General features: G+C 37.0%; 2 protein-coding genes across 2 annotated transcripts; one reads left to right on the top strand and one right to left on the bottom strand.

The window, feature by feature from the left end:
- The first annotated feature begins 21,602 nt into the window (after positions 1–21,602).
- Positions 21,603–28,890, top strand: LOC133789026 (probable protein S-acyltransferase 23). Its single transcript, XM_062226740.1, has 13 exons — positions 21,603–21,906; positions 23,390–23,530; positions 23,718–23,830; positions 24,702–24,781; positions 24,866–25,029; positions 25,957–26,095; positions 26,191–26,290; positions 27,294–27,351; positions 27,554–27,631; positions 27,754–27,852; positions 28,029–28,107; positions 28,222–28,370; positions 28,479–28,890. The coding sequence occupies exons 1-13, from the start codon at positions 21,658–21,660 to the stop codon at positions 28,665–28,667; spliced, it is 1,638 nt and encodes a 545-aa protein (XP_062082724.1). The 5' UTR covers positions 21,603–21,657; the 3' UTR covers positions 28,668–28,890.
- A 4,282-nt stretch (positions 28,891–33,172) lies between these two features.
- Positions 33,173–56,623, bottom strand: LOC133789025 (uncharacterized). The gene is made up of 2 exons (XM_062226739.1): positions 56,242–56,623; positions 33,173–33,609 (listed from the first exon to the last, which is right to left on the bottom strand). The coding sequence occupies exons 1-2, from the start codon at positions 56,532–56,534 to the stop codon at positions 33,456–33,458; spliced, it is 447 nt and encodes a 148-aa protein (XP_062082723.1). The 5' UTR covers positions 56,535–56,623; the 3' UTR covers positions 33,173–33,455.
- Positions 56,624–72,089: the final 15,466 nt, after the last annotated feature.

Below are 72,089 nucleotides of genomic sequence, written 5' to 3'. Positions count from 1 at the left end.
ACTTTACATCATCTAATGGAATGCTACTTAACTATTTTTTCTCTATATTATAAAGAATAACACATTTTAGCTCATCCAATATAAGTGCTCATAGGATTCCAAGTGTTAGATGAGTACTTTTTGCTCCATTTTTATTCCCTATTCTAGAAGACAGACCAGTAGGGGTCTTTTCTAGTATTTGTTTCTTTTAAGCTGTGATATTATACAGTGCCCTATACCATGTTATACAGTTCAAATTTTACTTTTATTTTTCTTGATGGGAATGAATGAACAATCAAATGCAACCCAATCAAACCAACCCAATTTTTGGACATAATTTTTAAACAATATATAGCTGGAGAATTCAAGGAACAACAAGCTATAACCGACTGAACTAACAAGTTGTATTAATTTCTACACTCAGGGCCGGCCTAAGCTTTTTTGGGGCCTTAGGCAAAATTTTAAAATGAGGCATTTGATGAAAAAGAAAAAAAAAACTATATTTTTAATATTAATATACCATCCAAATTTTAAAAAAATTTACACTCACCTAATAAAATCAAATATTCTAAATAAAAGTACTACAAATTTATTATTTAAAGTTGTAGATGAATTCTCCAATACACAAATTTTCTTCTTAAATTTTTTCACAACAAACAATCTCCAAGTCATAGAACCTAATAAGAATATCAATTAAAACAAAATGATTAAAAACTAATGCATACGAGAGAATTTCACTTTTCGAGAATAAGAGAAACAAAATAGGGTATTATGAAAATTGTAATAGGAATATATATACACAAATATTTTATTTTAAGGATATATTAATAAAATTAAATCTATCAATTACCAAACCAACATTATAATTTGAAATGTTAACCTATAATTAATGACAATTTCTATTAAAAAAAATGTTAGAATATAAATATACTGTTATTACATTGGAAATGAAAAATAAAATAAATTAAAGTCAAAAGAAGTTAATCAGTATCTATTTTTTCTCACTAAACCTTATAACTCAGTACTCACCACCTTAAAGTTTAAAAAATATTTAAAAAAAAAACTTCAAGAATTATCTGTGTATAATAAATATCTTAAAATTTGAAATATATTTAATATATGTATATGATGATATAAAAAAAAATGGGCCTAATAGGTTTTAGGTAGCTGCCTCACTCGCCTTAAGGCGAGACCGACTCTATCTACATATATCGGGTTACATTTTTCCCTTTTGTGTTTCTTAGGGGTGTTTGTTGCTTGTTCCAGGGCAAATTCGTGTATGCTTCTTTTGAATAAGCTTGCTTATATGAATAAAGATATATGCACTAAAATATTACATTAATTAACGTGAAATTATTAGTTGGTACTATCAAATTAGTTGATGTAATATTTTGACTTGGCATCAAAGTCTTCTTCGTCACTTGATGTGACAATTCATCTGTTAAGCAACAAAATGTTACCATTTTCTTTTCCTTAGTGGAAAAGGTCATTAAATCAAACTATAACTTTGGTGAAATTGAAAATGAAGGTATGTCATGATAGTTTTGCAAATAATAGACCATGGTATTACCATCCTGTTAAAAAAAACATGGGGTCCCGACACGTGTCCCACAACCAACACAGCCTATCGATCATTTCATACTCATAGATTCCTTTTAGTTACAAATACATTGGGCAATACTGTGGGTCAGCTCAATCCACATCCCCAAATACAATTGCTTAAACTTAAGTTGACCAAACCATTAACCAATCACTCTCATTCTTCTCTAAGCTTATCTAGAATTGACCCCATCTGATCATTACTCTTCTTTACACTCACAAAAGTCTCAAAACACAGAACCAACCAAACTCAGCCCACAGATTTGATTGTGCTCTGGTTTAGTCTCAACTCAACAAGTCCAAACCTATCAATCTCTCTCTCTCTCTCTCTCTCTCTCTATATATATATATATATATATATATATAAACATATGAGATATTTTTTGTAGCTGTAATATTCATAATAATAATAACACTAAGCTAAGTATATGGCGCCCACTGCAGCAATGCTTTTCTTGTCCAACAATTACAACAGGTCAAGTAGCTGTCCAGCTTCAACTCAGGCAGCAACATTTTCTGGGCTAAAAATCTCAATACTGAAATGGGTCTCAGAGCACAATCCCATATCCAAACCAAAATCAGGTGAGAAAGGTTGGGAAAGTGTCAGTGATAATCACCACGATCATGGTCATGATCATGATGAGGCTGCAATCAAGAAGAGGTTTAAAGAAGCACTTGATATCACCAGCTGCTTGTAGCTGCTTACAACTCTCCACCAAATCTTCTCAAGGCCTACTACTTTGTGTATATGTACTTCAAAAGTTCATTCTATATGTTTTTCTAATCCTAATTTTACTGAAATTTGTACAGTTTTTTTTTTAAAAAAAGCTGGTTTCATGTAGATTCTGGTAATGTTCAATATATATATATATATATGTATATATGAATCTGATGCTTGGTTTAGCTTCTTATCTTGTATAGTTTTTTTTATGGATTTTTAGCTACAAACTAGAAAGATAATGGAAGATACAAATTAAACATATTACTACTTGCTATATGTAGCAAATTAATTGAGAGAGATTTGGGTTTAATTTAATGTAATCCTCTTATGGGGGGAAACCCTAGTAAAAAACATTGTACAAATATTAATATAAATAAATAAATAAAAGGCTTCAAGCCTAACCAGTTTCAAGTTTTGAGTATTAAATGAGAGCAAATAAGAATTTAGAGGGCGGGATGGTTTTAATATTCAACCATAAAAGTGATAAAATGAGAGGGAAAAAAATGAAAGAGAGAAAACCAGTTACATAAGAAACATATTTGAGAGTTTGTTTTTAAAAATAATGCAGTATGATTTACCCATAGAAGCCTATATTCTCATAAGAAAAAAAAAATTTAAAGGCTGTATTACTATTATATATGTTGAAGGGAATTTCTCTTATTGATAAAACAAATAGATTAAAAAATTAAAAGAAAAAAGTGATGTCACACACAAATCTTTGAATCCTTATCCATATCTCAATCTATATATGACAGAAAAATATTAGTGAAATTTTTTGTTGTTAATAGATTTAAAATTTGTATTTTACTATGATATTTTTCTTTTGTGATTTTATATTTATTAGTAATTGTTTTTGCCAAACATTATATACTAAGCCACTAGCGAACCTAAGAATTCGTTTTAGGTGGGGTGCAATTTTTTTTTTTTTAGAAAAATAATATAATATGCTAAAAAATTAATAAAAATTATGAAGACTACTTTTTATGAATATTAACTATGAATAAATAAATCACAATCATTATTTTAAAAAGTACATAATGTCATAAAATCTCAGCATAATAAATCAATTTTTCAGCTACTACATTTGTATCATTTGTATTTATATGCATTTCATACATACACTTACAAATATCAAATAAATATAGCATAATTTTTTCTATATAATTTGTGTTCATATGCATACATATAAATTGTAATTACACATATATATCAATAAAATTATCCAATAAATATAGAAAAAACTTTCTTATATAATTTGTATTCATGAATTACAAATTTATATTGATAAAAATATCAAATAAATATAGAACAAAATTTTGAAGTGATTGATTATCAATAGTTCTATTATTAATTTTTTAGATTATTATATCAATTTAAAATTAACTAAAAATTAAAAACTATACTTATGAAATTATAAGAGTCTCAGAGAAGCATTTTTGTTTAGATAAAACCGAATGCGGTGATTATATAGATGAGAATTAGAGCAAATTTAACTCTAAAAATAATGTGGAACTTTGTATTTTTTTTTTAGTACTGGGAATGTTTTTACATAGAATTAAATATTAATTATAATCCGTCATAACAAACAAAGTCATTGGATGGATGATTAAGTAGGCTTTCTTTCCCACAATAGACATGGGTTCAAATATTAGTTGGGTCTAATAGTCTACAAATTGCTCTTTTTTTTATAAAAAAATCAAACTCTTCATTTTTTTTTATCTGGGTCTATAGACCTAGCTTGTCCATAGTTGAGTCTGTAACGCCCCAAATTCCCTAATGTGGCTTAGTGCCTGGATTAGGGGGCTGGGAAACAATATTTAAATTAATTGAGTGCTTATGTGTTATGAGCGTGTTATTATGTGAATTATGTGAATTTTATTGTGATATGATTATGCTTGCATGTGTTAGGTGTATTAAATATGCATGTGGACTCGTTTCTTATTAGAAGGGCATTTTCGTAATTTTGATCCGTTAAGGGTATGATTGTAAATATGTGTGATATACTATTGCGACCGCATTATTATGTGTATATATTTAAGTTACCTGGCACGAGGTGATCCTAGGGTGCTAGTTAGCGGAAAAGTCACAATGGGACAAAATACCCGGCTTGGGGTGAATATAGGGGTATTTTGGTAATTTGGTAAATTATCGGGAATTATTGAGTAACGAGAATTAATTGATGATTATTGGTTTTATAGATTATTTGGGGTTGTTTGAGATAATTTGAGGTTAGCGAGAACTGTACCAAATGACTAAATTGCCCTTAAGGAGAACTTTTGAAGTAAAAAGGGGCAAGGGGTATAGTGGTTGTAACGCCCTAAACTCCAGGGACCGTTACGGTGTGCCTTGTAAACAGTGCTAAACTCGCTAATCGAGTCATTTGGCCAAAATTGTGTAACTAAGTATGATTAGCGGTTTAGGGATTAAAATTTTTGGTTAAGATATAACGTTTCATTAGAACGTTTATTATATACATTGGGATCTCAAAAATATAATTTAAAGGTCTATTACAAGAAAATATTTACAACCAGCCGGTCTAAGCGGCAAAACAGGGTTTAACCCTAGCTCCTCTCCTTCAAACCTCGGCCATGGCGGTCAAGCAGCTGCATATGTACACATCGCCACCTAAGCTCTCCAACTCAAGGATGGTCTAGCTTTCTTTTGCCTTTACTTGCACCACATAGCACCCGTGAGCCGAAGCCCAGCAAGAAAACTCAATATGCTCATGAACAGTAATAACATGTCATCAAATCATAAGGCACACGCCTAGCAGATATATCCCTAGTCAAGCAGGCAAACAAATCCATGTCATGATGGGTATCCAGGATAAGAAATCCTGCCCTCCTGAGTGGATGACTATCAAGTCAATCTCAATCAGATAAGTGATTTAACACTGGTGGTTCCGGTAACCATACCGGGCTGATAGCCCTGAATAAAAGAGTGATAGTGGTACAAGTCACTAAAGTGGGTTCCGTTCCCTTTATAAATAAGTGATCCTTTCACTAGCTTAACACAGGATAGGTGCATGATGATTAGTCACCAACATAACCTTCCTCATGACCCTAGAGTCATAACTATGGAACACTGTTCCTTAGCCATGTGACAAGTAGTCACCTAGGCCTTAGGCCCTGGCTTTGAGTAACTAGTCCTAGACTAGCCAAGCACTTATAATTTTCATCGACCTTCGGGTCGGTCCAGCATTAATACCACATATGAGTCATTCAACGCTGATATCGATTAGATCTAATCTTCATTCGGCCCTGCGTCCCCGACGCTTATGCCGTTTCTGACTCTCAGGTCAGTGATACGCGGCCAGTGCCGATCCTGAACAGTTGGTGCCACACACACAAGCAAGCAATGCTACCAAACATATATCATATGTCAAATATCTTAATATAGGGAATTCAGCATGCTTACTTAACAACTGATAGCATAATTAGGACCATGCATAATCACAAAGGCTCAAGCTCTGAACAAGCTCATATTCCATATTCATAACATGCCCTAACCACATGTTTCTTGTGCAACACATGCATCACATTTAATCACTTGACATGCCTCAACAATAACCATGCATGTCACATTTAAGCATCCAACATGCATCAAGAATAACCATGCATGTCACATATACACAGGGTGCAGTTTTCTTACCTCTGATTCGAGCGAGAATTAATATAAGAACGACCCTTGAGAACGATCAACCTTTAAGCCTTTAGCGGTTACCTAGTCATAACCAAATATGGGACACCATCAATAAAATGAACACCAAAGGTTCCCAAACCAAGATCTAGCCTCCGGGACATCAATCCCCACTAATCCGGGTAGTAGGAACAATCCTGAGGCCTAAAACCAAGTTCCCGGGGCCAAAACACTCAAACGGGCTCAAACCTGTCCAAGGGCTGCGGCCCTAACCCCTTGGGCTGCGGCCCCCAGCCACTCCAAGAGCAAGGGCCGCGGCACCCTACACCTAGGGTCGCGGCGCCCAGCAAGGCCAAAACCTCCCCAGCTGCTTCTTCGAGCTAGGGCCGCGACGCCCAAGAACAGGGCCGTGGCCCCCAACCCAGAACCATCCATAAACATGTTTTCCATCATCCCAAACACCCCAAAAACATACCTAAACACTTCCAAATCGTCAAATCAAAGTTCCCAAGCTTCCCAATGATCCAAAACCATCAAATCCCGAGGCTCAAACGAACCAAAAACTCAACGATTCACAAAGTCCAATTCTAAGCTTAAAAACTTTAAAAACTTAAAACTAGGATCGCTATGCCTCGATCCTAAAACTCAAGATTTCTTCGAAAATGCTTCAAACGGTAAAATGAACTATCGGGAAGAAAAGAGAGGTTTTCTAACGTACAGTTCTATCTGACAAGCTACTTCAAGCTTAAGTAACCTCAAATAAAACCTAGTGCTCGGGGTCCCAAAAACACCCCCGGGGACATTATAGTCAAAACTCCCAGAATTTCCTCCTGATCTCAATAACTCCCAATTTATCATCAAATAACATCCTCATAACTCAATATCCCAATAAAAGACCCCCGTTATGACAAAACTGCTAATCAATAATATAAGACTGTCTCATGCCGAATAACTCGAATATATCTCTATAATAATGGGATCTCATTTACAAATCACAATATGCACCCAAATATACAAATATGCCCTCAACATGCCAAATTACCAAAACACCCTAATAATCAAATGTGGACCCACATGCATGCATATAACATCATATTATAATATAATTCACATAAACATGCATATTATCAGTTAATGGCATAATTAAACAATTATGGCCCTCCCGGCCTACTAATCCAGCCATTAAACCGCATTAGGGATTTCGGGGCATTACAGTGGTCATTTAACCACTTGGGTTAGCTAATTAGGCAGCAGCCTTGAGAAGGCTCACTCACGTTTTCAGCTCATTGCCTTCCCTCTTGGTGTGCACATTGAAGCTTAGAGAGGTTTGTCTAGAATCCAAGCCAAGATCATTGTGGTGAAGATTAGAGAGTGATTTTGGGGACTAGGAGCTGCTAAGCTAAGAATCTCAGCTGGATTTTCGAGTGGGGCAGAGAAATTCAAGGTTTCCGCCAGGCTTGAGTCAGGATCAACGCTCGAGTTCGTTCACTTATTTACACGAGGATCGAGGTAAGAAAACTGCACCTGGTACGTGAAATGTATGATTGGGGCTTGGCCTAGCCATTAATGTAATATGATTGGGGCTTGACCCGTTTGTTAAATGTAATGTGATTAGGGTTCGAGCCCAGCTAATGAGCATGATTATAATTGTGCCTATGCATATCTGCTTAGTATACTGTAGTGCATTGTATTTGCATGAATGATGAATGTATTATGTGGATGTTTGTTCAGGCTAGGAATTTATGTTTATTAACCTGTCTGTTGTATCTGATTAAAGCTTGACCTGCTAGTCAAGGCTATATTTAGGGGTGAGCACGGTGTGGTTTGGGCGGTTTGAACACTTTTTAATACACCACGCCACAAGTGCGGTTTAGTAACTAGAACACACCATGCGGTGTGATTTGGTTGCACCAAACCGACCAAACCAAACCATTTTTTGCGGTGTGGTTTGGGCAGTTTTCCACGGTTTGTGTTAAAAAATATGCCATAACAAAATTTAAATTTTAAAAAAAATACTAAATCCTTAGTTCATAAAAAATCCTTAATAAGTTCTAAACAACATCACAAGTTATCAATTAAGTTCAGTGAAACACAAAAAAAATATACAAGTCTCCCATATTGGGTAACTATAAAAAATGGTATATATGTAAAGTTTATTTTTTTTAATATATTTGTAAGTATGCGTTGCGGTGCGGTGCAAACCAAAATTTCACACCGCCAAACCGCGCACCGCACCACACCGCGCGGTTTAGCTAAAATACAAACCATACTGAACCATTACACTTTTGACACCGCGGTTTGCGGTGTAGTATGGTGCGGTGCAGTCGGTCACCGCGGTTTGTTAGTTTAGATGCTCACCCCTAGGTATATTTGGCAAAAAAGGGGCTCGGCTTATAATTCGATGGTTTCCAAGGCTCGGCTTATAAGTCGAGGGTCAGTAAGCCTCGGCTTATAAGCCTTGATCGGCGTTTTGCGCGTTGAGCACAGGCCGTTATGGCTAGGCCACCCCGGGATTGCCTTATGCCCTTGACTGGCTCGAATGCCATATGAATAAATGGGAGTGCAACTTGCACTTGTGTGACCTTATGGTCACTGATTAGTGATGAAAAATGCATATTTATTGAATTTAATGGTCAAAATAAATTAAGTTTAATTAATATAATTTATTTTATAAATGAAAATATTTGATTATGATTTAATTTATTGTTATTTTGTAGGAATTAAAGTTGCATTTTGGCATAAAGAAAAAGAAAGAAGAAAGAAAGAATCAAAACTGAAAAAGAAAAAAAAGAGTTGTAAAAGTGGCATTTTTGAAGGGAATTAGGCCCAAAATGAGCCCAAGCAAGCCTAGGCCCAATCCTACCACCACCAACGTGTTTGACACAACCCTCATGCCAGCCAACCCAGGGCCGCCACGTCGCCCCAACCAGCCCGCCTGGCCTCCTGCCAACAGCCCTGCCCGTGTGACCCGGTCCCTCGACTCGCGCCCCACCTCTAACTCGTGAGCCTCTGCCCCTTGCCCAGCCGTCCACGTGGTGCTTCTCCATTGGCCACAGCTAGGTCAATGGTCCAGCTGACATAGTGCTTCCAGCCCAATCTTTTATGCACTTTGGGCCTTAAACCTCCTATTTTGAGCTTTAAAGCTTTTTTTTTTTTTTTTAGAAAAAAAGGCAAATTAACCATTCACCAAAATAGCTATGTTAATATTAATAAAAAGATTTGACTTTTCAAAATTATATTTTATTATTAATATTTCAGATTTATTGTGTAAACCCTATTCGTTGCTTAATTTCTTTTTAGTCATTTTCTCCTTCTATAAATATAGACTATTTCTTTCACATGGATATGTAATTTTGAGAGTAAATAAACTATAACAAAATTTCTACTCACTTTCTTCTCATATTTTCTTCTTAGAATTTTGTGAGAATCATGATCATAACGACCTAATATTCCTAGGAAGATTTGTAGGATCTTGGAATTTAAATCTAGATGCATGCTTCCGATTATTTTTCCAAACACATAATAGAAACATAGAATAACATGACATACATATGAACATCAGATTCGTAAATTAACATAAACACAATGATGTAGAAACTTACGAATACGTAGCGGAACTGGAACAACTCATTCCTTCAATCTCTCTAACCATTGATTTCTTTCTGTAGCAGAGTATTAGCAAGAGATTGAACTATATCAACAACACAGTCTTCTTCACCAAGCCTTTGATCAACCTAGAACTAGTGTGGGCTGGTTCTCAACACATGAGATAGAGATCTAGAAGAGAATAAGAGATAGTGGCCAAGAAAATATTAGAGTGTCTAGGTTTTCACTTACCCAATAAATCAATTGAGACTGACTTATGAAAAGCCTAGATATCATATTCCTTATATAGACAACTTAATGAGCTTTATTTAAATTTACCTTTAAATTTAAATTAATTAAAATAATAAACAAAAAGATAAAAGCCTTGGGCTCCCACAAATGGACTTGGGCCCAATACCTTTATTTTGAATTTAAATCCTAATTGGGCCTAAATTCAAAGCATTTTATTTATTTTTTTAATTAATTAATTAAATTCTTATTCAAATGAACTAATTATAATTTGAAACTTGATTTAATTTTATTTATTTATATTGACACCAATTTATCAATATTAATAAATTTACCCAAAGATTTTCTTTTATTCTCTAAATCTCATATCTCTATAAATTTTCTAAAATTGACCTAATCAACTTTAAAAAATCCTAATTGATAATTGTTTACCGAGTTTTTTGGCAACTAGAATTACGAAAGATAAGAGAGCTTAAAAAGAAAGGATTTAGAATATGCAAGCAAGGATTTTACGTGGTTGGGGCATTAATGAGCCTTAGTCCACGAGTCAGTTGTATTAGAGCTTAGAGAGCTTTTGACAATGGAGTTTTCTGCAAGTTTGAGCAGAGTAATTGCTTACAAGAGAAAATCTGGGATCCCCCTCTTCAATGCACCACTATTCATATTTATAGGCAAGCGAGTGCACTGGGCTTGGGCCGGGCTAATCTGGGCCCAATAAGGGTGTAAATATTATTTGCTCTCTGATGGAGGCTCAATACAAAGGATTGAAATATAAACATATATTAACCAAGGCCCATTGAGCCAGCCCAAACATGATCACATTATAAGACTCGCGACAAACAGTTGCTTCAGTCTGGGTGTTATGGGCTACGAGGAAGATTCGGGGGACAAGATCTGTTAGAGTAGTGGCAGCACTGTTTCCGAGGAACAGTGTATGCTCCATGCGTAACTTCTTGTTCATAGTTGAGGAGACCAACTTCTGTGTTTCTCGGGGACCTGTCAGCTTCAGGGAAGACCTAACTTTCCCTATCCAGACATCTTGTCTGGGTTCATTTACTAATGTCCCGGTTCATTCTCGGCAAGGTCTATTCCCAGACAAGTGAGCTTGCCACCTCTATTGGCATCCTGGAGGACATGGGTAGGTCGGGACAGGGATGTCTGGTCCGGATTCATTTACTAATGTCCCGGTTCATTGACAATTAGGCTATTAGGACTTTCTTCTTCCTTGTTCATTGGGCTCAGGATGGGCCTGGATCTCTTTGAGGGAGCTCATGTACCCATCGTGTCATGCCACGTGTCCCGGGGGAAAACATGGATAACAATAATTAAATCAATTAATTGAGACATTCTAGATGATTTACTCAAAGGTGATGCGGGGACCATGGATCTATGAAATCAAGCTCCAATAAGTTGTCGTGAATTTATTTACGAATAATTTCACTACCTTATTAATTCCTCGTGACTCCACTATAGACTTGGAATTGAACTATTGAATTCATAGAACGTATTTTCCAAACCATAAATACGTTATCCATTGTTATAACCATTACAGTTAGTCAATCCTCTATCGATGACGTACTAACAAGCTGTGTGAAAATTACCGTTTTACCCCTCATCAGTATTTTATCCTTAACTCCCACTAAGTTCCTTATAAATGATATTTTCGTGAACTTAATCACAGAAATGAGATCTCAATCATTTAACATTTTGAACAAAGCAATTAAGGAAATCATATTTTCACTTCTCATACAGAAGTTATAGATTTCATATCTATGAATAATACTCCTACTCAATTACACTACTAAATCTCAAAGATGTAAGTATGAGCTAGACCGTAGGGTAAGCTGGTAACGAACAAGTCAAAAGATTTAAATAATATAATTAGTAGAATATTATCACTCAGAATTAAGATCGACTTAACCTATGGTCAACGTTGTGGCATTGATTAGATTCGATAACAACGATACTTATTAGGGCTGTGCATAAATTTTTACAACCCGAATAATCTGCCCAAACCAACCCGAAAAAACCGCCAAAAAACGCAACCCGAATAAATCAACCAAAATTTAACCCGCCCAATTGTTACATTGGGCGGGTTGAAAATAATTATCAACCCGCCCAATATAACCCGACCTGCCCAATTAAGAACTTATTATTAATTTATTATTTTTAATACATTTAAATAAATATATTAAATTTATATATATACTTAATTAAATTTATATTTGTAATTGAACTTTGGACTATATTAATTTTCTTTTTTATTTTAATGATATATGTTTGTTACTTTGTTTAATACTTTTAATGTTGATGCAATTATTAATATATTGCCAATTAATATATAAGATTTTTTTTCAAATAAATATATAAATTAATTAAGTTTTGTTTTATTTTTTTACTATAAATTTAAAATATTGTTTTAAGCTTAAAAAGATAAACTTCACACTATTAGTACTAGTATTTAAAAGAAAAGAAAAAATGAAAAAATGAAAAAAAATAAAAAAATACCACTTCGGTTTGGGCGGGTTGACCCGACCAACCCGCCCAACCCACTCAAAAAAAATATCACTTCGGTTTGGGCGGGTTGACCCGACCAACCCGCCCAAACTATTGGACGGGTTAAATTTATTTTTTTCTTAATTGGACAAGTTATGAGTTCACTTTTGCTAACCCAATTATGACATTGGACGGGTAAAAATGCCTTGTAACCTGACCAACCCGCCCAATGATCAGCCCTAATACTTATTTATCAATCAATAATGAATATCAGTCCTAATCTGATGTAACCAAATACATCCGATCATATCTACTTGGTCAATGCCTTCGACAAGATATCACACTCCTAATGTGTAAATAGATCATATCGTAGATTTCCTAATCAGTGAAAATCCAATGCACTGATCTAATCTTATTGAACATATAATTACAATTATAATCAACTGTGACCTAGTCACTATAATTGTAACTATCCATATGTTCGAGATTTTATGAATGTTTGTATTAATTGAATAAACATGTAATAAAACAAGCGAACAATACAATTGAATAAAAAAATGATTTTTACTTCTTTTATTGATAATAATAACGTGTTACATAAGAAATATGGTTTTATTAAGGGCGTAAAACCCAACAAACTCCCACTTGCCCTTTTAAAACAAATGATACATGTTTTTCAAACCCATTCCCTATACATGCTTCACGAAAACACTCTCAGCCAAAGTCCTGGTAAAAGGATCTGCCAGATTGTCTTTCGACGCTATCTTCATCACCTTGACGTCACCCCTAGACACATATTCCCTAATGATATGGTATTTCCTCTCTATATGCTTTGCTCTTTTATGACTTCGAGGTTCTTTAGAATTCGCTATAGCCCCGTTATTATCACAGTACAATATGAGCGGTTTATCCATTCCTAGAATAACACTGAGATCCGCGTAGAACTTATTCAGCCATACTATTTCCTTAGCCGCTTCAGACGCAGGTATGTACTCAGCCTCCATGGTGGAATCTGAAATGGCAGACTGCTTAACGCTTCTCCAAATCACAGCTCCACCCCCAAGAGTAAACACCATTCCAGAAGTAGACTTCCTGTCATCGACATCCATCTGAAAATCAGAATAAGTGTGCCTATCAGGTCCAGTGAACCTCCCGAATAGACCAGCATATAATCCTTTGTTCTTCGTAGATACTTCAGTATGTGCTTGATTGTTGCCCAATGTTGTCTACTAATATTTGACTGGTACCTGCTTACAACTCCCACTACATAGCAGATGTCCGGTCTAGTGCATAACATAGCATACATAAGACTTCCAACTGTGGATGCATAGGGAATCTGTTTCATCTCTTCTTCCTCTTGAGGAGTCTGTGGAGGCTGCTTCTTAGAAAGATGAACTCCATGTCGGGATGGCAACAATCCCTTCTTCGAGTTTGTCATATAGAAATGTTCAAGTACCTTATATATGTACGCTGCTTGAGATAGCGCCAACATCTTGTTCTTCCTGTCCCGAATGATCTGGATACCGAGAATGTAACTAGCTTCACCCAAATCTTTCATCTGAAATTTGGTCTCGAGCCAGTTCTTTATGTCTGATAATTTCTTGACATTGTTTCCAATGAGCAAAATATAATCTACATAAAGTACCAAGAACACTTTCACCTTATTTTCCCTCAGTTGGTAAACACAAGGTTCATCGACGTTCTGCTCAAAACCATAGGTCTTAATTATTTCATTAAACCTTAAGTTCCAGGAGCGTGAAGCTTGTTTAAGACCATAAATGGACCTATTGAACTTGCAAACTTTCTGTTCCTGTCAAGCTAGTACAAATCCTTCTGGTTGATCCATATAAATGGTCTCATCAAGAAAGTCATTTAGAAATGCTGTCTTGACGTCCATTTGTCAAATCTCATAATCAAGAGCTGCAGCTATGGATAAGAGTATACGAATGGATTTTAACATGGCCACTGGAGAGAAAGTTTCCTCATAGTCAACTCCCTCTCTTTGGGTATAACCCTTTGCCACAAGTCGAGCCTTATATGTCTCAACCTTTCCATCAACTCTTCTTTTCTTCTTGTAGATCCACTTGCATCCAATGGGCCTAAAGTCCATCGACACTTCTACAAGATCCCAGACGGAATTGGAGTACATGGACTCCACTTCCTGGTTCATGGCTTCGAGCCACAGATCCTTTTCAAAACTAACCATTGCCTATTTAAAGGACAATGGATCATCCTCACGAGTGTCAGTTACTACCATATTGGTTTCACCATCCATCCCGTAGCGTTCCGTGCTCCGAGAAACCCTCCCACTACGACAAGGCATTGTAACTCTCTGACTTGGACTAGCTGTTTGTTCTTCTTCCACGTTCTTGTTGATTTGCATTGGTATGGGTTGAACATTTCCTCCTGATTGCATTTCTTCTAACAATATTTTACTCCGAGGTTTGAATTTTTTCATGTAGTCGTTTTCTAGAAAAGTAGCGTTTGTGGAAACAAACACTTTCTTGTCAACTGGACTATAAAACAGACCACCCCAAGTACCTTTAGGATATCCTACAAACAAGCAAACCTCAGTTCGTGATTCTAGCTTTCCTTCCTTTTTCCTCAGGACATGAGCAGGACACCCGCAAATTCTATAATGGCGTAGACTAGGTTCACGCCCATTCCATAGTTCTAGAGGCGTTTTGGAGATAGCCTTAGACGGTACAACATTTAAAATATCGTTAGAGATCTGAATAGCATACCCCGAGAAAGACGATGATAGAGTTGAATAACTAATCATTGACCTCACCATTTCTAACAACGTTTGGTTCCGACGCTCAACAACACCATTTTGTTGTGAAGTTCCTGGGGCAGTGAGTTGAGAGAGAATCCCACATTCAGTAAGATGATCTTGGAACTGATTATCCAAATATTCTCTACCCCTATCAGATCTCAAGATCTTTAAAGTTTTACCTAACTGGTTTTGGGCCATTGCTAAGAATTCTTTAAACTTGTCAAAAGTTTCAGATTTTCTTTGCATTAGGTAAAGACATGAATATCGAGAATAATCATCAATGAAAGTGACAAAATATTCATTACCACCTCTTGCCTGAACATTAATCGGTCCACAAACATCAGTATGAACGAGCCCTAGGGGTACTTTGGCCCTTTCTCCTTTTGCAGAGAATGGATGCTTGGTCATTTTACCTTCTAGACAAGATTCGTAGATAGGTAAGTCACCCATTGTGAGTTCCTTCAAAGGCCCAGCCTTTGTAAGTCTTTTAATCCTATCATAGTTAATATGACTAAGGCGAAGATGCCAAAGGTATGTCATGTGATCATTATCGATCTTCTGTCGTTTGGCGGTCCTAGGATTAGCTACCTTAAACAATTCATTGTTAAGCGCGAGTGATTCATTAGGTCGCAAACTATACAAGCCATTTTCCATACATCCAACACACAATTCACATCCATTAAATGAAATAGATATATTAAAACTTGTGAAAGTGATAGCAAATCATTGTTGATGTAATAAAGAAACTGAAACTAAATTCCTACTAAAGTTTTGAATAAAATAAACATCATCCAGCAACATAAATTTATTTCCAAAAGTTAAACGGGCTTGTCCTTTCGCTTTGACCTCCACGAATTCACCATTTCCAACTCTAAGTTTTAACTCGCCCTCCTTCATCATTTTCCAGTTGCTAAGTAGCTGCAAAGAAATACACACATGATTAGTGGATCCTGAATCAACTATCCAAACAGAAGAATCATCCTCTAAAATACATGCATCCAAGACTAATAAATTATTATTACCTTGGGTTCCAGTTGCCTTGAGGGTGGGGCAATTACGCTTCCAATGCCCATCCTCCTTGCAGTGGAAACACTATCCTTTAGCCTTCTTGCTAGTTGGCTTTGCTCCAGCAGGCTTTTCAATTGTCGGTGCCTTTCCAACTGCTTGCTTCTTAGCCTTCTTTTTGTCCTTCAAGGGGCCGGGAACGGCGTTAGGCACGTGGAGTGCAAGGTCGAGAACGACAAGGGGCCAGGAGTAGCGTTGAGCACGTGGAGTGCGAGTTGCCAGGGCAAGACCCTAAAGGATACTTGGGATATCCTCACGGTGTGGACCGCAAACCCAAGGCTTGGTAGAGCGCCTGGGACGGCATGGCCGTATGTGTTTAGCCTAGTGATGGCCTGTTTATATGTTGAGTGTTTATTATGCATATGTTTTCTGCTTGTAAGGGTTTTCTTGCTGAGCTTCGACTCACGAGTGCTCTGTGGTGCAGGTAAGGGCAAGGGGAAAGTCAACCAACCATGAGTACGAAGAGCGTTGATGAGCGGTGCGTACATGTTTGGCCTGCCTAGCTGCCACGGCCAGTGGATTTTGGGAGATGGTTGTACAAAAACCTAGATTTTGTCATCTAGTCGACTTTGTGTGTACATAAATGTTGTAAATATTTCTAAACGGTATTTTGGGATCCCAAATGTCAATCACTTTATGATTCTCAGTAAATGGAATTATTTTTAAAGTTTATAACTCTGTTTATGATTTAATTACACTTTTGACCTAAATCCTCGATTAGCAAGTTGAATGCACGTTTTTAAACTCACTTAGTAACGGTTCTAAGGTAGTAGGGCGTTACACAAGGCTTGTAAATCTCAATCTCATTCCACTTGTAGTAGCTTCAAGAAATCTCTTAGGGGAAGCTAGGAATAGAGATTTTTGGACAACAAATTCCATTTGTGTCAAGCCTTTGTTACCTCCATTGATTCACATGAAATCATAGTCCTATGATTTTATGTAACTAAGGTCCTCCATCTCCAAATGTCTATTCTATTACTTGATCTTATTTGTGTTATTTCCTTTGTGTTATCCCTCTATTACTAGATTATCTTGGGTTTGTTTATTTGAATTGTAACATTCAAAGTTTGTGTATAGTCATATCCCCAACACAATTTTCTCTAAGGATGATAAGTTGATTTTGAGTCTCCCTGCGACTGATAGTGGTATTGAAGATAAATTACTGTAACGACCCAAATTCACTAATAAGGCTTAAGGGCCTTGATTAGTGTGCCTGGAGGGCATAATGGGAATTTTGTGTGGTTTTAATGATTAAGATGCATGACTATGATTTAAAGCATGTTATATGACTATATGTATTATGTTATGTGATAATTATGCTATGTGATTTGTACCACGTGGGTGTGGTGATATCAATGTGATGCACGTGCCGAGACGGTCCTAGAAAGCTAGATAATGGTAACTGGTGATTTGGTAACTTGTGTAACTGTTAGTAACCATAGAGAGTAACAGGTTTTGTTGGAAAAGTGGTAGAACTGTAAAATAAGTAAAAGACAAGTATGCCCTTGAGGTTTAGTTAGGAAGGGATATTAGTGGAGGGCTAAGGTAGTCTTTTGACAGTGGTATAGATGGTTTTGGCTGAGGGAAAAGGATGTATACGATTCTTTTATGCTAAGTATAACTGAAGTTAAGACTTGGAAGGCTAGAAAGATCAAGAAGGAAAGGGAGAACCAAGAACCTAGAAGGCAAAGTGGAAGGGGAGTTGAGCTGTGTTCTTTGAGGCTAGTAAAGGGCTTAAGGGTGTGGAATCAAGCACATATCAAGGTTTATACTGAGGTAAGGATTTGGTCCCTGTTTTGTTAAGTTCTGAATTGATTTTGGAAGGAATTGAAAGATAGCCATGGCTTGTTTTGCATGAAAAACTCAGCTAGTTTGTCAAGGGGAAACTCAGTTTAAAGCTTGGATTGGAGGAAGCTCAAGTTGAATTTCTGATTGAGGTAAGGGTATTAAACATGTTTTTAATCTCGTAGTTGTTATGATTTAGGGATTTAGAGGTCTGGTTTGTACTTTTCTCAAGTTTTGGTTTAAGTGTTTGAGTTTGAAATTTAAGTGTGAATTCTGTGAATGGTTGTATAACTGAGCTAGATTATGATGTCTATAGGTTGTTGAATGGTTTATTTGGGGTTTTGAGTTGGTTTTGGGGCTTAGGTATGAATTTGGGATGGTTTGGAATGATTTGGGTTCGGGAAAAACGTAAGAGAAAACCCAGAATTCTGGGTTCGCGAAGGAGCGTCGCGGCCCTGTTCTTGGGCGCCGCAGTGCAAGGCTGTTTCTGGGCAGAGTGTGTTCTCTGACTTGTTGGGCGCCGCGGCGCTAGGCCAATTTCAGGACATGGGATTTTGCAATTTTGAGCCTTTGCTCCGGGGGTTCGGGGGATGCCTTCGGTGCATTGTTTTAGGGATTTGGGAGTTCCGAGAGTGTGGGATTGGTTCCGGGAAATAGTTTTGGATTGATTAGTGACAAAGGAAGTTTCATTTGTGTTGTGATTAGGTCTTTGGAGAGGCTCGGGGTAGAGGACCGTGCTCGCGGCTTCGAGGCATCGGGAACTAGTGAATTGAAAGGTAAGAAAACTGCACCCGGTTGTATGATTGTGATGGGACTAAGTGCTCCCGAAAGATATATCGTGTCAACGTTGGTATTATGCCATGGGACATGTAAAAGCGGTCTAAGAGTGTCGTACATGATTTTAGCGCACAGGGCGAATTGGCCACTGGGAGCCAAGAACAACGGGATAACGGAGGGAGCGGCCTGAGGGCGCTAGCCCTGGTTATCGTTTGTGAATTGTGAATATTATGAACTGAAATGCCTAGTATGTGGAATACTTGATTATACTGACTGATGATATATCTGAGTATATGTGATGCAATGTGAGATGTTGACTTGTCTGTTAATTGTTCATGCTCTGTTGTTGTTGTGTTTTCTTGCTGGGCCTTAGCTCACGGGTGCTGCGTGGTGCAGGTAAAGGCAAGGGCAAGTTGGACCAAGCCTGAGGTGGAGAGCTCCGAGGTGAAATGGACATAGCCAGCTGTTCGATCACCATGGTCGAGGAGTGAGTCAGGACAGGGATCTACCTAACTGCTCGTTTTGCCTTAGTATGGCTGGTTAATGTATTTGAACCTTGTAACTTTTGTAAACGGCCTTTAAACTGATATTTTTGGGATCTCGTGTAAATAAACAATGTTTTTTTAATGAAAATGTGGCTTTTGAAACCAAAACGCTTTTAACCCTAGTTCCTTAATAGTTTCAATAACACGATTTTATTCAAATGACTTGGTTAGCAAGTCTGACACTTTATAAACACACAGTGTAACGGTCTTGGCTATCCAGGGCGTTACAATTACTTTGGCACTACTCCAAGAATGGTGAATACAACGTCAAAAGTGGCTACAAGGTTGCTCATGATCTTCTTGAGAATGCTGAAGCTTCAAATATGTTGAGAACCGAGTCATGTCATGGCAGAAACACCTTTGGAAGTTGAGAGTTCCACCAAAAGTTAAAAAGTTTTTATGGAAAGTTAGTCATTCTTAAGTGACTAATAGGCCTTGGTGTGTGAGATGCGGAAGGGGAAGAGGAAGAGGAAGGGGAAGGGGAAGGACGTTCGCCATGCACTTTGGAATTATGGTACAAATACCCAAATATGAAATAGGAGTGAGTTTTGGAGATCAAAGCTGGAGTTGAAAGGGTTTCTACATCTCTGACTTGTGATGACTTTGAATTATTTTTTGTAATAAGCTGGTAGATTTGGTACATCAGAAATGGCGATATGTTAGAGTGGTGCTGGAAGTATTGGAAAGACTTCAAGGTGATCAAGGCGATATGTTAGAGGAGTCGAATAATATCAAAGCTAAATGGATTCCTCTGAGTGATGGGGAGATCAAGATCAATGTTGATGCAGGGGTAATTCCTTCTAGCGGCTCGTGATGGTAATCGAGATCAAAAGTTTGTTCCCTTTTTCTGCTCTCCATGCTGAACTTTGGGCAATTCGCGAAGCTGCTATAATGGCCAAAGATCAATCTCAGGTTTCACAAATTTTCCGTTGAGTCTGATTCTACTAATGCTATTAGGCTGCTGAATATATATCTCTTCTATATCAAAAGTGTGTGGATAACGAAAATTATTGGTTTTAACGGTAACTTTAATTAATATTGAATACAAAACTAGATATTTAATAATTATATTGATATAAATTTAGAAATTATATTATATTATTATGATAATATTATATAATCTTAATTTTCACTAAATATATTAATATTAATTTAAATATTATAAAATATTATTATAAGAATATTTAATATTTATATTAATATTAATATTAATATAAGTTTAAAAATTATAAAATATCATTACAATAATATATATAATACATAATCTTAATTTTTATTAAAAAAATTATTATTTATGTTTAAAAGTGTTATTATATTATATATATTTAAAAAAATACTAAACAATATTTTGATTTAATTTTTCATTTAATATGTTTATGTTATTCTTTTATATATAATATTATTTATTTATTTAAAATTTATGTATGCCAATGATATAAATTTAATAAAATTAATTAATAAATTTTATAAATAAATGTATCTAGAATGTATATAGATGTGAGAATGAATAAATACTATGAGGCTCATCTGTTTTCAATTGAGAAACAATAATTTTGAGATATTAGTTTTAAAATTTAGGATTATAAAATATTTATCGAAAACTAAAATTATGCATTTTTAAGTATTTGATAAACAGATAGAATAGAGAGAAAACATCAATATATTTAGTATGTGTTTTTTAATTTAAATTTGTAACATTTTGCAAAATATTTGTTAGATTTTAAAAAATGTAAATAAGCTAATATCTTATCCAAACTAGAGTAATATGTACTAATGACATTAATGTTAGATCTATGCGGACCCGTATGATTTTCTAGTGTTTTTTCATTTTAAAAAGCCTAAATGATCATTCATTTTGTTTTTATCTCATTATCTTTTTGGATTTTATATTTTGATAAATTATTTTTTAGATTTTATGATTTATAAAATAATTTAAATAGAATCCTAAACCTAATTTTGATGAAAATTTTCTCAACTGAAATCATAAATAATTCACCAAACTAACAATTCAGAACAAAAATAAAATCATTCTGCTGAAAAACTGTGTTATTATATTCAATTTTATTTTATCAAAATTGAATTTAAAAGTCTATTTAAACTATTTGATAAAATATAAAATCCAAAAATAAATTTTTTAAAATACAAAGAACAAAGAGTAAGTCAAAAAAAAAAACAAATGATACAAATACTTATAATCCCTCACATAAAATTTAGCAATACAAGGAAAAATATTAATACTATAGTTAGTAGCCAATACTAGGAAGGAAATTTGATAAAATAATAATTTAAAACAAAAAAAAAAGGAAAAGGAAAAGGAAGAAAGAGAAGGTGAAATTCGAAAAACAAAATTGTAATTGACAAAAACATTATTATTATTATTATTATTATTATTATTATGTATTCATTCATTGCAACTACTCATGCTGTAGCTCCAGCCTATAATGGCTTCGTCTGAGATTGAGATTGAGGTTGTTGAGGTGATCTCATCGGAATCCAAACCCCTCACTCCCCCTAACGAAGTCAACATCTTCGACGTCTTCTCCGCTTCCGCTTATGGCGATTTCCTCAAATTGCGAATGTTCGTCGAGGAAGATGCTTCCTCTCTCACTAAGCCCGATGTCCATGGCTATTACGCCCTTCAATGGGCTGCTCTCAATAACTTCCCCGATATCGCTCAGTACATCATTGAGGTATTTTACTCAATTCATTTTCTTCCGGACTTAGTTGAATTATAGCAATTATGAGGAAATTTGGATATTGGTTTAGGTTGTTTTGATTGATGAAATGACAGAATTTGTTGTTGTTTTTTTTATTAATTGTATGAATTATGTAATGGGGGTTTCCATTAAAAAAAAAATTCTTTTTCAGTTTTAGCTGAATTGCACTGTTTAAGAGTTAAATGTAAAGATTTAGTGTGATTGAGCTTGCTGTAAGTATTGAATATGGTTGAGCTTGCTGTGATTGGTGATTGGCTTCGATTTCTTCCACTTTAGTTACACTATTTTAGAGGAACGTGTAGAGATTTCAATATTTTTTGATATTGCCGTTGTTTTATTTTATTTTTTAAATTAGAATAAGGGACCTGGTTATTTATTTAAATTAATAAGAAAAGATACTTTTTTGTATTTTTTTTGGAAGCGAAACATCGTATTGAAAAGAAGATATACAAGTTTAAGGCTATAAGCATGGACAAGTCATATACCCTTGAAAAAATATATTACAAAACCATACTCCAATCATTCATGAAATCAGAAATCAATTCACCCTTAAATTTGCTTACATCAAATAATCAAAGGGAAACCCCAAAGTTTAATTATGTTTCATAAGCATTTGATGTTGTCTGAACAACTCTCATGTTCTTTTATAACCAGATGGTTCAACATATAGCCAAAACAACTACCTTAAACGTTTCCGGTTTTATTAATATGAAAACTTTGTCACATTCTCAGAAACTAATGCAACTTTAAGGAACAACACACTTCACATTGAATTCTTGAACACTTGGAACCTGTTTACTTTTAATCATACCACATATATAAAGTCTTTGCAATAATACCAACAGCAATGCAAGTACTTTGACTTCTGAAGGAGCTGGTATATTCCAAATGAGCTTCATGGCAGGACACCCTTGTATAGATTCATTGATGTTATTACACATTCTCACTCTTTCCTAACCATCAGTTTTGGCACTTCATATCATTCAAGTTTTGCACAAAATGAAAATTCCATGCTACATTTTGTCCATTCAACAACTCTGGATCTCGTTACAATCTGATGTAGGTCTGTTTTTGTGAGAATAATCCTGGCTATAATTGAAAAGGATACTGTCAAAGGCACCTCACGTGCTGAAATATCTTCCCCAAATATAAGTCTCTTCCCAATCCCTACTTTGACAAGGTGGTAGAAAATTTTGTGGAAAGTAGAAAATGCTTTCCAAGGATACCTAAAACACACCCTTTCCCCAAATTGTACCCCTTCGATAAACATTGTGGCCTGACTACTTTAAATGACCTTGTGCCACAAATAATTTCTCTGCAAAGGGAACTTCCAGACAAGTTTATTAAGAGTACTTTATGAAATGATAAATTTTGTATATCTTGATTTGTTTGATTTGGATTTGATTAGCTGAAGTTGCGTTTTGTATTTGTTGTTTTTTGGTTAATGTTGTTAAAGCACGGAGGCGATGTCAATGCAGCTGATAACGTGCAACAGACAGCGTTGCATTGGGCGGCAGTGCGAGGTGGGGTTGCTGTGGCAGATGTGCTCTTGCAGAATGGTGCCCGAGTCGAGGCCTCTGATATAAATGGGTACCGGGTAATCATTTAACTTGACTCTGTTATTCTTTATTAGCTGACAAAGACTAGTTTCTTTTTTTAATTATATGTTCGAGTCTTTGAGTAAAAGATGTATTCTATTTTATATGATTTCATGTAAACCAGATTTTTTATGCATCATCATCCAACTGTTTGTTATTTGAATAGTGTTTGTATGGTTTCCGCAGGCAGTTCACGTTGCTGCCCAATATGGACAAACAGCTTTCTTGAATCATATTGTTGCCAAGTATCATGCTGATTTCGATGCACCAGATAACGAGGGGAGAAGTCCTCTACATTGGTATATAAAAATATTGTGAACATGTGTAATATGGCTTCCAAATTGATATATTATAGTTATTAAAGCTTGTATTCTGCTGATATGAATTTTTTAGCTTTTTAAGTAATCTTCTGAATTTTGAAGAAACTCGAGTGGATAAATTTGAAAAGTGGTTACTTGTTTTAAGTCTTGTAATATTTAAGTCATAGACACACTAGCTTATTCTATCCCTGCCTGCTGAGTTTTGATCAAAATTGTGTAAATATATTTATGAAGAGGTATAAAAATATTTTTGAATTTGTATCATTTCATATTTTGATGGTATGCTAACATTGTGAATGCATCTCCAATACTTTAATCGTTTATAAGATGTATCATAGATTCACTTAGTCTCAAGAAAAATGAAAATTTTACATATTGACTACGGTTTAAGTTTCTCTGTTTATACTTGAAAAGCAATCCACTCTTTGAGCTTTGTAGCACCTAAATTTACCTGCATTTGTCTCTAAAGAAAGATTTCGCAGAATCTATAAAACATCAGAAATATATATCTTTTGGAAAATCTGATGCTTCTACTTTGATGAATTAGTTAGTTTATATAAAAAATGTAGCATTAATTCCATGGAATGGCATTTAAGTTAGTCAAGGATTAGTTATGACTGTACCCCTCAAACTTGTTTCTTGTTTAAAGGGGGTGTCATGTATATTTGCTATCAAATTCTATTCAACTTCTACAAAATATGATATAATGTTTGTTTATACCTTTCAAGGAGTTTTTTTTCTTCATATTGAAGTAATTAGGAAGTGAGGTGCTGTACTCTAATTTTCTAAATATTAAAATCCTATTTATGCTTGTTGTTATGAAATTGATTCATATGACTATTTTAATTAGGGCTGCTTATAAGGGATTTGCAGATACTATCAGATTACTTTTGTTTAGAGATGCATCCCAAGGAAGACAAGATAAAGAAGGTATACTTGGGAGCATTTGGAAATTGTCTTAGTTATTTTCCTTCTTAAGGATAATGTGAAGATTTTGATGTTTTATGCCCTCAGGTTGTGCCCCATTGCATTGGGCTGCCATGAGAGGACACGTGGAAGCTTGTACTGTGCTTGTACATGCAGGCACAAAGCAGGAGTTAACGGTGAAAGATAATGGTGGGTTTACTCCAGTTCAGCTGGCATCTGATAAAGGTCATCGGAGTATCGCTCTTCTACTTGTATGTAGTTTTGTATTGAAGTAGCTTCTAATAGCATGTTTATCTTGGGGGGGAATGAATCTTAAAATTGGTCATGCTTTGACAAGTTTTCTTATGGAAGCTGTGCTAATATAGGAATAAATTATGGATGTTATTGATCCTCATCTATTTTCCTGTTCATCGTGGTTCATATTCTTTATAAAATAAAACTTGCTGCTATGTATATGGATACACCTCTTTTTCCCTGTTCTTTTATATTAATAGAACAGATGGACAGTTTTTACTTATGCTTTTCTTCAGGTTCTTAAAATTATTGGTATTCTGCTTTCTCGTGATTATAAAGCTGGAAGAGTTTCTTATTTAGATATTTGAGAGGTATTTAATGCAACTGGAGGAATGAAACTTTCACACTATGTTTAGTAGGGTGAAGGGGAATAGAGGATGGAGAATATGAGGAAGGGAGAGGAGAGTAATAATCCCTTTAAATTGTTTGGTAAGAAAGATGGAGAAGTGGAAGGATAGATTACTCTTTATTTATACTATTATTATATTACTCTTATAGTTATTTTTTAATAATTTTTTTAGGATGGTATAGTTGTAATTTAAAACACGTTAGAAAGGAGAGTATGAATCCCTCCATTAATGGAAGGATTATAAATGGTAGATTTGGAAAGATTCACAATCCTCCCACCTCTCCTCTCCCTCTCTCAACCGCTCCTGCCAAACAAGAGAAGTTAACCTCTCCTACTATCCCTCTTCCTCTTCCTCTTCTCCTCTCCATCAACCCACTTCTCCCTCCTACCGAATATAATAGCCAATTAGTTCTTTATCCTTTTTTCTGTTGATATTATTTGTGATGTATAGTTTTTTTGTATACTATGCTTAGTTTTGTCGCGCTTCTTCTTAAATGGCATCAGTTAATAGATTTCTTCATTTTATCATCTGCAGTCTAATGCACAACGTGCTACTAGCAAGAGCTGGAGAGACAAATTTTTTAGTGGGAAGATTCTTACTAATGGGTATGCTCCTATTTTATTGTGTATCATAATTGGTCCCCTGATTCTCTTCATGAATTCAGTTCTTGCAGGTAATCAAATTATGGTCTTTCTGGTTTTCCTTTGAATAAAGAATGGGTGGTATTTTCTCTACTAATCATGGTGACTAATTTTGAACTACTGTTAGCTCCTAATATGGCGAAAGTTACTGCTGTTGTTGGCCTCTGGGGGTGGACTGCGGTTTCTCTGGCAGTTGGCTCATTGATAATGTTCTATAGGTGTAGTAGGTAATGTCTTCCCCTAAATGCTTGTTCTGTTGTATTTTGTTTTGAACCAAGGATTAAAGCCTTTATCTTGTTATGTTTCTTCCAATGGAATGAAAATAGTCACCTCTCTTGGATACAATTGTTTAAAATGTTTGAACAGAATTTTGGATGTTGAAGCTAGTTAATGTGATATTGTTTTAGGACTTCCTTATTTGCTAGGCAATTTCATTTACAAAAAATTCTCGAGTCTGGTTCTTTCTTTTCTTTATTCGCTTACATTTTTCTTTAGGGCATTTGATGCGATTAATATCTGACCATCATTCGTTACTAGATGTCACTACAGTGCTTTTTAAGTTGAATGTCTTTTTAATCATTATTTATTGTTGTTTTGTTTACTTTATTATTTTAATAGTCATACATGGGTGCACTGAGATCAATTCTGATCTCATTTCTTTGTATTTTTCACAATATTAATACAAACAAGTTTCTTTTCCAAAAAAAAATCCTTGAATGTCTTTGGAAATTTTAGTTTTTTGTTATGTAGAAATTGTATGCAGTTTCTGTGTATGTATGCTGACAAGTCATATGCATGTGCGTCAATGATGGTTTATGCAAGTGTGCATTTTCATGCTTGTAAAGTAGTTCTGTTGGATAGCAGGACAGAGGTAAGAAAAGTAGGTTTTTAGGGATTCTACAAATTTTGTATTGCTCGGTCAGGTGTTCTTTTTTTTTTAAATATAAATAAAGAAGACTGCACAAGTTTTTATTCTTTCAGCTCTGTATTGTTCAAGGCTTTTCGGCTAAGGCAAAAGGGGCAGTGGTCATCTTCTCTCCCTGAATCTCTCCATCCATTGTTTAGTGGATTTTTCACTCGTATTTAGTATAAAATCTTTTTTATTAGCCACTATAATGAAATCAAAATGGTAGCATGCAACCATATTCCTACCAGAATAGTTCTATATTGGCTTTTGATTGCAATTACCTAATCTCTACTTTAATCACTTTCTGTTCTTATTTCCTGCAGCAAAGATCCAGGTTATATAAAAAGACCAGGGGACTTGGGTTTCTCTGTTGATACAGAGGTGAACTGTCCATTTCATTTCTGTATTTCTCAGTTGCTTTACACAAATATTCGTCGCATTAACACCTTTTAAGGCCTCATCTGTTTGTGGGTGTGCCTCATGGTACAAATACTAATGCTGATTAATAGTTATATAGCATACATCCTACTAAAACACAGTGATTCTGATAATGAATAGATTTTAATATATTTTAACATTGCAGGATCCGCTATTAAATATTGATCTGAACTGTTCTTCCGAATGGACTGGAAATTGGTCTCAACTTTGCCCTACCTGCAAGGTTTGCTCGTTGAAATTCTATTATAAGATGAATTGAAGGACAACAGTATCTTCTTGATTAATATTGTTGTTGAGATGCCTGCTTGAAAAAGTTCCAAATTTTCGCAATTTGATTTATTTCAGATAATTAGACCTGTTCGTGCTAAGCACTGTCCTACATGTAACCGATGTGTGGAACAGTTTGACCATCACTGTCCATGGATTTCTAACTGTGTGGGGAAGGTATATTTTTTTCTCTCTTTTTTTGTTTGGACTCTGCAACAAAATGGAAATTCTTATGCAATTAAGATCCTGTGGTTCAAGCGTGCTGTACTTAATTCCACCAAATCTTATTTTATTTAATCAAGTGGATGTATTGTTTTTGCTAAAAAAAAAGCTTTCTTTTATCAATATTGCAGAGGAACAAACGAGATTTCTTCATATTAATCTGCATGGGAACATCGACAGCATTGATTTCTGCCATAGTTACCATTCAAAGTATGTTGTACCAGACAAATCAGTCATGAAATGGCCTATGATTTACATGTTGTATACCATCATATAATGCATTTTAGACTAAATAAACAATGCTAATTTCATGTTATGATATAGGAATTTGGACAGCAATACCATCATTGCAAAGCGAAGAGAAATGGATTCATTATGTGATAGTTCACTATCCCGGCGCAGTTGCATTTTTTACTGTGGATGTAATTGTTTGTATTGTCGTTACAACACTGACCATAGCGCAGGCTTCTCAGGTACCGACCAGAACATTACTTGACAACTCTAGCTAGCTACCAAACAAATAGTGCTTTCCATACATTTTTGTTCCTTCTTTTCATCAAGTTTTAATTTTCGTGGAGCAGATAGCTCGAAACATCACCACGAACGAATTAGCAAATGCCATTCGATATGGATATCTCCGTGGTCCAGATGGGAAGTTTCGTAATCCCTACAACCATGGATGCCGGAAAAATTGTGCAGATTTTCTCATCCGGGGCTATACAGATGATGAGAAAATTGCTTGGCCTCCATTGCAGCAAGTGGCAAGTTAGAACCGGTCGGTCGATCAGCCATGTGCAACCCTGGTTTGCAGGGTGATATTTTTTCCTCTTTCCCCTTGATTGTTTATGGATGGGATGGGATCATGATTCAGCTAACTTACAAGTCAACATGGATTCCATCGGTCATGTAAAACATACGAAATCCTTTGTTCTATGTACATACCGTTCGAGGAAGCAAACAAGAAATAAAATTAATTTTGATTTTATGTTTTCATTGTTATTCTCCTTTGGAAATCTTGAGACATTAGAAAATTCAAACACACGAATATTCAAAACTAATGAAAATGAAATGCAAATCCGAGAGCTAATGTGGTCCAGCCATGGAGTGGTGTCTCAACTCAATCATTTTAACATAGTTGGACTGGTCGTCTTCTCTTCAAGTATAATGGGGCCAAAGCCTAACCTTGTCTACTACTGAGTTGGGTCCTGACTATGATTGAGTCCAAAAGCAATGACTTTGATCTGTTGGAGGCCGTGTAGAAGTGTTTGATTGGCTTGTCAGCTTTCTTTCGGTTTGAATCAAGCCTATTTGATTGGATTAGCCTACTAAATCAAATCAATTTTTTTCCAACTTTTACTTTTATGTTTTTTTTTTCTTTCAAAGTTATAGATTTTTTTTTTTTGTTTTCAGATTTGGATTTTCTCACGAGAGGGTAACCTCCCATCAAGGTAACTCCTTAACATCTTAGAAATAACCAGTTACCATAAGAATAACTTGAACTATCATTAGGGTAACCGGCTACTGATATTATAGAATAACCTGTTACCATCATAGGACAAGCATCCTTAAAAATGAACCAATTAGTCTCTGCAACATATAAATATGTAAATAGATATTCTCATTTTTTATTATTAAATCCAAAAAACACCTTATTTCATACAACAAATATTTATTAAACAACCCATCTATAATGTAAAAAGGTACGTAAGACCGAAATCATGAAAGTCCTGCCGAGGAGGGACAATGTTTGATGTCAATGTTTGATTCTTGAAATTGTGTTGGCGCAACATCTTGAACTAGGCTACACAATAGAAAGTAGCCAAAGACCATCATAAATTTAATTAATGCCCAAACATCACAAGTTCAAGCAAGCAACGAAACTGAATGAAAGACTTATAATTGAAGAGAGAGACATTAATGTTAATCTTGTTACATAATGTTATATGGAATTTGAAGAAAGACACATAGGGTCACGCGGTGCCCCGTCCTTGATGGGGCAGATTTGCCTCGTATTAAACGGGGTGGGTCATTAAATGGAGCGGGTTAATTTTTGCTCCACATTAAACAGAGCGGGGCGGGTCACTCGACCGGCCCCGTGACCCACCCCATATACCTATTTATATATTTAAAAAAAAATCAAAGTCTACAACGGAAACGGAGCTTTGATACTTGGATGTTTAAAGAGTCTTAATGATTTTTTTTATTTAGTGACTAATTTTGTTGTTATTTATGTGCAAACCTAACTTTTTTTATGAGAAAATTATTTTATAAAGAGAAGTGAAGATTGACCTTGGATTTTTTTTTATTGGTTTTGTGTTTTGTGATGGTTGACAATTAGCATTTTTTTATTGGTTTTGTATTTTGTTCTCAGAGCAATTGTTTTAAAGAATAATGGTTGTCTAACAATTTAAGATTTTTTTTTTTGTTTCCACAAATTTAAAAAAAAAAAGCAAGTCGGGTTTGACCCGCCCGCCCCAATTATTAAACGGGGCGGGTTAATTTCGTAGGACGGGAGACGGGGTTGTTGCAGGGCAGGTCGACCCACTCCATTGACATCCTGTTCGCGCTACAATTGTATGTTAAAAACCACTTCGCATTCTTTGTAAACTAAAAACACAAGTGAATGAGATGTATATGCCATAAGAATGTCTCATATTTTTTTTAGAAAAGGGAATTCATTGCTAGGCTAAAAGCCAAAAGGTTACAATAATAAGTTTTAAAGCCAAGAGTCCCATGCAAATGGGGAACAATAACCACGAACATACAACAACGTGAAAATTAGTTGACAAACTAAACACACTATAAAGTTTAATAATAGGGATCATTTTTGGTCACCAAACTAATGCATGGTCAAGACTTGAGCCATTTTAGCTAGGGAGTGAGCATAGACAATGCTAGACTTGTGGCAGTGAGAGACACCACAAAAATAGATATTACCACAAATTAGATATATATCATCTAAAGTAATTCCCAATCCTAATTTTCAATTCATCTTGTTTTGAAATGCCTTGTACTTTTCAAATGAAAAAAAAAAAGCCAAAAGGAAGGATTTTAAAATGATTTTGAGATACTAATTTTGAGTGCATTCAAGTCCTCCACTATAAAATTTCGACATTGAAAAAGGAATATAAGAGTGTTGCTATTTGGCACCTTAAGGTATCCAACACCACATGAGTTGGCATCTTATGGTTGGTTAGCGATACTTCACAACTCTTATTAAAATCAAATGTGTGGGACCCGATATTGGATTCCACCAATAACAGTATAACACCTCCTTGTGGAATTGGGCACCAGTAATACCCCTTAGCATTTCTCAGAATATAAAAAAAAATTTGGTCCAGCAACACTTGTACTATGCTGTTTGGCTTTCTCTTCAGTAAGTTTTGTCTTAGCTGATTTGTCTTGACTCTTGAGATACAACAAAGAACATACACACCCCACTAAACTAAATAACCAAAACAATGTAACAAACACAATCATGACAACAACACCCAAACAACTAACTTGAGAGCCACACCAACCAACGAACAAATTGGAAGCAAACCACGAGATCCATCTAGAACTGCAACTGCCAGCAACACACTAAAACAGAATGAGTAGTGATGTGAGAGATGTAGTCGACCCGGGAGTGAGTTACTCATGTTATTATTAATGACTCAATATTTTTACTTATTCTACGTGGGACACCATACTCCAATACATATGTTAGAATGTGGAAATTGGTCTAGAAGTAGAATGTGGTGTATGATAAGAAGCATGAGGTTCCTTCTCAAAACCAATTAGTGATGAGTGGAATAATCTATGCTTTTATGTATTGTTGAATGTACTCGTACACTTTCCATGTAGAATATTACCAAATTCAAGCGAGGATCTCGACTTACCGTTGATTCAATGGAAGCAACCATTAAACGGAATTATTTACATTTATACAATCCAAGCTTTTAGCTCTCATTTTTTTTTATATATGATGTTCTCTTCGAAGCTTCTTTGCACAAGAGAAGCAACCATGCATGAATATCCACCACCAAGCTAGACCAAGAGTCGCAGCACATTCTCGATCGGCTCCTCAGAGGTCTACAGCACTGGCATATATGCATGCATGGTGTTGAGGTCCGAAAGAGACAGTGAGATTCGATTGCACAACATCAAGCCGGAACTACCACAGGACAGGAGTCCTCATTCGCAAGAAGATTATATATATTCCACACCCTACTACCATACTATTACCATTAGCATATATGAAATATTCACTTTACATACACGCTCTTATAAAGGATTTCCATGATTATTGGGGTATACTAGTTTGGTTGTGATATTATATATATTGTTACACCCAGATTTCGAGATAAGAGGTTATGACCCCGAAAGCTGGGCTCGTCAAGTGTGAGCTCGAAATGTATGAAAACATTGTATGGTCCAGCTGTAAAATCGCTGAAGTAAAACAACGACCTCAAAGATGTGTAACCTCGGGATATTTTCTGAGTTCGAAATGGCACGACACTGGGATACATCTGTTACCAATTGTCTTCAGATAAAATAGTCCGAGCTTGGGAAGCACAAGCTCGGGTGTGATAGCTTCGACAGTATCTATTTACTCCGAGCATGTCCTGAAGTTGGGTGACAAATTCATAACAGTTCCATAAGTCTTGATAGTCACAATGTCGATTGTTGATCTCGAAGACTTGATGAGTCACCTGGGATAGCCCGTTATCTGTTCTCGATTCTTATGGGATGTTTCCATGTATATAGGAAATATTGCATTTAATGTCATTATTTGAATTGATATACAGAATATCTTCCCGAAATATGTGGGAATGAACTCTATAACACTTCCTATAAATAGAGGAGGAATGACCACTTGTAAATGATCGATTCCTGATTTCTTAAGAGAAAGCTCTGGGTAATTCATCTCTGAAGAATTTCCAGAAAACTCTAAGCCTTAATAACATAGACTTGTGGACTAGGCAGAATTAACTGCTGAACCACGTAAAAATCTTCTTGTTTTTCTTCATTATTCATTCGCTTCATAATTTACATTGTTTAATTGCTCTACGATTTAAGTTGACAAAAAATGGCGTCAACATATATATATGTGGAATTTCTCATATAGGACTTCACTTTAAGCTCTACCGGTGGGGCTCTTCAATGTTCTCGACCCGTGAATAGTTTTCGATGTGATTTTTTTATGACCATTGTTAACCGAGATTTTCAGCAACTATATTAATATCTATTATCTATATGATAAGTATAATGAAAGCAGAGGATTAACACGGGGTTTTTACGTGGTTGGGGCGTTAACTAGCCTTAGTCCACGAGTCTGTATTATTAGAGCTTGAAGAACCTTTTACAATGGAGTTTCCCTCTATATTTGTAATGACCCACTAATCTAGACTAATTGGACCATTATCGAAACTATACATAAAAACTTACATTTTACGAAAATACCATAATTTATTGAGTAACTTGAAAATAAGAGTTATTTACAAAAAAACGAATACTAAGAAGGATTTTGGGATCCCATTGTCTTTAAAACAAAATAAGATTTAAAATAAAAGACATTACATAATAATGCGGAAAATACATGTAAAACCATAAAAAACATAAAAGGAGACTACATCCTCGAATCGATAACGCTCGGCCCCTTGACTCCATTCATCATCGATACACATCCTCCCAAGCATCACGAATCTTACCGCCTCTAAGCTTATTTTCCTGCACATAAACAGAAAGGAGTGAGCCTAATGCCCAGCAAGGAAAAACCTAACACATAGTCATATACACAATTTCATAAGAAAACATAAAGACTTAACATAATACATATAACATACACTTATTATAATGGCCATTATTACTTGGGGTCCCATAGACTAAACAAGCATATGCCCATGGGGTTAATGGGGTCCTACTAGCTAAGTAGGTCATATGCCCATAACCCATTTGGGGTCTTGTTAGTCATATGGGTCATATGCCCAAGTCTACATACACATATACATATTATAACACTTTTAATAACATAAACATATAGATAACATAAGCACATAACATATTAATTCTAGCCTATTTTCCTTACCAAAGTTACCGGGATAAAATGGACTGAGTTAGGACTTTTGGAACACTCCTAAAACCACAATGAACAAGGGTGAGTCTAAAGAAAGGAGATGAAATGAAAGAGAATAGGAAGACTAAACCATTAAACGAAAATATGCTTACCACCACTTAAGTGCTTAAGAACTTGGATTCCCTAACCAAAAATAAGAATAAGGTTAGGGGACTGAGTAGAAGGTTTTGAGAAAAGAAATAACATAGAATACAGAAAGGACTAGAGTTTTGGGTTTACCTCAAAGATTGCAAGATCAATCTAACATCCACCGAAATACTATAGCACTCACTTACTTCCCAAGTGTTTGATAAGCTTATGATGTTTAAGCTTATAGTTTTTCCCCAAACCAAGTGTTTACACTCTCTCACTCACTTAACACTAGCAGCCTCTGAACTTAGAGCAAATGGTGAATAATGGCTGGGTACTAGGTCCTATTTATAGAGTTTGGGAATGAAAATATCTTGATTTTACTTGAATAAAAATAATGGCTTTTTAGGTGAATATCATTTGAATAATCGTTCAGCAGAGGCTGAAGACTCGTTCAGAAGATGCTGGACTGTTGAAGGAGTTTGAATGGCTGAAGGGAAAAGAATTCAAATGTATTTGAATTCATGCTGGTGGAGGCGATATATCGCCCCCTATAGGCGATATATCGCCTGGACCTTTGTTCCCGAGGCGACCGTGCATCGATTCGTGTTTTCCGTATCTACGTGCTGCGACATATCGCCCCCTATAGCTGCGATATATCGGCATACGCTGAATATTTAAACACGAATTTACACATTTTTAGCTGAGTTTGAATGGAGTAAACAGCCTTGACTAAGCCCTCAACGTGCTTAAAGCTGCTGACTGACCCTATACATTCAAACTTTTACCCTTATTTAATTTAATCCTCAAAAATACTAAATCCTTAATTACCATTCAAAACATGTGCTTAAAATCCTATTGGTTGATGTCTAAACCTTATAATATAATAATATATTCCTTAATATCAGACACATTAATCAAACCTTAGGTTATACTTAATATTCTTAAACTATAGGTTAAACTTAGAAAATCTATAAGTACTACTATGAGTGTCCAAATAACTCCCGGTCTGAACCAAAAATCCAAAGTAACAATGATAACACTAAACATACTATAATACTACTAAACAATTAGCTAAGTAAAGTTCTTGGACTCTACAATTCTCCCCTACTAAAAAGAATTTCGTCCTCGAAATTTACTTACCAAATAACTCCGGATACCGGCTCTGCATGTCCTCTTCCAACTCCCATGTTGCCTCGCGTTCAGAACTATTGCTCCATAGGACTTTAACTATAGGAAAGCTCTTGGACCGTAACTGCTTCATCCCCCTATCTAGGATGCTAACCGGTCGTTCCTCGTAACTTAAGTCTTTCTGGAGTGCTATAGTATCGTACTTGAGGACGTGAGATGGGTCTGACACATACTTGCGTAACATCGAGATGTGGAAGACGTTGTGACTATCGGCTAGTGCTGGCGGTAGGGCTAGTCTATACGCAACTGGTCCCACTTTGTCCAATATCTCAAAAGGACCTAAGAATCGGGGACTGAGCTTGCCTTTCTTCCCGAACCGCTTGACACCCTTCATAGGAGATATCTTCAGGAAGACTTGATCTCCAACTTGGAACTCCACATCGCGTCTCTTGGTATCTGCATAGCTTTTCTGTCGGCTTTGAGCAGCAAGCATACGCTGTCTAATAAGCGTTACTGCTTCTTGAGCTTGCCTAATAGCTTCGGGCCCTAGAAGCTGCCTTTCTCCTACCTCGTCCCAGTGCAACGGTGATCGGCACCTTCTTCCATATAGCAACTCATAAGGTGCCATCTCGATCGTCGACTGGTAGCTATTGTTGTACGAGAACTCGATCAGCGGTCAGGGTCCAGGACTTGGACACGTAGGCCGCGGGGGTCCGAACGCTCTGTACATCGCTCGGACTATCTTCCCGGAGGACGGACCCGGAGGGACATGCCGGATCCCTCTAATGGGCCCAGACATGCATCCCCAGTCCATATCCCTCCCCTTGGACGTTTTCCGTACCAAGAGGCCTTGGGCCAGGCCCGCATGCTTACATGGCCCCTGACAATGGGCCTGGACAAAGGCCCCGAGCCCATGCAGGAAATGGGGATAACATTTACCCCCCAAGCCTTCGCCTAGGTCTGCTAGGAGGAGGGTTGCATCGTCCCCAGGACGCTCGCGCGGTTGCCTCCCCAGTTCCTGCCCGAGATCGTGGGTCCGCGACAGCAGGCTGTGGCACTGGTTGGATGTTTGGCCCGGATCGTTTACCACGATCCGGGGACGTTTACCTTTGTCCCGCTTTATGGCAAGGATACACGTGTCACCGGGTGATTGCTGCACGGGTCTTGAAAGGTCGCCTAGCCCTCCCAAGGGTCGCTAGGCCTAGGCTAGGGTGTCAGCGCACGTCTCGAAGCGTCCCATCCGCACGGGGGGCCATCATTAATGTCCCTGGGACGAGGTGGACCGTAGGATGGGGCGACCTTTGGCATCCGTCACTCCTGGGCCGTCAGATCTGAGATGGCGAGGATCCAACCTGAAAGGACTCATAAATGTCCCTGCGTGATTCCTGACCGTCCGATGAAGAAACACCTGTCCATTGGATTGTGGGCCAGGACTTAGGGCCATTATAAATACCCCACGAAAACCACATTTGGCACTTTTACCTCTTCGAACCAGCTTAAGAACCGATAAATACTGCTCGAGCCTTGCATGTCCGACATCGTCGACGACATACATCGCCACCTGCTAAATCTGCGCCGCCGCCTGTTCCCCAGAACCCCAACTTCCGCACTTCTACCTGAAGACGCATCTCGGGTTGGTCCTGTCGAAGAACTACTACACCGGCTGCACCACTTCAAGAACGAGGTTCTGCCGTCCTTACAGTTGGTCAACCATCATCTTCTACGGCCGACACCTCACAGTAAGTCCTCCTGACTCTCTTGACAACTTTATGAACTTATGATGTTCTTTTGATGCGTGCGTTTAGGCTCTATGCTTAGAAGTTGTTAGGAAGGCCGCCTGGTTCGGGTTGCTCTGTATCTGGATGCTTCCCGGACAGAGGGCGGGTCTTAGTAGTCTCATTTCCCGATCAGGGTCCTGGGGCTCTCCGGAGTCCTGGACCTGATCCGACGGGGCTCCAAGCAATCCTTAGGAGATTCCCCGTACCTTGACCGGCTTTCTTGGGTTTAGGTACTGACTGCTTGGTTTTCTTTCTTTGTTCTCAGATCGTCAGCTATGGCAACGGGCGTTACGCTCCATTCTAAAGAAGAGGTCAACAGGGCCCCAGTCTTCGTTCCTGGATCCCAGACGCCTAAGGGCAACAGGTAGGAAATGGACGTGACGCCCAACTCGTTCCGGAATTACCGGATGATGCTACTCCTGGAGCAGCTTCTGGGCATCGAATCAACTCTGGGCCTTTTTCACAACCGCTTGGCCAGGATCGAGGAGCGGGCGCATACGTCCGTGGAAGGATTCGGGGCCTGGAGTGCTGGCCATATCAACGCGGGCCGCTTCATGACTATTTCGTGCGATTCTTGACGTACGTGGGAATCGCACCGTTCCAGCTTCTACCCCAAGCGTACCGTCTACTCGCTGGATGGCGGGTATTCTGCACCGCGAAGGAGATCGCGGAGCCCACCCCTGCGGAGGTCCTGTACTTCTATAAGCTGGAGCCACAGGTTTACGTCAAGGACAAGACCCTGGACGGCTTTTACAGGCTGAAGCCGTGGAGTAGCTATCCTGCTCCTACCAGCTCCTGGAGGCATCCCCCGGACGTCAGGCATTACTGGTTCATGACGTCCGGGTTCCTCGTGGACAAGAACCCCACACTGTTGCTGGACTTCCAGCGAGTGGGTAAGTAACCTCCTGGACCTCTCTTTTATTCCTCATCTTTTCTACTCATCTCTTATCATATCTTCCGGGTGGCAGGGCCCTTCGCTCAAACTCCCCTTACCGAGTTCATTCTGGAAAGGAGGAGATTTTATTCCAAGTTGAGCGCGGAGGATCTGGACGTAGGGGGCTACATCACGGACGACAATCTCCGACTGGTAGGGATGTGTTGCGATATTTTTGCTATGCAAGTGCACACAGTCGCAAACTCGTAATAAAATGGTAAAACCAAGTATCGTCCTCAAGGACTGATTTATCAATTACCAGTCAATTAATTTCTTGTTCTATTTGATGAATTGAAATTCTTGATTTTTGTAAATACACCAAAAGAAACTATAAATTGCAGAAACAATAATTAAAAATTGAATGGAATAACAACTAATAGAAAAACTTTTAATCTAATCACTGAGAAACAATTAGGATATTTAATCTCATCAACTATCCTCCCTATAATTCTCTAATGCAAAGTGCGAATTCTTCTTCTTTTGACCTAATTCAATTAACAAGTTGATATAGCAGCCTATAATCATACTATGAATTATAAACTCAACCTAGGTGACAATTTCCTATATTTCTATAGTAAATTGAACCACACAGGTAGCATTAATCTCAACAACTTAATAACAGTTACACAATTAATTCAGATACTTTCGTTCTAAATTAGAATTATGTCCAATATAACCACAGCAGAATTAAATCTCACTTCTCAGATTTTGACTTAAAAACATATGTAAATGACTAAAGATGGCCAATAAATAATCAATCTATAAGAACAAGTTATATGGAATTAAAGAAGATTGAAGAAGAAGAATATAAAAATTGCATTAGTTCATAACAGAGATTCAAGTGATTCAATTAAACATCCTAAACAAAAAATTAGTTCCTAGCCATAGTGCTAATCACAACAGAAATTAAAGATAACATCAAGAAGAAGAAAAACATGTCAAAATACTCTAAGCTTGAGCCTTCAAAACCAGTCCTTCTCTCCCTCGTCCGTACGTCCCTTCTCTCTTCTTTTTCCCATCTTAAAAACCTAGGATTTCGAATTTTAAAGAGGCGGGCCGCAGCTCTACATACACTATGCCGCGGCCCGTGTCCAAATTCCTGGGCAAAAAGCCCTTTCCATGCCGCGGCCCTCTGAAGCCATGCCGCGGCCCACATCGACGAATTCTGGGAAAAATATCCATCTATGCTGCGGCTCTCTGTAGCCATGCCGCGGCCCGAGGATTTCCTCAAAAAACATTGCTTCTGTTTCCCCCCTAGCCGCGGCTCCACTTTGCTCATGCCGTGGCTCTTAAGGGATTTCTCAATTCTTCAAGTTTTCATCCCAAAATTTCACCAACACTTCCAAATTGTGTTGAGAACCATTCTTTATCAAAATATGATGAAAAACTTGGTTATTTCTTCCCTTTCTTTGGCATTTTCTTCCACATGCTCAATTCTTCCTGATATTCACAAAGACAGACAAACAAAGCATAAACCTGCACTAAAATGAAAGAAAAACGAAATAAAAGACTACTAAAAACATCTCCAAAACATGATAAAAACTAGACTCAACAGGATGCTCGCGGCCACCCAGATCATTGTTATCCTGAACCTTCGAGGCATCCCCTGCGAGAAAAACGTTGACGTCCGGGAGCAGATGGCCCTGGATCACATTGCCACTGTGGTAAGAGCGGCGCGAGCCGACGCGGCCCGGCACAAGAAGGACCAGGTCCCGGCAGAAGCGGCCACCTCAGAAGAGCTGGAGGAGCTCTTCGAAGATGCCCTACCAAACGTCGAGACTCCCCGGGCTAGCGTATCGGGGCGAGGTAATTCCCCTTTAATCTTAACTTATGCTCCCTGAGTCGGGGACTTAGCTAGGGATAGGCTAGTACCCCCGGGCCCCGCGCTTGGGGCCGATGGGGAGATGAGACCTTCAATTCCCATCCCCGTAGGCTCGGAGGTCCTCATGTTCTTATCCGGGTTCCTCCAGTACGGGGGCTTCCTGAACCCGGACGACATAGGGGATCGGGTCCATTCATTTACTTTAGAGGAATTGAGTCATGCCCGGGGCATAGACAAGGGTTCGTCCCGGGTCATTCCTAACTTTGATTTGTGTGTTTTTAGCTTGTGGGTTTATCGTCCTGACTCCCTTTTTTCTGTACTTTTGCAGGGGACTCCGATATGTCAACACCTACCAGCGAAATGAGGCGGCTCATCAAGGACAGGGCGGCCAAGAAGAACAACGAGGCGACGGGACCGGAGCTGCCCCTCGCCAAGGAACCGTTAGTGATGGAGCTTCGCCCCGGCGAAGGTGCCCTGGCCGTGGTCCCATTCTGGGCCGTGGAGCCTGCTGCAAATTCCGCCTCCGCCCCGCCTCCCGTGATTGACTTGGAGGCGGGAGCGGTTGTCAGCCGGTGCTCTGGGAGAGGGGCCCAGATGCTGGTGCCGAAGAGGGCAACACTGGGAAGAGGCCCCGGACGAGGCGAGCCGGCTCGACTGAAGAGTCACATGGGGAGAGTCGGCTGGCCGCGAAGGAAATCCCTGCACCGCCAGTTCTCCCCCTACGCCCAACTCTTCTCGAGGAGGGGGAGTCAGCCCTGCGGGATGAGCAATCCCGGCTAATCAACCGGACCTGGGAAAATGGCCGGTGCTGGAGGGACGAAACTTACAAGGCCCTGACGATCCGTCGTCAGATTGAATTCGCGGAGCGTCCTGCCGAGTTCAGCGCTCCTCAGCCGATCGTGGATCGGCCAGCCACCGAAGCGGGCTTCCGCCCAAAACTCGGCCAGGACATGGCCCCTCTAGCGGCCGACCTGTTAGACCAGGTTGGGAGCACCATGTCCAACCTCCAGCTCAAGAGGTACGCCATGATAGCCAACCCGGACGTACTATTCATCTCCCAGGCTCTCCGCCACCAGGCCACCGCGGTAACTTTCACTTCTCTTACACTCCTTCCCTTACTTGTTGATGAGGGTTTTATTTTCTAACTTTTCTTTGCTCCAGGTTGACCTTTTGTCCCAAAGGAGTGCCGATCTGGTGGCCGAGCTGGCCAAAAAGATGGTGACGGCCAAGCTGGAGTTTGAGGCGGCCGTGAACCAGAGGGAGGTCGCCAAGGAGGCTCTTGGCCAGGAGGAGGCCCATCTCCAGGCAGAGGTGGCCCGCGCAAAGGCAGAGCGCGAGGAGCTCGACCGTGCCAAGGCCGGGTTGGAGGAGGAGTTGTCCCGGAAATCAAAGGAGGGCGATGAATGGGCGACGCTCTTGGATATGGCCGCGGCCCAATCCGTCCTGAATAAAGAGGAGATCCTGGCCTTAAAGGCCCATGTCTGCGAACTGGGCGATTCTCTGCTTCAGGAGAAAGCGGCGCATGACACAACCCGTCGCGAAAAGGAGGAGGCCGAGGACCTGCTGGATGTCACCTTTGACGAGGCCATCTACATAGCCTGGTGCAAGGACAAGAGTATGAACCTCCTAGTCTTCCCTGATCCGGAGTCGAAGTGGGCCGAGTTCGAGGCCAAGGAGATGGAGGATGTAGGCCCGAACCCCGGCCTTGTAATTTTATTAGTGTTTTTGGCTTGTAATTAAATTTAGAACACTGCTACCTTCTTTGGTGATAACTCTACAAAATAGAGTTATTTTACCACATTTTATAAGCCAATTGTTGCTTAGTTCTTGAGTTTTAAATTAATTTATCAATTTTTTAAGTAATTTTGAATTTATTAGTTTTATTTTGATTTTATGTATTTTTATTTAATTTTTGTATTTATTTTGTTTAATTATGTTGTTACTAATTTATGTGTGTTTAATTTCTTTATGTAGGTGTATTTGTTGGAGCAAATGAAATGTTGATAAAATGTTGGTATAAAGAAATGAAAAAAGCAAGCCCAAAATGAAAGGCCCAATCCAATTCTTGACAATGCCATGTCATCAATCCATGTGCTTCTTTCTCCACCATTGGATTTGTAACTATAGGAAAAGATGACAATTTTGAGCATGAATCCATGTGCTTTTTTTTAGACCAATAGGAGTGTTATCCTTTACCAAAGAATTTATCTATAAATAGGAGTCTCATTTCACCATTTCAAGCACACCTTCTCTTACACCACTTCTTCCATCTCTCTATTCTCTCCATCTTTTTCTTTTCTTAGATTAGTTTTTATGTATTTTTAGAGGAATAATTTGGAGGTTCCTCCTCCAAATTTTCCTATTTATGTTGTAATTTTTATTTTGTTTTTGATAGTTATGGGTTTCTAATCCACTTAAAATTATTAAGGTGGAGGATGAACCAAGATATAACTATATAGTGTTTATTTTATGTTGACCTCCCAAAATGAGCAATAAAGTTTATGATTTTTCTTCTTCTAAATATTTCTTTCATCTATAATATCATGTATTTTAGATTGTTAGAACATATTTTACTTGGTTCTTAATTGTGCAAAAACATAGTATTCTTTGATTAAGATGTGTCATTAAATTGTTCACATCCAATGCTTAGAACAAAAATACTATATTTTGCTTTAGAAATAACATTATTTGATTTTTTTGTAGTTTCATTAAATTGATTCACAACTAATGCTTTGAAGTTATACTATTGAAGTGAAGGAAAATCTATATTTTTTGAATTAAAGAGAGCTTAAAGGAAGAATAATGTTTTGGAAAAGGTAATTAGATTAATTTCAATTATCACTAAAAATTGGGAAGTCAACATATTAATAAATATTATTATTTATATTTTGTGGATTCTAAAATCTTAATAATTTTATAAATAACTATTAAAAACAAATCTTTTTAGTTTATTTATTTTAATTTTTTTTAGTATTTTCTTTCTTTATTTTAAAACAAAACACATTAATCTTTGGAACTAGGTTAGAAATTTATTTCACTTTGGTAAAAATAGTTTTCTCTTTTGATTTAAGTCAACTCCTTTGGGTTCGACCTCGTGCTTACACGAAAACTATTCTATAAATACGATTCGTGCGCTTGCGAGTATAAATATTTAAACATACCCGTTTTGGGTCCATCATTTGGTTTTAATGCAGGCTTCCTTTTGTTATTCCACGTAGGAATTTCATTCTGTTGCCGCGATTAACTAATTGTGAGGGTTCAGTTCCGGTTCCAACGGCCTGGACTGGACCCAACGACTTAACCCTCCAAGTTTTTAATCCTGGCATCAAGTCCAGGGCCCTCGGGTTTGGTTTAACTTGGAGCTTTGATTCTCCTTTTAACAGTTTTAGGCCATGGCTTTGCCCTGGGGCAAATCAGATGCTTTTATCTCCCGGACATCCAATTGTCCAACTGTCCCGGGCAAACTGGATGAGCCTTAGGCCCGGTCCTTCGTTTTTCATCCCCGGACACCGTTCGTCCGGGGTGGGACCGGCCTTGGGCCGATCCTCTTATATTTTATACCCCCGGACATCGCTCGTCCGGGGTGGGACCGGCCTTGGTGCTCGGTCCTCTTATATTTTATACCCCCGGACATCGCTCATCCGGGGTGGGACCGGCCTTGGGCTCAGTCCTCTTATATGTTATACCCTCGGACATCGCTCGTCTGGGGTGGGACCGGCCTTGGGCTCGGTCCTCTTATATTTTATACCCCCGGACATCGCTCGTCCGGGGTGGGACCGACCATGGTGCTCGGTCCTCTTATATTTTATACCCCCGGACATCGCTCGTCCAGGGTGGGACCGGCCTTGGGCTCGGTCCTCTTATATTTTATACCCCCGGACATCGCTCATCCAGGGTGGGACCGGCCATGGTGCTCGGTCCTCTTATATTTTATACCCCCGAACATCGCTCGTCCGGGGTGGGACCGACCTTGGGCTCGGTCCTCTTATATTTTATACCCACGGACATCGCTCGTCCGGGGTGGGACCGGCCATGGTGCTCGGTCCTCTTATATTTTATACCCCCGGACATCGCTCGCCCGGGGTGGGACCGGCCTTGGGCTCGGTCCTCTTATATTTTATACCCACGGACATCGCTCGTCCGGGGTGGGACCGGCCTTGGTGCTCGGTCCTCTTATATTTTATACCCCAAGACATCGCTCGTCCGGGGTGGGACCGGCCTTGGGCTCGGTCCTCTTATATTTTATACCCCCGGACATCGCTCGTCCGGAGTGGGACCGTGAGGTTTGAGTCGCCCGGACCTTGGTGGTCCGAGCCGAGACTAGCCTAAGCTTGCGCCCCGCCAGGTGTTTGCCTACACCCGGGATACCCCCCACAAGTGAGCAGAGATGGGTCTGGGGTCACTTGAGAAAGATTAGCATGGTTTCGCAATATTTCTTTATGACGTTTTGCACACGTCATTTCCATTGTTTGAAAAAAAAATGTTTTCCCTGAGGCGTACATTGTTTACAACGAAAATATTTCCCTGAGGCGTACATTGTTTAAAACTGGGAAAAGCTCCCCGACTATTGATAGTATTTACGGAGATGCTCTGCATTCCAGGCTCGCGGGACTTCCGAGCCGTCGAGCCGCTTTAAGCGATATGTTCCGGGGCACACCTCGCGTTGGATCTCATATGGCCCCTCCCAATTTGGGCCCAGAACCCCCACTCCCGGATCTTGAGTGGCAGGGAAGACTCTTCGCAAGACCAGGTCGCTGGTTCTGAACTTACAGCTCTTGACTTTGGAGTTGAAGTGCCGTGCGATCTTGCCTTGGTACATCTTCAATTGCTGCGACTCTTCCCGGATCTCTTCGATGAGATCTAGTGATTCTTGGAGTAAGGCGTGGTTCTGGGTGGGATCATACATGTCACGTCGGTGGGACAGGACGGTCGTTTCGATCGGGATGACGGCTTCGCATCCATAGACCATAGAGTAGGGGGTGTGTCCGGTTGACGTCTGCTCGGTCGTCCGATAAGCCCATAGTACGCGGGGGAGTTCCTCGGGCCATTTGCCCTTACAGGCCTGGAGCTTTTTCTTCAGTGTCCCCTTTAGGATTTTGTTCACGGCTTCTGCCTGCCCGTTTGCCTGGGGTCTGGCAACCGTGGAGAAGCTCTTCACTATACCGTGCCTTTCGCAAAAATCCGTGAAGTGGGCGCTGTCGAACTGCTTCTCGTTGTCGGACACGATTTTGTAGGGGAGGCCATATCGACACACTATGTTGTTGATGAGGAAATCTAAAGCTTTTTTGGAAGTGATTGTGTTCATGAGCTCCGCCTCAACCCACTTCGTGTAATAGTCCACAGCCACGATGGCGTACTTTACCCCTCATTTCCCGGTCGGGAGGGATCCGACGAGATCGATTCCCCACACGGCGAAGGGTCAGGGGCTATTCATCAAGGTTATCTCTGTCGGGGGGGCCTGTGAGACCTTCGCGTACCTCTGGCACTGCTCGCACTTGCGGACGTAGTCAATACAGTCTTTCTTCATGGTTGGCCAGAAGTATCCTTGGCGCATGATCTTCTTGGACAGGCTGGGCCCGACAGTGTGATCTCCGCAGAAACCTTCATGCACTTCATGCATGATGGCGCTTAGCTCAGTCCCGGATACACACCTGAGGTAAGGCATGGATAAACCCCAGCGATAGAGTTTTCCATCCATCATGACGTACCGGTGGACTTGGTACAGGAGTTTTCTGGCTGCGGCCCGGTCGTTTGGAACTTCCCCAGTAGACAGGTAGCGAAGGAGCGGTCCCATCCAGGAAAGGGAGTGGTCGACAGTGTGAACGGTGGGGGCCCTGATGCTCGGGACGGGGAGATGGTTGATGGGGACCAGTCCGGCCAGCTCGGCCTCTGCGTCGGTGGCCAGCTTTGCCAGGGTATCCGCGAAGACATTCTGCTCCCGGGGGATCTGGCGGATGGAATGTGCTGTGAACGCCTGTAGCATTTCCCTCGTTTGAGTCACGTATGCTGCCATTCTCTCTCCTTTGGTCTGATACTCCCCTGAGATTTTCCTAACGACTAGCTGTGAATCGTTGTAAATTTCTAGGTTCGCTGCCCCTACCTCCCGGGCCAAGCGCACGCCAGCTAGGACAGCCTCATGCTCTGCCTCGTTGTTCGACGCTTTGAACTGGAAACGGAGGGCATTTTGTAGCTGGTGCCCCTGTGGTGACACCAAGATGATCCCGGCCACGGCCCCATTCTCGTTTGAGGCTCCGTCCACGAAGATTTTCCACACGGGCGCCGCGGGGGCTTCGAGAATATTGTCTTCCGGAGAAATCCCGGAACATTCGACGATGAAATCGGCTAGGGCCTGTCCCTTGATGGACACCCTGGGCACGTAAGATATATTGAACTGGCTCAGCTCCATGGCCCACTTCAGGAGTCTTCCCGATGACTCGGGCTTCTGTAACACCTGTCGCAGGGGATGGTTGGTGAAGACCTTTATGGTGTGGGCCTGAAAGTAAGGATGAAGCTTCCGGGACGCCATCAGCAGGCAGAAAGTCAGCTTTTTGATCAATGGGTATCAAGATTCAGCGTCTAGCAACCGCTTGCTTACGTAGTACACCGGGAGTTGTGTCATTTCTTCCTTTCGCACCAACGCGGCGCTGATCGCGTGCTCGGTCACGGCCAGGTATAGATACAGGGGTTCCCCCTCTACCGGTTTCTCCAGGATTGGGGCTTTGGCCAGGTGTTCTTTCAGCTTTCGAAAGGCCTCTTCGCACTCGGGCGACCACTCGAAACGCTGGCTTCCCCGGAGGACGTTGAAGAACGGGACGCACTTGTCCATGGCTTTAGAAACAAAACGGCTCAGGGCGGCTATTCGCCCCGTCAGGCTTTGCACGTCCTTGTGCTTCCGGGGAGAGGCCATGTCGATCAGTGCCTTGATCTTATCCGGATTGGCCTCGATTCCCCGGAAACTTACTATGAAGCCCAGGAACTTCCCGGAAGCCACGCTGAAAGTGCACTTTTTAGGATTCAGCTTCATCCCGTACTTCTGGATAACCGCGAAAGCCTCCGCCAAGTCGTCCGAATGGTTCCAGGATGTCTTAGACTTGACCAGCATATCATCGATGTATACCTCCATCTTTCGCCCTAACTGGGCCCGAAACATCCGATTGACGAGCCTTTGGTAAGTTGCTCTGGCATTCTTGAGTCCGAAAGGCATGACTATGTAGCAATAGATTCCCTTGTCAGTTTGGAAACTGGTGTGTTCTTGATCAACCACGTGCATAGAGATCTGATTATAGCCGGAGTAAGCGTCCATGAAGCTCAAGATCTCGTATCCAGATGTAGCATCCACCATTTAGTCGATCCAGGGGAGCGGGAAACAGTCCTTCGGACAGGCTTTGTTGAGGTCCGTGAAGTCAATGCACGTTCTCCAGGTCCCGTTCAGTTTCAGCACCAAGACGGGATTGACCAGCCACACGGGGTACACAGCCTCGCGTATGAAGTTGATAGAAGACAGCTTCTCAACCTCCAGTTTAAGGGCCTCGGCCCTCTCTGTCCCCAAAGGCCTGCGTTTCTGGTGGACCGAGGTCGCGTTTGGGTCAATACTTAACGCGTGGAAAATGATATTGCGGTCGATCCCGGTCATGTCGGAGTGGGACCAGGCCAGAAGGTCCTAGTTCCCCTTGACTTGGGCGATGATGGCGGCCCGAATGTCTGCCGGCAGACTTTTTCCGACTTGGATGATCCGGATTGGGTCGGTTTCGCTGATGCACACCTCTTCTTTTTCGTCCATTGGCTCCAGGACGCGATCGTCCCCTATCCGCGAGTCCAGGTCGTCCTCTTCCCGGACCACCCTTTCAGCAGGAGGGAGGGGAACTGGTTCGACGGGCTCCTCGCTGACCATGTATACGGGCCGGGCGGAGACATGGTAGCACTTCCGAGCGCTCTTTTGGTCTCCCCGGATGGTCCCTACCCCTCCGTTGCCGCATGGGAACTTCATGCAAAGATGGCGGATGGAGGTGATGGCCCCGAACTCGACTAGTGCGGGCCGGCCAAAGATGACGTTGCAAGCGGTGGGGCAGTCCACCACTACGAAGGTGCAGAACTTGAACGAGTGCTGCAATTCACCCCCAGCGTAATTGGCAGCTGGATCTTTCCCATGGGGAGAAGCGCATCTCCGTTGAAGCCGTAAATTTGGGTCGGGCAGGATGCCAGATCCGCTTCTGTCAAGCCAATGGCGGTGAAGGCGGGCTTGAACAACAAGTTGACGGAACTTTCGTCATCCACCAACACGCGGGACACCAACTTGTTGGCGATTTGAGCATCTATGACCAGCGGGTCGTGGTGGGGAAAGTGGACGTTACGGGCGTCGTCCTCCGTGAAGGTGATGGGGAGGTTTATCAACTTAGGGCGCTGAGCCGGAGCCTGGACAAGGGCGCAAACTTCCTGGTCGTGGTCCAGCTCGCTTAGGTAGCGCTTTTGGTCATTCCTTGATGCCCCTCCCAGGTGAGGTCCGCCCGAGATGGTTACCACATGTTCGTCAACTCGAGGGGGTTCTGCCCCAGAGGAATAAGGCATTCCGGGACCAGGAACATGCGCGGCGGGGGCCCCCTGAGGGGCCAGCGCCGGGGGTCCCTGGGCATACCCTCCCTTGGGGGGGTATGCCCGAGTCGTTCCCGGGGCCGCGGGTTGTCCGGGGCTTGCTGACAGGCCCAGGACTCCCACGGGCATCCTTACCCACTAGTGGAGGTGTCCTAGCTTGATGAGGTTTTCAATCTCATCTTTGAGCTGCCGGCATTCATCGGTGGTGTGGCCCACATCCTTGTGATAGGCGCACATTTTGCTGGTATCTCTTGGATTTCTCCCTCCTTTAAACATGGGGCCAGGCTTCCGGTAGTGAACCGCCCTTTTTGTCGCCAGATAGATGTTTTCCCTGGTGTCCACCAGGTTGGTGTATTCTGAATATTGGGGCTCGTAGCCCCTCTTCCCCTTTTTGACCGGCTCGGGCCGGTTCTGGCCTTTGCCGGACCGCTTCCCCCGGGAGGGATTCACGCTTGCCTCAGTTACTCCTGTCTGGGACTGCTGGGCGCCGACAGGGGCCACGCTGTGTCCTGTCGGCGCGACGCCATAACCGAAGAAGTGGGTGGATTGGGCCGGGGCGTATCTCGAAGTGGCAGGGTTGTACACCGTAGGGGTGTAACTGACTCCGGGTGCGACGGTCGGTCCTAGGGCAACGGGGGGTGCGGTGTAGGACTGTGCCGGGAATTGTCCCGCATATCCCGGAAACGTCTGGGGGATGGGATGCGGAGCCGGGGGCCACCCGAAGGCCTGGATCTGGGCTTCCTCCCAGTTGATGAATCCTTGGGCCCTCCTGATGAATTCTTCCAAGGTGGCGGCCTTGTTCCGCTGCATGTCGTCCCAAAGAGGGGACCCGGCCCAGATCCCGGAATGCAGTGCCACCAGGTGTTGTCCATCGTCTACTTTCGTCTTGGAGGCTTCTTCAGTGAAGCGCTGGATGTAGGCCCTCAGCGTCTCTGCGGGGAGTTGCTTAATATTTGCGAGGGCGCTGATTTGCATATCCATCCTCATGGCGGCCATGAACTGCTTTCGAAACGTTGACTGCAGCCCGGACCAGGATTGGATGGACCCCGGTTTCAGTCTCTTCCACCACTCTTCGGCGGGACCGCCCAAAGTGATCGAGAAGCAGAGGCATTTGCCATCGTCGCTGACATGGGCCACTGTCATGAGTCAGTTGTACCGGGACAGATGGTCCCTGGGGTCGGTGTTTCTAGTATAGGCAGTAAGGCTTGGCATCTTGAACCCCTTGGGGAGTACGGCGTCCAGGATGTGCCTTGCGCAGGGCTCTTTATCCTCTTCGTCAGAGTTGGTGTCCGCGCCCTCTTGCTTGCGGACCAGGCGATCCGTGACCTTTTTTCAATGCGGCCATCTGCTCCATGAGCTGCCTGGCCGTGCCATCCTCCAAGGGGATTCTCTCCTTCCTCCTGTCGTTGATGTTGTTCCTGAGGTCGCCATCTCGGGGGAGGATCTTTTCCTTGCGGGCCTGCTCCTTTCGAGCGTTCAGTCCATCGCGTAAGTCTATCCGGGAAGTATCGTCCCCTGAACTGAGGTCGTGACGTTCCTCGCGGCGAGGTCGTTCCCGACGGTTCTTGTTAACCGAGGCACTTGGGTGCAAAGATCCTTCCAGCCTGTCTCGCCCTGGGGCGTGTCGGGGTTGTGCATTCCGCGGCCGCGTCCCCTGCGGATCGATCGGGTGGCCTCGTCCTGGGACGGGGCACACCTTCTCTTTCCTAGGTAGCGGCCGGGAACGAGCCCCGGCTCTTGCGACGGGGGTGGTCTTCTCCCGGGTCTTCCTCCGCTCCCTGTCCGAGCCTCCTGGAGCTGGCTCGGGAAAAGGCTCCGGGGGAGGGACCGGGCTAGCACCTCTGGGGACCCCGGCTTGCTCTCGTGGGGCAGGTTGCTGCGTTTCCGGAAGTGGGCCAGTTGCGGGGTTGGCTGTCGGACCCTGCGCGGCCATGAGTGCCTGCAGGGCTTGGAGAGACTGTTGCATCCGTCGATGCGCCTCTGCCTGCTCGGTGATCCTGGCTTCCTGATCCAGGACTTGCTGCCTTAGTCTGGTCACCTCCAAGTCTTGCTGATCGGGCTCTCTCTCGGGGGTCTTGGGATCCGCAGCTTCATCGTGGTACTCCCCCTCATTTTCCTCTTCATAATACTCCTCCTCGTTTTCCTCTCCGTATTCTGTCCCACCCTCGTAGTCTTGTGACCCGTCTTGGTGAGATGTTTGAGGAGGTGCGTTTTCGGGCAGATCCTGAGGGAGATGTTGTGATGGCATCGGGTCTCCGTTGCCCTGTTCTGGATTGGTAGGGTCGAAGGTGGTGTATCGTGTGTTCACCATCGTAGTAAAGGCCTGACGTTAGCACTAGCTTCCTTCAGCTCTCAATGAAAGCACCAAACTGTTAACCAAGATTTTCGGCAACTATATTAATATCTATTATCTATATGATAAGTATAATGAAAGCAGAGGATTAACACGGGGTTTTTACGTGGTTGGGGCGTTAACTAGCCTTAGTCCACGAGTCTGTATTATTAGAGCTTGAAGAACCTTTTACAATGGAGTTTCCCTCTATATTTAGACAGAGTTACTGTGTATTTTTTTTTGTAGTGAAGAGAGACCCCTTTTACAGTGTTCTGTAGCTTATATTTATAGGCTTATGGGGACACCGGGTCTGGGCCGGGTACGACCCGGGCCCGTCGGAGATAGGGATATTTCTAGCCTATCTAGTGGAGGCCCAATACAAAAGGTACAAAATACATGAATTCCAAACCAGCTAAGGCCCAACCCAACAGGTTGACCTTAGAGCTACATCTCGCCCGACAAAATGGTGTTTTTGTTCTGGACACTTCGAGTTACGAGACAGATTCAGGAGACAAGATCAGTGAGAGTACTTGACAGCGTAGACCTGAAACAACGGCGTGAAATCCTGAGGTGTCCTTCTCTGCAGGTGAAAAGTGGGGACAACGCCCACGCAAAGTGAGGCGGCTTCAGGGTCCTGGACGCTTGACCCCTTCAACCGGGGGTGAGGTGATCCGGGTCCGTTTACCTTTGTCCCGCTTTGTTTACCACAGGCCCGGACCGTATCAGGGTCCGGGACCTGGACGCGTAGGCCGCGGGGGTCCGAACGCTCTGTACATCGCCCGGACTATTGTCCCGGAGGACGGACCTGGAGGGACATGCCGGATCCCTCTAATGGGCCCAGACATGCATCCCCGGTCCATATCCCTCCCCTTGGACGTTCTCCGTACCAAGAGGCCTTGGGCCGGGCCCGCATGCTTACATGGCCCCTGACAATGGGCCTGGACGAAGGCCCCGAGCCCATGCAGGAAATGGGGATAACAACCGTGTATATTAAAGTTATTTAGAGCATCTTGCAAATTTTCAGAAAATTCTAAATAGTTTACAGCCGAAAAACTAAGTTCAAACATGTTGTTTTCCACACGCATAAAAAAAATTAGTCACTTGTGCAACAATATATTTAAACCTAGTTTTCGGTACTATAAACTATTCAGAATGTTCTGAAAATTGCGTCGATGTTCTAAATAACTACAATATACACGGTCATGAAAAAAAATTACGCCGAAAATTGTTCAAAGGTCGAGAATATTGAGAGCTCTACCAATAGGGCTTATAGTGAAGCCCCTATACAAAAATTGTCATATATATATAGGGAATTTCTCGTGTAGGGGCTTCAAAAAGAGCCCTACCGTAAGGCTCTTAGTGTTTCTCGACCCGTGAACAGTTTTCGGCACGAATTTTTTTTATGACCGTATATATTGTAGCTATTTAGAGCATCCTGCAAAGTTTCAGAAAATTCCGAATAGTTTACAGTACCGAAAACTTAGTTCAAACATGTTGTTTCCACGCGCATAAAAAAAAATTAGTCACGAGTGCAACTATATACATATATATATATATTTATATAATTCACACTCTTAAATGATAATAAGAAGGGTGCCTCAAAAATCAGAGAGCACCAAATATATCACAAAAAAAATAACAAACAACTTGATTGGCTAAGAACTAAGAACACAACCAACATACAAATAGGAAATAACACCAGAGAAAACTACTAAAAATATGTTAAGGTAGATTACGACACAAGCTAAATTAAAGGAAACTTTTTATTGATATGGTATTTTAATCTTTAATGTATAATATATATATATATATATATATGACATTACCATAATTTTAAGGAATGCAGTATTGAATTTGATGTTATTAATGTGGTGCTGGTTGTCTTTGTTTCTTCACATGTAAACTAACTTTAATTATGTAATTTGGTCCATGCTCTTTAAGTTATCAAAAACATTTACAATAATAATAATGAGAGACACATCAATACAAAAATAACTTAATAAAGTCCTATGCTAATCATACTTTTACTTTTTCTTATCTATTTGTTGTTTTCTTTATACATGTACTTAATGGTGGCCCAAGGCTAAGGCTTCCTTGTCCTTTTCTAAAGTTATGCCATGAGTGAGTATACCAACAGCAAAAAAATCAGAACTATTTTTCTTAGAGTTATCAATTTTCTAATCAATAAATATCATTATTGTATCTTGTTCTACTTTTTGGCTTCCTTTGAAAATAAAGGGGTGATGACAACTTTAGTGCATTTAAAAATTAAAGTAGTTACATATACATCATGCCATGGATATCTATCTCAATCATTAAATGTTTCTAACAATTCTTCCACTTCACATAAATTGAACCCATTTATTTAAATTGGATAAGTTTCACTTTCTTGGCAATGATTCTACACCTTTTGTCAATTTATTTTATTTAATCTAATAAAAAGACTCTTTGTTTTATCATGGAAACTTATCAATTTAATCCCATATGTTTTGACTAAGTACAAATTTAAACAAGCTTTTCAAGAATCACAAAACTAACTTACCAAACTAAATCTTACATTAGTTCTTTTTTTTTATATAACATTATTTTAATAGCCTTAGTACAATTAAAATTTATCTACGCACACTTTATTATTTTTAAGTACCATAATTATATTATAAAATATTTACAGTTTAAAAAATGTTTTGAAAAAAACATAATAAATCAAATTTGAATTTTGTATTAGGAATTTAAAATAATTGTAAGATTTATTTGGGACTAAAATAGGATAAATATATATATGACCAAGTAAAATGAAAATTATAGAGACACTTAAATTAGGAATATGAATAGGAATATGAGAATTTTGGTTTGAATTCCCATGTGTAATGCATCCAAAATGCTCTTTTATCTTTCGATATCACATAAAGTCTTTATGATGTACTGCTTTCTTTTTCCATACAACTGTCTTCTATGATATGAAGAGGGATTCTATCTGCTAGATAAATATATTTTTGTACAATACTATGCAAAAGTATTTGATTAAATAAATATTATAAATAAATAAAAAAATACAAATAAATAAAATAGTACAGATAAATAAAAATAGATGGATATATAAAAAATACAACTCATAACAATACAAATAAATATATAAACCGAATAAAGAAATAAAACATAAAAAGAAGAACAAGAATAAGAACAAACTCTAGAAATGGACTCTTATACTCACACAACCAAAGTATAAAGTAGTGGGGATCATTATTTTGAACAAGATTCAAGGCTTTTGTCCAAAAACTTATACACCATATTCTCTAAGCACTCAGGAATCTCACAAATAGAAATAGCTATCTGGAATTATCAAGCATTTGATATATTTTTAGCCAAGTGCTTTAATAGATAGAAATTGTGTGCCTTACAAGTGGGCATTAGACTCATATTTATAGAGTTTTAAGACACCATTTGAATTTCAAATGTCACTAACCCTTTGGCCGTTAACAATGTTTTATTGAGTTGTTTATGGAATTAAATTGAAGATTTAAGAGTTACTTGTGTTGTTGAAAATGTTCAATAAATAGGGAAAATAGAATTTAGCCGATAGCACCCCAGACCGCAGCTTGGGATATTCCAGGCTGCGACCGTGAGCTTCTGATTCTCAGGGCGCGGCATGAAGGCTTGTAACCTCCCAATTTTGCACATTTTCTCAAAACGTCTCAATACATTTCCTACGTAACTTTGTAACTTTCATACACCTAATGAGGGTTAAAACATATTTTCAACATCCATATTACATTATGACTTATGAAATTCATTTTCAAAATGTGTAATTCTCAATCTACATATTATTTGGTGAATTTTGGAGAGTACAAGTTTGTAGATGATTTTGTAGCTAAAAAAATATGTTACACAATTCCACACACGCATTTATCCAATTTTTATAACGGGAAATCTACAAAAATGCACTAAAAGTTTAAAAAAAAGCTGAAAAATATGGTGCATTACAAAAATACGAAATTTTTGGATAAAAACACGAAATGACAAAAGTGTAAATACGGAGTGACAAAATCATAAATAAAAGCTGTAAAATACAAATTTTTTGTGATCAACGTTTACAAACTAGTAAATATATGTTACAAACTTGTAAATATCTGTTACATATTTGTAAATAATATTTACAAAATCAGTTATAGAATTGTAGACTTTTTTTTGTAGATAAAACTTACAAAAAAATTCGTAACTAAATTTTTTTTATTTTTGTAACAATGGTTTACAAATCTAGTTTTACAACGAAGAAATATATTTTTGTAACTAACATTTATAAAAATATTTTATAGTTAAGAAATCATAAACAAAATATACATAAAAATATTATACTTTTCCATATTGTTATAATATTGTACCAAAAATTACATGAACCATCGTATTTATGTTATACAACTTAAAAATATAAATTTAAGATATTCATTATTTATAAAACACTTTATTGAATATAGTGGTGAAATACAATATTTTTTTTAAACAAGTTTTACATTTTTGTAACAACAATTTACAAAACTAATTTCACAACTGAAAATTTTATTTTTGTAACTCACATTTACATAAATATTTATAAATTTATTTAACATAATTATTACAAAGATTTACAAAACTAGATTTTTAACTTTAAATATATTTTTGTGACAAAACTTGAAACTTGGATTAGATTATGATTTTGGTTTAACATTGAGTGTTGAGATTTGACTAGCTATGATTTAAAAAATATATATAATATTTTTATAAAGAATAATAATATTGTGATTATTTTTCACTGTATATTATAACATATATATTATAACATATAGTTATTAATATTAATTTTAATTAACAACATATTGTAATTTGTATAAATATTTATTTATTTTTTGAGTAATTGTATAAATTTTAATATTAATAAATACATTTATTTTAAATAAAAATAAATTAATCTACTTTATTTTATTTTATTGAAGGTAGTAATTATAATTATTATTACTTTTATTATTAAAACGAAAGTAAAAAAATGATTGGGAAAACCTATGTCTGAATTCGAAGACAAAAAAAAATTTAAAATAAAAGACAATATATATATATTTGATTGGGGCTCTCGTATTTTTGTAATTTATTAAATATACTGTATAAAATGAATTTTTTTTTTATTACCATAGAATGTAATTACTCCTTTTATAATTTATCTTACTAATGTGACATATCACATATTATTAATAACATTATATTATATTATATAAAATAATATAAGAATCTCAACATATAAAAAAAAAACAAAAAATTAACAATTTTAAAAATAAAAAACTCCAACTTTTTAATCATTCCTAATTTTCCTTTTTTTTTAATTAAACAAATAATCAAAATTCATCCATAATAATGGCAAAAGAACTGACCTTAATTATATTCCCATCAAATTTCCCCAATAATGTCCTTTTCTTTTTCAATAATGACAACCGAAGTTATCATTAATACACACTTAAACAATCAAATCAATGATTAATTTTATCACAAATTCAATATTTTCACAAAGCAACTCCATTAAGATCAAGGTCATCGTCGTCGTCGTACCTTATCGGCCGTTGATTTCTTCCAGAATCGTCGATCAACTTAGCGCCGATGATCGTAAGGATGTGAAGCATGTCTTCGGCTTCGTAAGCGGTTATCCTTAGCTGAAATCTCAAATCGTCAACTCCTCCATTCACGTCGTCGTCTTCGGCAGCAGCGACTGCCGTGGCCAAGCTACTCTGTAACTCTGCGATGTCGTTTTTGAGATCCCAAAGTTCGGCGATCTTTTGTAGGGCCGGAGAAGGAAAGGCGTCGAAGAACAATTTGAGAAGAGAGGATTCGACTGTGTCCGCCATTGAAACACAAATCTCAGAAATGAAGAAGAAGAAGTTTCAGAGAACATATAATATATTAAGAAATATCAAAAGGCTAACAAACCCAAATAAATAAATAAATAAAAAGCTTATAATAATGTTGATTTGTTTATTCGTTGACTTAAAGTCAATACAATTTTTATGTATTAATAATATTCAATGGAGTCTCCTTTCCCACGTCCCTTCACTACTGGGGCATTATTGTCTTTTTTTTATTTGAGTATTATTATTATTATTATTATTATTATGTACAAAAGTGTTAATGTTGTGATATTTATTTTTGGTTATAGTTGGAACATGTTGAAATATCTAAATCTTTTATATAAAAATTGTATAGACAATCAAATTTTTTTGTTTTAAAGGATTCTTATTTTTCTTTCCGTTATTTTTAATGGAATATTTTTATATTTAATAGTAGATTATAAATATAATTTAAAATTAAATAAATAATTAAACAAATTAAAATAAGATATTTTTTAATTATTTTACAATAATAATTATTTAAAAATAATAAAACCATACATTTTTTAATTTAAATAAAATTTAATTAAACTTAAACTTAATATTATATTAAACATATAATATATAATCTTTTATTGTCAATGTCAAATTCAAAAATTAGAACAAACATAAACTTAAACAAAAATAAATAAACTAATTAATTAAAATATGATATTTTAAATAATTAAATCATATTTATTTAAAAATAATAAATGCATACATGTTATTTTTTATTTTATAAATTTGTGTGATAGTTTATTTTTTATCAAGTGATTGGAACTCTTTTTCTTCATCAAATTCACCAAAAGACATTGTGAGATACATTAGAAACTAAAATAGTTTATGCATAGGTACTATTGTCGACAATATAACTTTTTCTATTCTTATTTTTTGTTTCTATTATTAATGTCTTTTTAAATATTATTATATTTTATATATATATATCATGTAGTCATGTAAATATATATTTATGTTAACGTTGTGTTTAGATATCATATATGTAGAGATTATTGATATAAATATTTATATATATTATAGAATTATAATTCATTCTATATATATATATATATATATATATATAAAGGAGAGCTTCAAGGAGATGATGTGACACTCTAAAATTACTCCAAACTATTTTTTCTATTTTCTCCTTTAATCTAATTTTTTATTCATTTTTATTAATAAGGAGATGATGTGTCATTCCAAATTATTTTTTCCTTTAATCTAATTTTTTATTTTTTTTATTAATAATTATTTAAACTTTATTTTTTAGATATTTAAATAAGATATTTTTTTAATTAAATACCTAATAAACTAACAAAAAATAAAATAAAAAAAAACTACACTAAACATTATTTTTTTTAGATATTTAAATAAGATATTTTTTGAATTAAATACCTAATGAACTAACAAAAAATAAAATAATAAAAAAACTACAAATATATACTACATAATATACTAATAAAATAACATAAAAGATTATCCAAACGAGTAATCAACATTTTGATAAAACATAAGGTCCACGAGTTTATTTTAAAAAATAAATGGTCAAAACGGGTAATCGGCTAAAATACAAAGTTCAAAATGGTGTGTATATATAATTTACTTTCTATAAAGAATTTTTAACACTTTGAATAAATACATAGTCCAAAGGTTAATTTTTAAAAATAAAGAGTCAAAACAAGTAATCGGCCAAAATATAGTGTTCAGATAACCAATCTATCTATTCCTATTTTTAACATCTTGACAAAACTTGAGGTCAACAAGTTAATTTTTAAAAATAAAGACCCCAACGAGTAATCGGCTAAAATACAATGTTCAAAATAATGTGAACCCTTACAAAAAAACATATATTATATATAATTTAATTTTTATAAAGAATTTTTAACCTTTTGAATAAATATATGGTCCAAATGTTAATTTATAAAAATAAAGGGTCAAAACGAGTAATCAGCCAAAATACAATGTTCAAATAATTGATCTATCCAATCCTATATTTAAATTTTTGACAAAACACGAGTTTTAAAAGTTAATTTTTAAAAATAAAATGTTCAAACGGGTAATCGTCCAAAATAAGTCTTATACAAAATATAAATTTCCATATACATAATTTAGACTTTTTATAAAAAAAAAAAAAAATCACGCAAAGCGTATAATAATGATAATAATAAAAAAAAAAAATGCACACGTACAACAAAATTTTTGAATTTTGTTTTCGGTACTTTAATTATTCAGAATTTTTCAAAAACTTGTAAGAGATTTGATATACAATAGACACCATTATGAAAAAAAAAATTGTATTCAATACGCCCTCACGTGTCCATATAAGGAACATGTTGTACGAGTAGGGTGAAAAAGAATCCATGTCATAGCATTCTCCTAAAAGTATTTTAAAATATGTATATTTTTTAATAATTACAAAAGACTGCGCGAAGCGCGGTTATGTTTTCTAGTTATATATATATGAAAAAATAGTTAAACAATTTTTATTAAAATTACAGACAATGTTAATAACTTTAAAACTAAGCAAACGCGCATTGCATGTTGTTTTTACCTAATATATATATATATATATATATATAATGAAAGTGAGAAGACTTGAGGACAAAAAAAAATGTATTATATTCACTCCAAAAAAATATATATAGACAACCCATTAATAAAAAAAAATTAATACTTTTTCTCAATATTTTTTTGACATTCTTTAATTTTTTTTGTTAATTTTAAAAATTTTATTTTATCTTGTTTTCTTAATTTTTTTAAATAAAGTACAATTTTTTTAGAAAAAAAACTCTTCGACAAGTTTTCATATTTTTTTGTGTAAATTTTTATTTTATTTAAATATTTAAAATATATATTATTTATATGTATTTTTTAGAATATAAAAAGAAAAAAAATTAGAAAAATGTGAGCATAAATTAATAAAAATATTACATATATATTAATTTTTAATAAAAATGGGATGTGTTAATCAAATTTTGAGTTGCAAATATAATAACCCAACAAATTATGAGTTGTGATTAAGTTGTTTTTGGATTTTCCAATTCTTTAATTTCTATGTTTTCCAAAATTATAAAAATTATTTGCAAATTAACATAGAGTATTATTACATATATATCCATCCAAAAAAATAATAATTGTCTAGCCAAAAGAGGCTATCAACGCAGAAAGTTTAATTTTTCTATTATTATATATATATATATTTATTGGAAGTGACTATAATATTTTTTTTTGGACAAAACTAGTGCATCATTTTTTTTATTTTTGGCATAATTATAATCATATTTTTTTTTATACGACAGTGTACATAATAGCTGTCTAGAACATCCTACAAATTTTCAATAAATTTTGAATAAATTATGGTATCGAAAACAATGTTTCAATCAAAGAATAAGTCAATCCTAATTAGTATAACTATATAATATAAGTCAAAGAATAAGAAAGGAAAAAAAAAAGATGTTAGAATATTATTTGTTTGGTATATAAAATCAACTAATTGATTTAATATATTAAAGTCAATATTTAATTTATTGACAAAATATTCTAATTAATGGTCAACATTGTTTGTTACCTGATTTTGTTGTTACCCGATTTTTCATATCCCAACTGATTGAGGAAATATCTCAATCTGTGGCAGAGACTCTGATGGTAAGTCTCACTCTATAAATATAGAGTACCGGTCCCCAAGCTCGCTGCTCATTCTGACTTTCAGTAACTCCATCTAAAAGAGTTAGTGAGAGCTTGGAAGCCCGTGTACTCGTTCTAACTTCTGTTCTTTTTCTTTTGTAGATTTAAAGCTAGATCGAGGTTATCAATAGCAATGGCTGGAGGTATACAATATTCGATCCTTTTTGTATATGTTCATTCTATATATTAATTCCGCCTACATGTATATAGAATTGTTCATATGCCCACTTTCATATTAATCTAACATTTGGTATCAGTCGCCAGTTTACATCTCTGCCTTGCTAATTTTATCTGCATATATATTTATTTGATTTATATATGTCTTCATATTCATATTCATATATATATATACATATAGCTACGTTTTTTTTTTTTTTGTTGGCCTACATTTAACAAAATTTCTTTTGGTAATTTTATTGTTTTTGTATTGTTTTGTGTTTAAATATATGTTATATCTAACATATTTTAGCAATATAAACAAATTATACACATATATTTTTTTTATGATTTATAGATGTGCCTATGTCTTCATCTATACACATATATTATATATTTGTGTATATAGTTTTATATATTGTTTGAGGGCCATATTCATAATTTTTTTTTTTATTATTTTTATTTTGATAGAGAGTTTTAATGTCTCATATTTTTTGATTTTTTGTTTCAAAACTAATTTTCCACATAAGTACCATTAGAAATCCTTCATATTATTTTTTCTAATGATCTATGTTTCCAAATCAAGTTTTGAGAATCCAAAATCAGTTTTGCAACCTTCATGTACCCGGTTATGGCCAAAAACAATTTTGATATTAAAGTTCGATTTTTTGTTGTTGTTTAATCAATCTAACTTCATGAATCTCTTTAGACATGAATTTCGAACCAATTTGGACAATAAATTTTCTCTTGCCAATTTAATTAAAACATATAATTTTGGTAAATTATATATTTGGAAATTAATTAAAATGTGCACTTACTTGATTTTGGTGTATGGTATATTTCTTTTATTCATGCAATATTAAATAATTGTGCTATTTTAAGAATGTAATAAATTTTTACAATTAAGTTTGTGCAATTATTTTATTAATTCACGAAATCAGTAAATGATGTTATTGTCTTATTAAGCATGATTTTTTCTGCCATTAAGTATATATATGGAATTATTGTATTTTCTTACATATAATTAATTATACTAATTTGTATGATTATTTTGTTCTTATTCATGCAAAATTTATTTTGAGTATAATTATCTTTAATTTTATATGTATGCCTTTATAATTTTAAATACATTATATATATTCCATTATTGTGCTAGATATATTTAGATTATATTCAAAAATTAAGATAGGTTGAATAATATTTAGCACATTAATTTATTCATAAAACATTTAGGGTGAATAAAATTATGAATAATTCATAAACAATTTTGTGGTTGACATAAGAACGCATGAAACTGAGACAAATGCTCAAATCTAGAACGGTTTTTAATGATCTTCGGACGACCACACTAGGAGCACTACTCTCTGTGATTGCCTATTATGTTATAACGAAATTGTTCTTAGGTCTTCCTAGAGCCTAAAACATAATGTCTAGTGAACCATATAATTTTACATAATTAGGGAGTAGCCACAGCATCTTTAATTATATAAAATTATATATTAATTTGAAAGGATCACATAATGGACAAAATTGTGATTAATTATATAAATATAACAATTTTACCCCACAGGGATTTTATTATATTTATATAATTAATTAGGATAATATATTAAATTAATTTTCTTAATTTACCCACAGGAGTTATGATAATTAATTTAATAGTTTTATCATAAAGTTTAATAAAGATAGAAGTATCAAACCTTACTTTATCCCAAATAATTCGTTTGAATAATCTATCATCATTTACATCCAATTTTATTAAATTAAAAATTTAGCCCACAGGCAATTTTTGTTTAATAAAATTTCAATCTTCAGCATGTTATACATTGGTAAAACATGACTTCATTAAGCCTCAATCTTCTAAATCTAAGTTTGTAATCCTATTCATGCAGCTTCTTCATCATCCTCTAGTTTTGCTGAAATCCTTACCGAAATTCCTGAGCTTAGGGGTGATAATTTCAAAATCTGGAAGGAACGAGTTCTTCTTCATTTAGGCTGCGCCGACATGGACTACGCAATAAGGAAGGACGAACCTGCTGCAATCACTGTGACTAGCACTGCTGCTCAGATCGCACTATATGAGAAATGGGAGCGGTCCAATCGCCTCAGCATCATGTTCATCATGTCCAAGATCCCTCTGGGAATGCGTGGATCGGTGGAGCAACCTGAGAAAGTCAAAGACTTGATCAAACTGATCGATGAGCAGTTCGACACTTCGGACAAACCACTTTACAACAACCTCATCCACCAGTTCTCATCCACAAAACTCACTGGTGTCAAAGGAGTTAGAGAACATATTTCAAAGATGAGGGACATTTCTGCTCAACTGAAGAAACTTGATGTAGTCATTCCTGAAACCTTCCTGGTCCACTACATCCTTAACCATCTTCCACCTCAATATGGGCCTTTCAAAATTTCCTACAACACACATAAGGACAAATGGAGTATCAATGAACTGATAACCATGTGTGCTCAAGAAGAAGCAAGGCTCCTGCAGGAACAAGGTGAAAGTGCTCACATGGCCACCCAAGGCAAGAAACGCAAACCATCCAAGAAGGACAAGGAGAAAAATAAAGTGCCTCCCCAAGGCGATATAAAGAAGGATTCCATCAAATGTTTCTTCTGCAAAAAGAAGGGACATGCGAAAAAGGAATGCGCCAAGTTCAAGAAATGGATGGACGACAAAGGTAATCCAATTTCATTCGTATGTTATGAATCTAATATGGCTAATGTTAATATTAAGACATGGTGGATTGATTCTGGATCGACAATTCACATTTCAAATTCCTTGCAGGGTTTACAAAACCTAAGGAAGCCAGTGGGAAGTGAGCAAAGCATCTTATCCGGAAACAAGATGGGCTCACATGTGGAGGCTATAGGAACGTGCCATTTAGTTTTAAGTAGCGGTTTTGTTTTAAAGTTAGAAAAGACATTTTATGTACCAAGTTTCTCTAGAAACTTGATTTCCGTTTCAAGACTTGTACCTTTTGGTTTTTCCTTTACATTTTCAGACAAATCTTTTAATTTATATAATAAATCTGAATGTGTTGGAAATGGTATTTTGTCTGATGGTCTTTACTGCCTTAATTTACAAAACAATACCGCTTATAATACTATGCACGTTCACGCTGGCAATAAAAGATGTGTTATGAATGAGAATTCCTCTACATTATGGCACCGGAGATTGGGACATATCTCTATTGATAGAATTAGAAGGTTAGTAAATGATGGGGTACTCAATACCTTAGATTTTACTGATTTTGATACTTGTGTGGATTGCATTAAGGGAAAGCATACCTCCAAGTCTAAGAAAAGTGGTGTCCATAGGAGTTCTGACCTATTAGAAATCATACATACTGATATATGTAGTCCAGACATGGACTTATATGGTCAGAAATACTTCATCTCTTTCATAGATGATTACTCACGCTACATGTATATCTACTTACTTCATAACAAAAGTGAAGCGTTAGATGTCTTTAAGATATTTAAAGCTGAAGTAGAGAAACAATGCAACAAGCAAATTAAGATAGTGAGATCAGATAGAGGTGGAGAATATTATGGTAGATACACTGAAGATGGACAAGCACCTGGTCCTTTTGCAAAGTTTCTTCAAGAAAATGGGATTGTTGCCCAATATACCATGCCCGGTACACCCGAGCAAAATGGTGTTGCAGAAAGGAGAAACCGAACATTGATGGACATGGTGCGAAGTATGCTTAGCAGCAACCCTAAACTTCCTAAATCCTTGTGGACTGAAGCTCTAAAGACATCCGTGTACATATTAAATCGAGTTCCAACCAAGGCAGTCTCCAAAACTCCTTTTGAATTATGGAAAGGTTGGAAACCGAGTTTGCAACATGTACGCATTTGGGGATGCCCATCTGAAGTTAGGGTATACAATCCACAAGAAAAGAAACTGGACCCAAGGACCATAAGTGGATACTTTATTGGTTACACTGAAAGGTCTAAAGGTTACAAGTTTTATTGTCCATCTCATAGCACTAGGATTGTGGAATCAAGGAATGCAAAATTTCTTGAAAATGCCTTGATTAGTGGGAGTGATCAATCCAAGGACTTAGGTTCTGAGAAAGATCCTTTAGAACCCTCCACCTCAAGAGCAAGATTGATTGTGGTCGATAACACCCCTGCAGTCCAAATGGATGTTGAACCACCACAGCCAATTGTTGAAGATCCACAAGTCAATGATGAAGTTCAAATGGATCAAGTTGTTCAAGAGTTGCCTATAATTGTTGAACAACAAGCTGAACCACCCGCTCCTCAAGAGCCTGCTGGTGTAGCCTTAAGAAGATCCACTAGGACAATAAAATCGGCGATACCTAGTGACTACATTGTGTATTTGCAAGAATCTGACTACAATATTGGAGCCGAAAATGATCCAGAAACGTTTTCACAAGCTATGAATAGCAAAGAATCGGAACTGTGGTACAATGCCATGAATGAAGAAATGAATTCTATGAAAAGCAACGGAGTCTGGGATCTTGTTGAGTTGCCTAATGGGGCGAGGGCTATTGGGTGTAAATGGGTCTTCAAAACAAAGAAAGACTCATTAGGCAACATTGAGAGACACAAAGCGAGACTCGTTGCTAAAGGATTCACTCAAAAAGAAGGAATTGACTACACGGAGACCTTTTCTCCGGTATCTAAGAAAGATTCCCTCAGAGTTATCCTGGCATTAGTTGCTCATTTCGATTTAGAGCTACAGCAGATGGATGTGAAAACTGCCTTCCTAAATGGTGACCTAGAGGAGGAGGTATACATGAAACAACCAGAATGATTCTCCTCTAGTAATGGTGAGCATTTGGTGTGCAAGCTTAAGAAGTCCATCTATGGTTTAAAACAAGCGTCCCGCCAATGGTATTTAAAATTCCATGATGTCATCTCTTCTTTTGGATTTGAAGAGAATGTCATGGATCAATGTATATACCAGAAGGTCAGTGGGAGTAAGATTTGTTTTCTTGTTTTATATGTGGACGATATTCTTCTTGCAACCAATGATAAGGGCATGCTACATGAGGTGAAGCAATTTCTCTCAAAGAACTTTGAGATGAAGGATATGGGTGATGCGTCTTATGTCATTGGCATTAAGATCCATCGAGATAGATTCAAAGGTATCTTAGGTCTATCTCAAGAAACCTACATTAACAAAGTTTTAGAGAGATTTCGGATGAAAGATTGTTCACCAAGTGTTGCTCCTATCGTTAAGGGTGATAAATTAAATTTGAGCCAGTGTCCAAAGAATGATTTTGAAAAGGAAGAAATGAAGAACATCCCATATGCTTCTGCTGTTGGAAGCTTGATGTATGCTCAGGTGTGCACACGACCCGACATTGCCTTTGCTGTCGGAATGCTAGGAAGATTTCAGAGTAACCCGGGATTAGACCACTGGAAAGCTGCAAAGAAAGTTATGAGGTATCTTCAGGGTACTAAGGATTACAAACTCATGTTCAGACGAACCGACAACCTGGAAGTAGTTGGCTACTCAGATTCAGACTTTGCTGGTTGTACTGATTCACGTAAATCAACTTCTGGTTACGTGTTTATGTTTGCCGGTGGAGCTATATCATGGAGGAGTAACAAACAGACCTTGACTGCTACTTCTACTATGGAAGCCGAGTTCGTTTCGTGTTTTGAGGCTACATCGCATGGTGTATGGCTAAAGAGTTTCATTTCAGGCCTTAGAGTTGTAGATTCAATATCTAGGCCATTGAGAATGTTCTGCGACAATTCAGCTGCTGTATTCATGGCTAAGAACAACAAGAGTGGTAGTCAAAGCAAGCACATCGACATCAAGTACTTAGCTGTGAGAGAACGTGTTAAAGAAAATAAAGTGGTCATTCAACACATTAGCACTGAATTGATGATTGCTGATCCTATGACGAAAGGCTTGCCACCTCATAAATTCAAGGATCATGTAGTGAACATGGGACTTGGTTCCTTTATGTAAATTTATTGTACAAACTGAAGTTATTATCAATGAAACTCTTATTTTGATGTTTTCTCATATTTATGCGCATCTTAATTTTATTTGAGAAAATTTTATCTTCATAGGACCTGAATAAACATAAGGTTTATTCGTTTAAGTACATAGCCACATAAATTACATTGTTATGTAATAAATATATTGTAATACATGGAAGATAATACTCGTCATAAAAAGAGGACCTATCGCCATGATTCATGTGTTTATTATCTAACAGGGATGATCGTCGGGCTTAAGTAATACATTAATTTAAATGCTGACCAAGTGGGAGAATGTTAGAATATTATTTGTTTGGTATATAAAATCAACTAATTGATTTAATATATTAAAGTCAATATTTAATTTATTGACAAAATATTCTAATTAATGGTCAACATTGTTTGTTACCTGATTTTGTTGTTACCCGATTTTTCATATCCCAACTGATTGAGGAAATATCTCAATCTGTGGCAGAGACTCTGATGGTAAGTCTCACTCTATAAATATAGAGTACCGGTCCCCAAGCTCGCTGCTCATTCTGACTTTCAGTAACTCCATCTAAAAGAGTTAGTGAGAGCTTGGAAGCCCGTGTACTCGTTCTAACTTCTGTTCTTTTTCTTTTGTAGATTTAAAGCTAGATCGAGGTTATCAATAGCAATGGCTGGAGGTATACAATATTCGATCCTTTTTGTATATGTTCATTCTATATATTAATTCCGCCTACATGTATATAGAATTGTTCATATGCCCACTTTCATATTAATCTAACAAAAGAAGCATACTTTTTTTTTTAAAAAAAAGAAAGAATTACATGCTTAAGATTAAGCTAACCCTCACTTTTGGAACAACATTTATTTATTTATTTGTAAAATACAATTTCATTATTTATATATGTATACATATTTAATGGGATATATAATAGAATATGAGAAGTTTCGATCATTGAATGCCATTGATGTTCTTCTATTTCAAGTTTTTGAGTTCTTCTTCTTCTTCTTCTTGAAGATTTCGAGTTCCATCATTGACATTCTTTTGGCTGGTTAATCTTGTTTGGTTAACATATGGTTTATTTATGGATTGTTTAGCCTGTTGTAGACTACTAACTGATTATTACTTTAAAACTAAAAAAGGTGTAATATGAGCAAAATTCATACTTCTATTTTCACATGTTTTATTTGTTGTCAAATTCATTGTCAAAACTAGATGTATAGATGGTCATGAGTTGAACTGTTTATCATCGAAATTTCATCAAACTTTCTCATTGGATCTCTTTTGGTAGAGAAAATAGTCCAAAATTTTGCTTTTAGATATACACTACTATAAAATTGAACTTTCCCAATACCCAACTGCAATAGTCAACAGAGTTGACTACCGTAATTGCTTATTAGATGCCTTATTACAAGAGTTTGACAAAGACGATCATTTTAATAATATGTATCAAATCAGTTTAGGGTTGTTAGAGTCATAAGATGAGAAATTTTTTCCTTATCGTGCTCGTGCTTCACCAACCCTAGAATTTTCTTGATTGAGAATTTGGTTTAAAGTAAGCCCTTAAGGATATTTTATGTATGGTATTTGCCGCATGAATACTCAATGTTTCACACTTGTTACACTTAAATACCTTATTCAATGTTCAATATATGTTAAAAGATAAATATCTAATATTTTTTCTTTATGATAAAAATACCGATCGAAAGTTGCTAAAACATTACATTTGTCAGTACCTTACCTCCTATGTTAAAATTGCTAAGTGTTGACTCACTAGATTTGTATCACTTCATAATTTGAGTATTTTTGTCATCAAAATATGTATTTTTTAATTCATTTTTCTAATTTAAAATATTTAAAAAAAATGAAATAGATTGATTACAAAGTGACAAATGTATGCTTAGTCAACATGTTTAACAGTTAACAAAGAAGGTACTTACAGAAGCAATATTTTAGCAACTTTACGTATTTTTGCCGCAAAGAAAAAAAAATTAGGTGCTTATCTTTAAAATACATTAAATATTAAGTATTTTTACCGTAAAAATAAAAAATTAGGTATTAAACTGTAACAAACATGAAACATTAAGTATTTACGTCGCAAAATCCATAACTATGTGTGAGATGTACATACATTTTAAATGAAAAATTTAGACCAATATTAAATATTAATTATGAACACATAAAAATAAGTCGCGTAAGGAATTTAAATATTAAAATTTTTAAGTAATTTATAGGTGAAAAAAAGGTGATAGTTGAGGTTTTTCGGCTTCAAATACCCTGTAATTTATTGGCAATTTATCATGTACTACTCTACTTGTAGTAAATAAATTTAGTAATATCTCATTTATATTTGTAATTTTTTTCCTTGAAATAATAGTAAATAAGATATATTTTTTATTTTATTTTTATAATTGGTGAGAATGATATTTTTTTTTAAGTGATTTTGTTGGCTTAATTTTGATAACAATTAATGATATCTATCTAAAAATGTAACCGACTATTTAAATTTGTCGATCAACTGTTTGAATTTTGAATTATCAAAACTATGCTACGGTACGATGCAAAATAAATTAAAAAAATATATATTCCATTTTGCCAAGTCTCATTTAATAAAGTGTTATATATATATATATATATATATATATATGTTTGTGTGGAGAGATGATGAGTGAAAATAGCCAATGAAGCTTCCAAGGTCAATTGATTAAGCTTGCTCTTTCTCCAAGTTGTGTTCCTTTTCCACTCTTAATTTTAAATTAAAAAACTACAAAGATCCCTTTACATACCACAATTGCATTATTTAATAAAAATAAATTCTATTAATTTCACACACAACATATATATATATATATATATTAATTTTAAACAATTAATATTGTATGTTTTAAATTCACGGTGTTTCCTAAAAATGAACTATTAATATAGGTGATTTAAAACTATGTCAGTCACATCATCAATATAATATATATATATATATGTATAACATATATTATTGATTTTAAATATCAATTTGTAAACAGACTTATATTGAAAATTTATTTACAAAATATTTTATGGGACCACTTATCATTTGGAATAAGCCTACAAAATACTTTTTTTTGTTGTTGTTGTTGTTGGGAAGTGTATAAAATACTTTGTAAATATAAATTAAAATAATAGTTTAAGTACATAGCATTAATAATTCAATTTATCTATAAATATATTTATTTAAGGAAATAATAGTTTATTCTTACATGTAAGAAGCCGTTGTTTATTATGGAAACAAAACTGTCTGTTTATTAGGCCAATTGAGACACTAATTATTTCATTAATCTTTGCACATGTCAGGACAAAAGAAAAACAAATATAATAAATAAACTTCTATCTCTAATCTATATATATATTCTCATAATCCATTTCTTTTATTTTTAATGCAAATTTTTTATATCTCAAAGTGGGATCAAAATGTGACATGAGCATATTATACCACACAACACAAAAAAAAACACTAAATTTATGTTAAAATATGTTCAATCATATTCCCTTTTGACTATCATAATAATTAATAGTAATTAAACAAACAACTAACCATTAATTCCTTAGGAAGTTTCTTATATTATAGAAAAAGCCCTACAACCATGAATAAACAATATTATATTGAAAAAAACATGAAAATAGAATGAGTCAAAACATTAATAAATTAGAGAGTAATATATACATGTCTTTCACACCTATATATATAATAATAACAAATAATTATTGGAACAAATATTGCCTACTTATTTCTCCAAAGTAGTACCAATATTTCCACAAATGAAAATCAACTATTGTTCCTGAAAAAGCTGTCTAACAAGTCTTCTTTATCATAGGCATTCCTCTTGGAACTCAATCTGTCATCTTCATCAACAGCTCGAGTTTTCGCTGCAAAATCGTCGCGCAACTCACTCAACTCGTTTTTGACACCCCATCTCTCACCAGTCTCCTTTACCTTAGAAGAATCTAACTTTTTAGAGAGGTGTTGGTAAAGAGAGAACTCAGTTGTAGTGTTTGCCATTTTGTTTTAATTTGTTTTTGGTTGAAAAAAATAAAACAAATGAAAAGTGATGAGAGGTGTAGTAATTGGCTCATTAAAGTGATCATAAATAGCATGTAGTGTTGAAAATAAAATTGATGTCCCAATTTCCTGTCTCCTCCATGTCTCACAAATTATTTTAAAACACCTCATTCATTTATTTAACATATAGTTAAATTGATTTACATCTTTCTCTCTTCCCAACTATACTAACACTATAAATTAATGAGGTGTCTTAAAATAATTTGTGAGACATGGAAAAAACAAAAAATTGGGGACATCAGATTTTTTTTCGTTAGTGTTACCTACCAAGGTTCAAGTTATTGACATGGTCAACATTATAGAACCCTACAAGAAAATTCTTCACACATAACTAATTATGAAGAAACTTTCATACCCACCCTTTCTTTGATTACTTGACTCACAAGTCATTTTATTTTTCTAAGTCAATGAGTTTTTAATGTGTGGACTTGTTCTTTTTTATGTTTTTCTAAGGCTTTGATATCATCTACTTCTAAAGTATCTAAAGTCTGATAAAACAACAAAAATCTCAAGGGGGGAATAATTAATTTCATATAATATGTTATTATCAGAGGAGCTATCTCAGAAATTTCATAGAGATTTTTGTTATTTGATAAAGAAAAAGGAATGAATTAGCTAAGTCAGTCAATTTAGTTGGCAAAGCTTTATTTTCTTCCATTAAAATTGGGGTCAATTGAAGTGAAATTGCTAAGAAAGAAGTAGCCAAAGTTCATATTATACAATTCCAAGCAAAATAAATAATTTTTTTTTACTTAAAGACAACAACCGTATAATATGACCTAAGAGTATTTTTAGGGTTTCTAATGTCTTTTTTTTTTCATACATAACTTAATCCCTTTCTCTGAATGTTCACACTTCACTAGAAAATAAATTAATAAATAAATAATCAAAATTATTGTGTAAACCTTAGATCGTATTAAAAGCCCAGTAAATTCAAGCACAAAGCCAGGTACAAAGTTTAGGGGCTCAACCCCCTAATTTTTTATTGCCTTTTTAATTTTTATATTAAATTAGTAAAAAAAAATTATAATGTGAAAATTTAAGAAAAACAATAATAAAACCCCCCTAATAGGCCCCTTGTAAAAACCCAAATACTTAAATAAATAAGTGAAGGACTTAAATGCAAAAAATTATCAAAATTAGGTCAAAGTGCAAAATGACTTCAAAAAATAGGTATTTTGCCAAAGGACCCTAAAAATATATTTACTTTATAAATATGAATTATAATGCATTTTTATGATTTTATAAAAAGAGTATGCATGATTAGAAAAGTAAAAGATTTAACTAAACTTGATACTCCTTGGTACCATCGTAGTCATGGATATACATAATTATGAGGAGTGGCTTATCGGTTCCACTCTTTCGACTTATAGTCGGATCATTACGCAAGGTATAGATTGATACACCTCATTGTATAATTTGGTGTAACGGGACTGTATCTAGTTGTCACTTATGATTTATTATCTAGGCACAGGGTAATGACTACTTGACGAGTTTCATGATTGACTCTTTATGTGAGAAAGATTAATAAGTTTTATGAGAAATACTAGTTTTGCTAAAGGTACTAACCCTATTTTAAAGTTCATTTGACAAGAAAAGATAAGACTCCTACTGAGCTTTTTAGCTTACTCTT

Source organism: Humulus lupulus, chromosome 7 (assembly GCF_963169125.1).
Source record: "Humulus lupulus chromosome 7, drHumLupu1.1, whole genome shotgun sequence".
In the NCBI taxonomy this organism is placed as follows: domain Eukaryota; kingdom Viridiplantae; phylum Streptophyta; class Magnoliopsida; order Rosales; family Cannabaceae; genus Humulus; species Humulus lupulus.
Note: the sequence above shows the minus strand (reverse complement) of the source record. Positions and strands in the feature narration are given on the sequence as shown.

Bases quoted from the DNA above. Each gene is read 5' to 3' on its own strand.
- LOC133789025 (XM_062226739.1), bottom strand. From the start codon at position 56,534: ATGGCGGACACAGTCGAATCCTCTCTTCTCAAATTGTTCTTCGACGCC. The intron at 33,610-56,241 runs GTACGACGACGA...GTTTATGTGCAG, and splicing joins AGAAATCAACGGCCGATAAG to GAAAATAAGCTTAGAGGCGG.
- LOC133789026 (XM_062226740.1), top strand. From the start codon at position 21,658: ATGGCTTCGTCTGAGATTGAGATTGAGGTTGTTGAGGTGATCTCATCG. The intron at 24,782-24,865 runs GTATACTTGGGA...TTATGCCCTCAG, and splicing joins AGGAAGACAAGATAAAGAAG to GTTGTGCCCCATTGCATTGG. The intron at 28,371-28,478 runs GTACCGACCAGA...TTCGTGGAGCAG, and splicing joins CCATAGCGCAGGCTTCTCAG to ATAGCTCGAAACATCACCAC.